Source organism: Oryza sativa, chromosome 7, assembly GCF_034140825.1.
Source record: "Oryza sativa Japonica Group chromosome 7, ASM3414082v1".
In the NCBI taxonomy this organism is placed as follows: domain Eukaryota; kingdom Viridiplantae; phylum Streptophyta; class Magnoliopsida; order Poales; family Poaceae; genus Oryza; species Oryza sativa.
The window spans coordinates 14628569-14697941 of NC_089041.1; the positions used below are offsets into that span (position 1 = coordinate 14628569).

General features: G+C 44.5%; 7 protein-coding genes and 2 long non-coding RNA genes across 12 annotated transcripts in view; 4 read left to right on the top strand and 5 right to left on the bottom strand.

Annotated features, from left to right (window-relative positions):
• Nucleotides 1-4336: 4336 nt before the first annotated feature.
• LOC136357414 (uncharacterized) lies at nucleotides 4337-5254 on the top strand. Its single transcript, XM_066312669.1, has 2 exons — nucleotides 4337-4676; nucleotides 4785-5254. The coding sequence occupies exons 1-2, from the start codon at nucleotides 4337-4339 to the stop codon at nucleotides 5252-5254; spliced, it is 810 nt and encodes a 269-aa protein (XP_066168766.1).
• Nucleotides 5255-13440: 8186 nt separating this feature from the next.
• Nucleotides 13441-17364, top strand: LOC9269746 (uncharacterized). Its single transcript, XR_001547829.3, has 2 exons — nucleotides 13441-13783; nucleotides 14864-17364. It is a non-coding gene; the product is annotated as an uncharacterized lncRNA (long non-coding RNA).
• Nucleotides 17365-18790: 1426 nt separating this feature from the next.
• On the top strand, nucleotides 18791-19564 carry LOC107281723 (uncharacterized). Its single transcript, XR_001547483.3, has 2 exons — nucleotides 18791-18975; nucleotides 19462-19564. It is a non-coding gene; the product is annotated as an uncharacterized lncRNA (long non-coding RNA).
• A 10570-nt stretch (nucleotides 19565-30134) lies between these two features.
• On the bottom strand, nucleotides 30135-30731 carry LOC107275464 (transcription factor MYB73). Its single transcript, XM_015790478.1, has one exon. The coding sequence runs from the start codon at nucleotides 30729-30731 to the stop codon at nucleotides 30135-30137; it is 597 nt and encodes a 198-aa protein (XP_015645964.1).
• A 3355-nt stretch (nucleotides 30732-34086) lies between these two features.
• Nucleotides 34087-40644, bottom strand: LOC4343066 (protein CHROMATIN REMODELING 35). Of its 4 annotated transcripts, XM_066312419.1 has the most exons (8): nucleotides 40524-40644; nucleotides 40115-40293; nucleotides 38560-39152; nucleotides 37969-38301; nucleotides 37468-37638; nucleotides 34603-36359; nucleotides 34443-34519; nucleotides 34087-34326 (listed from the first exon to the last, which is right to left on the bottom strand). In XM_066312419.1, exons 3-7 carry the CDS (start codon nucleotides 39148-39150, stop codon nucleotides 34516-34518), a joined length of 2856 nt encoding a protein of 951 aa, XP_066168516.1. In that variant the 5' UTR covers nucleotides 39151-39152; nucleotides 40115-40293; nucleotides 40524-40644; the 3' UTR covers nucleotides 34087-34326; nucleotides 34443-34515. The 4 variants fall into 4 exon arrangements, with proteins under 4 accessions (XP_066168516.1, XP_015647718.1, XP_066168515.1 ...); XM_015792232.3 differs by lacking the exon at nucleotides 40115-40293; XM_066312418.1 differs by lacking the exon at nucleotides 40524-40644 and having other exon boundaries at nucleotides 40115-40310.
• Nucleotides 40645-48317: 7673 nt separating this feature from the next.
• Nucleotides 48318-52652, bottom strand: LOC4343067 (methionine aminopeptidase 1B, chloroplastic). Its single transcript, XM_066312611.1, has 11 exons — nucleotides 52535-52652; nucleotides 51832-51933; nucleotides 50634-50810; nucleotides 50291-50534; nucleotides 49993-50154; nucleotides 49848-49889; nucleotides 49571-49642; nucleotides 49410-49501; nucleotides 48959-49053; nucleotides 48810-48857; nucleotides 48318-48741 (listed from the first exon to the last, which is right to left on the bottom strand). The coding sequence occupies exons 3-11, from the start codon at nucleotides 50771-50773 to the stop codon at nucleotides 48590-48592; spliced, it is 1047 nt and encodes a 348-aa protein (XP_066168708.1). The 5' UTR covers nucleotides 50774-50810; nucleotides 51832-51933; nucleotides 52535-52652; the 3' UTR covers nucleotides 48318-48589.
• A 3057-nt stretch (nucleotides 52653-55709) lies between these two features.
• On the bottom strand, nucleotides 55710-58591 carry LOC4343069 (26S proteasome non-ATPase regulatory subunit 8 homolog A). The gene is made up of 6 exons (XM_015792556.3): nucleotides 58408-58591; nucleotides 57860-57938; nucleotides 57021-57123; nucleotides 56309-56572; nucleotides 56089-56200; nucleotides 55710-56006 (listed from the first exon to the last, which is right to left on the bottom strand). Exons 1-6 carry the CDS (start codon nucleotides 58510-58512, stop codon nucleotides 55866-55868), a joined length of 804 nt encoding a protein of 267 aa, XP_015648042.1. The 5' UTR covers nucleotides 58513-58591; the 3' UTR covers nucleotides 55710-55865.
• Nucleotides 58592-61378: 2787 nt separating this feature from the next.
• Nucleotides 61379-62466, top strand: LOC4343070 (photosystem I reaction center subunit IV, chloroplastic). The gene is made up of 3 exons (NM_001422118.1): nucleotides 61379-61734; nucleotides 61839-61904; nucleotides 62041-62466. The coding sequence occupies exons 1-3, from the start codon at nucleotides 61456-61458 to the stop codon at nucleotides 62143-62145; spliced, it is 450 nt and encodes a 149-aa protein (NP_001409047.1). The 5' UTR covers nucleotides 61379-61455; the 3' UTR covers nucleotides 62146-62466.
• Nucleotides 62467-62693: 227 nt separating this feature from the next.
• The window catches only part of LOC4343071 (ribosome biogenesis protein BOP1 homolog), a 7300-nt gene continuing 620 nt past the window's right edge, over nucleotides 62694-69373 (bottom strand). The window contains exons 3-17 of the mRNA NM_001422119.1: nucleotides 69256-69373; nucleotides 68552-68669; nucleotides 67953-68054; nucleotides 67247-67406; nucleotides 66990-67098; nucleotides 66807-66909; nucleotides 66530-66680; nucleotides 66231-66363; nucleotides 66040-66146; nucleotides 65882-65952; nucleotides 65733-65793; nucleotides 64961-65188; nucleotides 64706-64790; nucleotides 63593-63771; nucleotides 62694-63166 (exon numbers count right to left, since the gene is read on the bottom strand). The exon at nucleotides 69256-69373 is cut by the window's right edge and continues 37 nt beyond it. Of these exons, the coding sequence (NP_001409048.1) occupies nucleotides 63081-63166; nucleotides 63593-63771; nucleotides 64706-64790; nucleotides 64961-65188; nucleotides 65733-65793; nucleotides 65882-65952; nucleotides 66040-66146; nucleotides 66231-66363; nucleotides 66530-66680; nucleotides 66807-66909; nucleotides 66990-67098; nucleotides 67247-67406; nucleotides 67953-68054; nucleotides 68552-68669; nucleotides 69256-69373 (1811 nt within the window). The 3' untranslated portion in view covers nucleotides 62694-63080. The remainder of the gene's footprint in view (nucleotides 63167-63592; nucleotides 63772-64705; nucleotides 64791-64960; nucleotides 65189-65732; nucleotides 65794-65881; nucleotides 65953-66039; nucleotides 66147-66230; nucleotides 66364-66529; nucleotides 66681-66806; nucleotides 66910-66989; nucleotides 67099-67246; nucleotides 67407-67952; nucleotides 68055-68551; nucleotides 68670-69255) is intronic.

A 69373-nucleotide genomic window follows, 5' to 3' on the forward strand; every position in this document is an offset into this window, starting at 1 on the left:
ATGAGCTGCTTTGTCTCGCTCCACACTAACTGCATCCATAGCACTAAGCATATGCACTGCATGCATCAGAGTGGCACTCTCTTCACCATCAGGACAGGTGTAGGTTCCATAGTCCTAACCATGGGGCTTGTGGGGATGATACTGGAAAGCTGATGAATCCAACTCCTCTTCAAAGCGTTGACGCAAATCTCCAATGGCCACCAAAGCAGCTTCTTGACAAGCATGGCTATACGTTCTTCCTCCAGCTTCGAACTTAATGGACGGAAGGTCTTCACGATCACTAGCCAACGTCACACGAACACGACACTTCTCCTCGTTGGGGTCATGGGAAATCCGGCGATACTCGGGAGCAACTTCATTGCCTACTTCAAAAGCCATCAATCTCAGCTCCCTGACGAATCCTAACACCTTGATCAAATTTCTCGGTGAATGGGGCGGCATCTAAAGAAACATAGAAGGGAGGAATTAATGCATATTTTAAGTTAGCTGCACCAACTAGACTTAACTGATTTGACCAAAGAGGAAGAAAATAAAAGGAAAGACACGTACAAAGCTATTTTGGATATATTTTTAGAATTTTGATTTTTGAACAGAGACAAATAATTTTTAGACAAATAAATAAAATAAAACCAGAATATTTAGAACCTACTATAAGCACGATACAGTGTCACCATAAAAGAGATTAGTAGTACTAGTGCTAACATGATTGAATCGATACCATAATAGATGTACAGTGCCGACTAATCAATGAGGTTTAATAAAATGAAATAAGAAACATTTTGAGAAGAACAACTTTTTGCTTTTAAAAGAAAAGAAACTGAATTAAATAAATTTTGTGCATAATCTTGCATGTGCTGCCAACTTAATTAATTTATAGGAGAATAGAGAAGAGCAGTTCTAATTTTCCAAAATATTTTGAAGGCTACTTAAGGTTTACCATTTGGCTTGTCCTAAGGTCAAGGTGGCTCTGATACCAACTTGTCAAGCCCGGAATTTCTATCCAAAATTCCAAACGCTTACATGTGTGTTAAACCCTCGTCCAGGAATCAGCCGAGGCACACAATAACAAATTGATAATAGAGTACAAATAAATAACTATTTAATATTCGCAAATAATAAATTATTACAGAGGTAGATAGTTCCTCTGAAAGAATAACATACTACGCAGCGGAAAATAAAACTAAAGCAAACTACGGAACAGCTATGGCGACTCCACTCCACAGGCATCTTAACCAAGAACAAGCTTAATCCTCCAGGACATCACCTTCGCTGAGATACTCCTCCTCTGATGATTGAATATTGCAAGAATAAGCATATGACATACTCAACAAGCCACACAGCAAATATGCAAGTGCACAGGACAACAAAGGATGGCATAATATAGCTTATTTGCATAAACAGTATTTAATAAATATTTAAGAGAATAGTAAAACAGTTGTATAATTAATCAATATTAAATAAACACCATACAAGACACCCGTGTTGCATAGGCCCAACCTCATTTGAACAACCAACCCCAGTTGAACAAATTAAACCTCCAAACCAGGAATATACCATTCCAAACCAGGAGTCACATTAATTACCACCGTTACCATTTAATGTGTAATATGAGACTAATCACGAAAAACATTGCTCAACTCACCCATAACCGCGGGTACGGCTATTCAAATAGATTAAACTCTGATCAGAGGTGTACCACTGTACCCACAAGACACAATCCCACAACATGTTACCATGCGCCTTAGTACCACCACGGTACCTCGGAAAGGAACTGTGACATTACCCCTCGCACAACACAACTCACCACAGTGCACCGTTCCTGGATCATAATATCCCCCTCAAAACCAGAGGCAATGGACTCCCCAGTGACCCCCACGGACTTCTCGCCGCTTCACAGGCTGGCACACTATAATGAATCATGCTATACAAAAGATAAAGCCGTTGCCCACGCTGGCTTGTGGTTGGCACGGTAAATGTTTCACAACAGTAGCTCGCGAACTGGTCCTTAATTGTCATGAGCACAACCATCAAAACCATATGCTCACAACCCACCTTATCCAGGTTTCAATTATCAATTAATTAACATCACACGTTTAACCATCGTCAGCTACCATTTAATATAACCATCATTAATAATAACAATATAATATAATATAGTTTATAATTAATCCCTTTAGTTAGCTAATGTGTCTAAGCATGACTAAGCAAACATACATATAGCATTTAGCTGAACCAATCCAATATATAAGGTTCATGCTAATCAAATTATAACCCATAGGAAAATAAAGTCATCGTAGGCCATTAATTAATTGGGAAAGGTTCACCACCCGATGACATTCGAAAACAATGCATAGTTGAAATAAAATAATAGCTTTACACGGGTTCAACATGCTCAAAGGGTTGTTTGGGATCTGTGTGACTTGCCTTGGGCTTCCACAAACGCTTCGGAACCTTCCTCAACAGAAACGCTCTCCTCCGGAACGTCGGAAACTAAAGCAATTAAACAAAAATCAACACAACAGTACAAAAACAAGCATAAATAGTACATGTGGATATTTTTAACATGTAGATCTTGATTTTAGAAAAATTTAGCAACTTGAACCACTTGAAACGGATCTACGGTTATTTAGTTATGATTTTCCGAAGATTTAATCTATTAGAAAATCGGGAAAAAGAAAAACCGATGATGTCAATGGCCGAACCAAGATGGCGACCTCGCCGGAGATTGGATGGTCGGCGGCGAAATTGGAGGACATGTACACTTAGAGGACGACGAGACGAACGCAACGGTGCTCACCAACACGTCTAACGACAACCGACGACGGCCGGCGACGAGGTGGGTGGCGGCGGCGGCTCGGTCGGCGGTGGCGGCGGAGCTCCGGCGGTCGGCGGCTTCGAGGGACATGCGGCCGGGCTTCTCCTCGCTCCCGCGCACATAACAGTGGTGGCGGCGACCGGCGGCGACGACGGAGGCGGCGGCGCGGCGCGGATGGAGTCGGCCGGCGGCGACGGCGAGCTGAACGACGGCGGCGCGGCGGCTACGAGGCACGGGAAAGCTCGGGAGATGGGGCAAACGAAAGAGGGGGACTAGGGGGTCCTTGATATAGCCTTGGATTGAAGAGATCGGACTCCTCTCGCAAGAAATCGGCCCGAGAAAACAAAAACTCGGTTTTGGAGATAAACTCAAAAACGAGTTCGATTCGAATAAAATACTCAACGGTTTGCTCCGATTTTTGGGGGTAAAGATAGAGGAGGATGCCGGCCTGAGGTTAGGGAAGGGTCCGACATGTGGGGCCCACATGTCGGTCTCCAGAGTGGAGGGGCGGCTGGCGGGCTGGCTGGGCCGGCTTGGCCACGGGTGAGAGAGGGAGAGTTGGGCCAAAAACGGCCCAACAACTTAAGGAGGGGTTTTTGGAACTTTTCAACTAAAATAATTTGTGAAATGTTGTTCCAATTATTAAAAATACTTCCCTTGCTCAAATAATTCCCAGAAAATTCTAGAAAATAGAGGAACAAGCAAAGTATTTAATAAAATTTTATCTAGGTCATTTTTATGTTGAAAATTTTCCTAGATTATTAGGGTTTAGCTTGTAGGCTTTTAATTTAATTTCTAAAAATGATTTAAACAACACATTTTTAAATAATACGATTTTTAGGGCGTGACAGATACCGAGCCAGAGATCGAGCCAGACGTCACTGATCCTTCGGAGGATGAGACACCCGTCCCCCGCATCACCTTCCTCGGAGGCCCCCGCACTCTCAGCACTGCCCGCAAGAGCACCCGACCCCCGGGCAAGAAGCCCAAGCCCGATCCGGAGGCCACTATTTCCGAGCCGTGGGGACTCAGGTTTGCCCGAGCCAGCGACTACCCTCTACCTGCCCCGGGATCCTGCGGATGGTTGGAGGACTAGACTGGAGGACTCTTTGCAGCTTCGATCTCGTGTCAGATGGTTTTTGGATAGCCTGCGAGACGCACCCCCCCTACCTAGATTGACGAGTAGATTGATGATTAGTTTGATGTATCTTTGTATGAACCTTATTTGGGCTGCGTATGTATGCAGTCGATTGCATCATGATTTATGTACTATTTGTGAAACTCTGTGATGTTATTTATGATATTTATTGTTGTTGTGTTATAAATTAGTTTATTCCACCATGCTTGCAAAACAAAGTTCACATCAAAACAATTTCCCTAATGGGATAAAGCTGTAAAAGACAGTTAGCAAATTAGGATACTTACTCAATCAATCAACCTACACAGATGGCAAGCCGACGTCGGGCATCAACCAGCAACGATGAAACTCAGACACCCGACTTAACCACTCTGGCCGGCATTATGGCCACCCAAACTCAACTTCTGCAAGCCATTGCAAACAACCAAGGCAACCGCGGAGGATCAAGCTTTGGAGAGTTCATGAGGACCAAGCCACCCACGTTCGCTACGGCAGACGAGCCCATGGAAGCAGAAGATTGGCTACGCATCATAGAGAAGAAACTGACTCTTGTCAGGGTACGCGAAGCCGACAAAGTGATCTTTGCAGTAAACCAACTGGAGGGACCCGCTAGAGATTGGTGGGACACTTACAAGGAAGCTCGGGAAGAGGATGCTGGAGAACCTACTTGGGAAGAGTTCACTGTAGCATTTCGCGAGAACTTCGTACCTGCTGCAGTAATGCGTATGAAGAAGAACGAGTTTAGAAGGCTGCGATAAGGGAATACAACGGTGCAGGAATATTTGAACAAGTTCACTCAGTTAGCCCGCTATGCAATTGGAGACCTCGCAGATGAAGAGGAAAAGATCGACAAGTTCATAGAAGGACTGAATGATGGATTGCGTGGACCTATGATTGGGCAAGACCACGAGAGCTTCCAGAGCCTGATTAACAAGGTCGTTAGGCTGGAGAACGATCAGAGGACTGTGGAACACAACCGCAAGAGGAGGCTTGCTATGAGTCGCCCACCTCAGGCAGTGCCTCAGCGACTCAAGGGAGCCACTCCATCTGGATGGAAACCCCCTATTGTGGTGACCAACCATCCCGCTGCACCTAGCAACTTCAACAGGCCGGTTGCAATTCAGAACCGCACTCCTACACCAACTATGGCTGCCCCTGAAGCCAAGAAGAATGTGGACTACTTCAACTGCGGGGAGTACAGGCACTACGCCAACAACTGCCCTCATCCACGCAAAACTCCTGTCCGTACTGGCGCAAATGCAATGACTGTTCGTGGTACTGCTACCCCTGCTGCCGGGTGAGGACTATTCAAGACTCCGCAATCTAACAGGACCACTACTAGATTTGGGCGCGGACAAGTGAACCATGTCCGAGCTGAAGAGGCCCAGGAAGATCAGGGCGTACTAATGGGTATGTTCTCTATCAATTCTACCCCGGTTAAAGTTCTCTTCGATTCTGGTGCATCGCATTCATTTATATCTCTGAAGGCTAGTCAAAAGCACAACTTAACCCTAGTGTGACTAAGAAAGCCTATGATAGTACATTCACCTGGGGGCGAGATAACTGTGAGTCATGCTTGCATAGACGTACCAATTCGTCTTAGGGACGTGGTGTTTCCCTCCAATCTTATGGTCTTAATACCTCAGACCCTGGATGTCATACTGGGTATGGATTGGTTAACAAAGAACAGAGGGGTAATCGATTGTAGGCGTAGAGAAGTTACCTTGACCACACCCTGGGGATCGGATATGAGAACAACTATGGATCAAGATCCTAGACTGGCCGAACGTGCCGAAGGCATATTCACCATGCTACCCATGAAAGGAATGCCTGTAGTGCAACGATTTCCTGATGTGTTTCCAGAAGATTTACCTGGGATGCCACCCGATCGGGACATAGAGTTCATCATTGACCTGATACCAGGAACTGCACCCATATCCAAGAAACCGTATCGGGTGCCAGTCAATGAGTTGGAGGAACTTAAGAAGCAAATCAGAGAGTTGCAAGAAAAAGGGTTTGTACGCCCCAGTTCGTCACCTTGGGGAGCCCCAGTGCTATTCGTTAAGAAGAAAGATGGTAGCATGAGAATGTGTGTAGACTACCGTTCATTGAACGAAGTAACTATCAAGAACAAGTATCCACTACCACGGATTAACGATCTCTTCGATCAACTTAAAGGAGCTAAGGTGTTTTCAAAGATCGACCTTCAATCAGGATACCACCAACTGAAAATTAGGACCGGGGATATACCCAAAACCGCGTTCTCAACATGCTATGGGTTGTATGAGTTCACAGTAATGTCGTTTGGTTTAACCAATGCCCCAGTGTACTTTATGAATCTTATGAACAAAGTGTTCATGGATTACCTGGACAAGTTTGTGGTGGTATTCATCGATGACATTCTAATCTACTCCAAAGATGAGGAAGAACATGCGGAGCACTTACGATTGGTACTCCAGAAACTCCGGAAGCATAAGTTATATGCAAAATTTAACAAGTGTGAATTCTGGTTGAAGGAAGTCGCTTTTCTAGGTCACGTGATCTCAGCCGGTGGAGTAGCAGTGGACCCTGCTAAAGTAGAGGCCGTTACAGAATGGAAAGCACCCAAGTCGGTGACTGAAATTCGGAGTTTTCTAGGCTTAGTTGGATACTACCGAAAGTTTATTGAGGGGTTCTCAAAGATAGCCTGACCAATGACACAGCTACTCAAGAAGGAAAAGAAGTTTGTATGGTCAGAACAGTGCCAGGAAAGCTTTGAGCAGCTCAAAGAAAAGCTGACATCGGCACCTATTTTAGTTCTTCCCGACAACAGGAAAGACTTTGTTATATATTGTGATGCTTCAAGGCAAGGACTGGGAGGAGTACTGATGCAGGACGGAAAGGTTGTGGCCTATGCATTGCGACAATTGCGACCACACGAGGAAAACTACCCTACCCATGACCTAGAGCTCGCAGCTATGGTCCATGCGCTAAAAATTTGGAGACACTATCTAATTGGAAACCATTGCGATATCTACACTGACCACAAGAGTCTGAAATATATCTTCACCCAGTCAGATCTTAATTTGAGGCAAAGGCGATGGCTGGAACTAATCAAGGACCACGATCTCGAGGTTCACTATCACCCTGGCAAGGCAAACGTCGTGGCCGACGCTTTGAGTCGTAAGAGCCATTGCAATCATCTGAGAATGGAAGGAATGGCTCCTGAGCTTAAAGAGGAATATGCCCAGCTAAACCTACATATAGTGCCTCGTGGACGGATAAACACCCTTGACATTCAACCTCTTTTGAGAACCCAAATAGAGGAAGCTCAGAAGGACATTGAGGAAATCCGAGAAGTGAAGGCACGCCTAGCTGCAGGACGTGCACAGGAGTTTTCCACCGATGAAAAAGGTGTTCTATGGTACAAAAAGAGGATCTATGTACCCGAACAGGGTGGACTGAGAGGGTTAATCCTAAAGGAGGCTCACGAATCGGCATATTCATTGCACCCCGGAAGTACCAAAATGTACCAGGATCTGAAGGAGGGTTACTGGTGGCCCAACATGAAGAGAGATGTGGCCGAATACGTAGCGCTCTGCGACGTATGCCAGAAGGTGAAGGCTGAGCACCAGAGACCGGCCGGATTGTTGCAACCCCTTAGGATTCCTGAGTGGAAATGGGATGAAATTGGTATGGATTTTATTGTTGGATTGCCCAGGACCGCAACAGGGTACGATTCCATCTGGGTGATTGTGGATCGACTCACGAAGACGGCAAGATTTATTCCCATCAAGACAAACTATAACAGTGCTAAGCTCGCCGAGGTGTACATGACCAGGATAGTGTGCCTTCATGGTGTGCCTAAAAGGATTATATCTGATCGAGGCACACAGTTTACCTCGCATTTCTAGGAAAAAGTACATGAAGCCCTAGGAAGTTATCTTGCTTTTAGCACAGCTTATCATCCGCAGACGGATGGCCAAACGGAGAGGACAAACCAGGTACTGGAAGACATGCTGAGAGCTTGTGCATTAGATTTTAGCAAAGACTGGGAGAGGTGTTTGCCCTACACCGAATTCTCCTACAACAACAGCTTTCAAGCAAGCCTAAAGATGTCCCCCAATGAGGCTTTGTTTGGTCGACGATGCCGGACTCCGCTGATGTGGTCTGAGACAGGTGAACGGGCGGTATTTGGACCTGACATTATCAACGAGGCCGAAGAGAAGGTCCGCCTGATTCGAGACCATCTGAAAGTGGCTCAATCACGACAAAAGAGTTACGCCGACACCCAAAGAAGAAACCTGGAATTTAAAGAAGGGGATTACGTTTATCTAAAAGTTTCTCCGATGAGGGGAACGAAAAGGTTTAAGGTCAAAGGAAAACTAGCGCCAAGGTATGTGGGACCCTTCCAAATCACGGCTAGGAGAGGAGAAGTTGCATATCAACTACAACTACCAGAACATATCGCCGATGTGCACCCGGTCTTCCATGTGTCCCAATTAAAGAAATGCTTACGAGTGCCGGAGGAGCAAGCTCCACTGGAGGAGATTCACCTTAGCAACGATCTCACGTATCCAGAACACCCGGTCAGGATATTGGATGAAGCCGAAAAGAGAACTAGGAGCAAAGTGTGGCGTATGTACAAAGTACAATGGAGTAATCACACCAAGGATGAAGCCACTTGGGAGAGCGAAGAATTCTTGAGGATGGAATACCCGCATCTATTCGAAAACAGGTAAGAAAATCTCGGGACGAGATTTATTTAAGGGGGGTAGGTTTGTAACACCCTGAAAATTCGACCAATAAAAAAAATCCAAGCGCCAAAAATATGGACCCTCAAAAACTTTTTAAATAAATTGCATCATGCCGATTTTGCTCGCTGATTTTATTTGATTTTGATCTCAGAGTTCATAAATCACGAGTAATGAATAATTAATTAGGAATAAACCCTAAAAGTAAATAGTCAAGTAAATAATTAAAGGATAAACTAAAATAAAGTTCTGGTGAGGATGCGAATAAATAAAGCATTATTGCAACTATATTTATATCAATTAAATACTAAAAGCGATGGAATAAGAATTAACCCCAATTAAAATTCGAATAAATCAAAAATAAATAAAATCAATAAAAAAAATATGAGTAATGATAAGCTAGGTTAGAGCAACGCAAATATGGTGTAATCTCAAATTGTGCAAAAATTAGGAATATTTGGGCAAGATTTAAAATAGGAAAAACAACCAAATTGGAAAAATAGGAAAAAGTCACTGTTCATTGCACTCTAGGTGCTCGACATGGTCCCTAGTTTTTTTTCCCCTCCTCCGCCTGCCGTGCCGCGCGCCGCGCGCTGTCGCATCGCCGTCGCCGTCGCCTTGCGCCCCGTGCTGCCGCTGCCGCGCCGTCGCCGTCGCTGTCGCGTCGCCGTCGCCGTCGCCGTCGCCGTGCGCCCCACACTGCGCCGCGCGCCGTCACCGTCGCTCCGAGCCGCGCGCCGCCGCTGCCGCGCCGCACGTGCCGCCGCCGCCTCGAGCCCCGTCCCGTCGCGTTGCCCGTCCCGTCGCCGCGCCGCGCGCCCGTCGCGTCGCCGCTGCCGCACCCGTCGCATCGCCGCTGCCGCGCCGTCCCGTCGCCTCGCGCCGCGCGCTCGCCGCCTCGCGTCCCGCGCCCCGCGCGCCGCTTGCCCGTCACGTCGCCGCCTCGCGCCCCGCACCGCTGCCGCGCCGTGTCGTCGTCGCGTCGCCGTCGCCGTCACACCGAGCCGCGCTGAGCCCCGCGCCGCGCCGCCCCTCGCCCGCCCCTCGCCCGCGCCCTATAAAAACCCCGGCCCCCTCCTCTTCTCCACCCCACACCCATCCCCTCCATTCTCACCTCCTCTCCTCTACTCACTCCACCTCGCCGCCGCCTTCACGCCGCCGCATTGAGCCACCGCGCCGCCGCCCTCGGTGACGCCGCACCACGCCTGGTGCCGCGCCGCCTGCATCGCCGTCGTCTGCGTCGCCGCCGCCGTCGTCGTCATCGCCGCCGCTGTCGGTAGGCCGCCCCCCCTTTTTCGTTTCGCCGCCGTGCCACCGGGGAGCGCAGCCGAGAGAGAGAGGAAGAAAGAGAGGAGCCGGGAGGGAGAGAAGAGAAGAGAGAGAGAAAAAGAAAAGAAAAGAAAAAAAGGGAAGGGAGGAAAAAGAAAAAGAAAAGGGGAAAAAGAAAAGGAAAATAAATAGGAAAATTAGGGAGATTAAGAAGTTAGAAAATTTAGAGTAATTAGAATTTAATTATAGGTTAATTAAATTCTAATTTAATTAGGTCGATATGATTAAAGATTATTTCCGGTAATCTCATTAAGAGGTCAATTCGCGGTAGGAATTTTGATTTGATTAGAAAATAAATAATTGTGTTGAGACCCTAGGGAATAATTAATTTAGGATAAATGACCCAACCATTCGAATAAAAATGGTTCCACAAATCTTGTTGTTAATTTAGAAAAAATGATCTGCGTTCGACTTTTGTGTGAATTATTTGGATTTTGTTTGAATTCTAATTGAATTCAAATTGTTCTTTCGCACGTAATTACAGAGACCGAGGGAGCCGCGGATCCGGGTGAAGGCCAAGACCCGCAAGACTTTGAGCAAGGCAAGTCATCACTATTCTTTGATCACGTTGATCCCAATTGCGAAATTAATTTTTGTTTACAAATAAGATTGCATGCAATGATGAACATCCTATTTGTGATTATGCCATGCCTTGATTATTGTTCACCTTTAACTCCTTGTAAGCATGATTACGTATGAGTCCCTAGTCGATTATGACACCTGCTTAGAAATGCTACACTAGAATCTTTCATACTCATATTTATCAAATATTATATGCTTGGGCAATTACCTTTGGGAAGGTAATTGAGATGCGGCATGTGGAGACATGAGCGCCACATTGCCATGATAATGATGGCATGATTTGTGAAAATTAGGAAAGAAATTAAAAATTTGTTTTAGACCAGGGCGGACGGTGGATTTGGGTGGTATCTGGGAAAGGCTAGTACCGTCCCCGGTCAATTAAGGACCGAGCCATAAAGTTAAGCATGAAACGACTCCGTACAACCACACTTCTCGTATGAGGATAGACCTAGCGGAGTAAATAGCCGAGCGGAGGCAGTATCCATGCATAGTGGTTTCTCGAGGTGTAAGGCAGGGGCTCTACAATGGTGTCGCCATTGTTAGGACTGCCATGTGATGAGTTGAACATAATTATAACTTAATACATGGGTGTGAATTTTTCCTTCCCGGGTGCGCCAGAACTCCTCTCACTGCTAGAAACTGTGTACGCCTAGAGTGCCTGAGGATGAACAGTTCATGGAGCGGGTACTGCCAATGCGTGGTTATCGAAAAGCTTTGCCGTGACGCGTCTCATGTGTTGAGACAAGGCTCATGTGTTGGGCAGTCGCGGAGTGTGGGTAAAGTGTACATCCACTGCAGTGTGAGTAATTCAAATCTATTCGAATAGCTGTGCTCGCGGTTATTGAGCACCGGGACATGTATTACACTTGGCTAGACTCTAAATTCTTAACTTGAGTGGGATGGGTTATTGCATGATGAATTTTTATGCTGTTGGAGCCACTTCCTGAGAAGGGGGAGAGTGGATGTCCTCAGAAAACCATGACGACTCAATGACGGGAAGCTATCCTTGGGATCACAATGGATGGTGGACAGAACCGTCGTTGTTTAAATACAAACACTGGTACTAAAATTTGATCAGTCAATGCTAGGTCTTAGGCTTGTGAAAAGAGTTACAAAACTTGCTTTGCGCAAAAGAACCATAGCCATCCTTTGAAATACCCCTATTATGTGCATTATTGATGTGGTGGCTTGCTGAGTACGGTTGGTACTCACCCTTGCAAATATAAACCTAATCAGAGGCGGGAGATGAAGCTTCGGAGGATCCCTATGCCTATTACTAGGAGGGTGATGAAGACGATGGCGCTCAGTAGGTCTTAGTACGGTCGTTGCCTATGGCAATGGCGTGCCGCTGCCTTGATTCCGCTGCCTTATCTATTTCTGCTTTTGGGATGTATTCCGGACCGCCCGGTCCGATGACTTAAGACAATGCCTGCGGGCTTATGTTGTAATAATTCGCACTAGACTCTCGTGTATGCGCATTTGGTATTTCAGCTATGAACTCGTGTGTACCAGACTACTTGATCCAGGGAAATGGTACTGTTTACACGATTGATTCCAGTTATGAAAACGAGGGTCCACAAACCGGGACTAAAGATGATCTTTAGTCCCAATATGCCCGTTACCCTTTTTAACCAACACTAAAGATCATCTTTAGTCCTGGTTTTTATTGTAACCGGGACTATTGTGGAATTCGGCCGACCGACGAAAGATGGTTTCTCCACTAGTGTATGCGTGCCAAGTTGGCAATTGGATCCTAGTAGCTGCAAATTTTGAAACACAACCCAACCCAATCCTTCTTCTCTTAATCTTCTCTTCCTACTCTTGTGTTTGTGTGTGTGTGTAAGAGGCTAGTAGAGTTAGCTAGCATAAATTTTTTTGCACGTTGCAGCTAGTAGCTGTGCTGCTGGCTTGTCGTCCTCTGCTTCAACTTTAAAGAGAGAGCTAATAGATCGGTGATTCGCTTGGGTTTCTGGTTCATATGCAACATGGACTAGCTAATTGGATTTGTTCAAAGGATCTGCTTCTTGGATGCTGTCCGGCCACGTCGCCATGCATGCGAATTTTGTGGATGGAGCCAAAAGCTGCATGCACGGAGCTGATTTAATTAAGGGCATGCTCAGATTGTTGTCAAAGTAAACCTTATCAAGTTTTTGGCAATGCCAAAATTTTGGCAAGATGATAACATTGCCAAATTTTGGCAGGATTTCTTATATATTAACCAAATTTGGTAACAACTAAACGTAGATATTTTTTTTGATAACTTTAGCAAAAAAAAATGATATGGTTGAAAATGCATCAAAGTGAACAGGCCCTAATTGACTTGTTGACAGCTACTCCCTCCATTCTAAAATATAAGGCATAACCACCCTTAACTCAAAGACTAAAAAATAATTATTATCATCTTGTAGTTTGAATCATCCTAATAAACATAATGCATGCATCCAATAGGATTAGATAATATGAGAGTAAAGGATTTAAAAAAGTAATAATTTAATGGAGAATATGTCATAGTTAATTGCATGCTTGCATGCATGCCTTATATTATGGAACATCTAAGAAAAGTGGTTGTGCCTTATATTATGGAATAGGGAGTAGTACCTAATTAAGCATGTGTGTTAATCTATTCTACCCTATAATTCACCAACTAGGTATTACATCCTTCATACTTCATTCATCAAATCGGACGATCCAGAATCATCTAAACTCAATCGAACGATCCTGATGGACTCCACGCAGTACTCCATCCTCGCGATCTCCTAATCGCCGCACGCGCTCTGGTCTCGAAAGAAAAAAAGGAAAAACAATCTACCCTAATCGCGCCCCGCCGCCCGCTCCCAACCCTTAACCCTAATCGCCGCCCGCCGCCGCCGGGACAGCGACGCCCGCAGCCCTCCCTCACTCTCGTCCGCACCGCCGCCCGCGCTGATCTCCTCCGTGCCACTGCCGGAACACCCACGCCCACACCACGGCACCACCAATCGATTCCCCGCCGCGGCCGTTCTCTTCCGCCCGCCTGGCCGGTCTCCTTCGTGCCACCACCGATCTCCGCCGACACGCTGCTGTCCCCTCCTCCGGAAGCTCCACCGCTGCCCCACGCGGATCAACAGGCTGTTGTCCCTGGCGCCGGAAGCTCCACCACTGCTGCCCCTCTGTGTCGCACTCAAACTGTTCCTTCGCCACCAAAAGGTACTGAAAGCTGTGATTGAGGCATTCTACTTATTCCTATTTCCAAAACTTAGGTTCGGTTGTAAATACTGAATAACCGATGCAATTTTCGATTGGATGAAACTGAATGTTCCATGCACTCCTGCAGTCCTGCTCACTATCGCGACTGAGTATTTCTTTGTAGTTATAATGACATTGCAATCAAGTAGAAATATCCATTAGCTAAATCTTGACTTAGCTGCCTACCTAATTTGTTTGCAACATGCATCATCCACCAAATTTAAATAGCAAATCTGACTAGGTAGATTACAAGTTTTTGTGCTTTCTAGATTTACACTCCCGAAGGAAAATCTCCGATTGGCTATCAAGGACCCATGTTAGTATGCAAATGTAAAACTGCAACCTATTTCCGATTAAATCCAATGATTTTCTACTATGCCATCTAATAATTTCTCAATTCAATTTTAAGTTCCTTTCTACAACATTTTGCATCTTATGGTAGGGTTAGATTTTATACCAAGGTGTGGCCTTTTCTGCCCAGGTGAGTATTTCTGCATCTATCTTGCTCCTCCGGAGCAGATAAACACTTTATTCCTTCACTTTCATTACTCTCTCTTTCAAATCCAGCTTATTAGAGTCCTTTTCATTCAACAGGGTCATGCATGGTGGATGTATGTATGGTTTCAGTTCATGATTTTGGATGAATAAATTAAGTTTAGGTTCTTTATTGTAGCCTTGTCTCATGCATGAGTGGGGATCATGGGGTCTCGCTCCAATGGTGCTTCAAACAGCATATGTAGGGGGTTATTTTTGCCCTTATTTTTTTTAATCTTCCTTCCTCTTTGTGTAAAAATGTAAGATACGTCTCAAAATATATTGTTTCTATTTGGTCATCAGCCTTTCCCTTGTTTGCTAAACGAATAGTATGTCATCAGCCTCGCCGTGTCATCTCGATGGCTTGCATATATACGAGGATGCGGGAAGGGCCTGTTACTGTAGGGGTGCCATAATTGGATTGGATTTCTTTTACCTTTACAGAACAATATTTTTGAACAAAAGGAATATTACTTTATTTTGATATCATCTTTTCTTGTATTGTAGGTTTTGGATTCTCAAACTCGTAGCGTTTGTTGTCTACGTTTGGACGAAGCGTCGCTCATCTTTTCATTTTATTCTTGCCTCTGAAGATAGGTACTGTGCCAATGAAGATACATGTTTGTGTGCTAGCTAAATCACGCTTATGCATTTATGCATGGTTAATTACATTGTTTGCTCTGTTAATCTACACAACCTGATGGCATTCTCTGCAATCTTAAGGGATTTATAGTTTTATGCATGATTATGCTTTTCAGATCTTTAGTAAAAAATGCTCGCCAGGGATTTAATAAGAAATGCTGGAGCACTAATTGATCCTCTGCTCCATTTGATCAAATAGTACTGTCCATTTATGCCTACACTTTTCTGATCTCATAGTATTGTGTCAAATAAATTTGATATGTAGCTTTGGTGTCCTTAAATGGCATGGTTGTTTTATACGTCCCTGTGATTTTCCATGTCATGATTTGTTGTTACCATTTCATTGAATGCTTTGCTGTTAATGATCGCTTAACAATCAGTAGGCTCCGTTGGATTTGTGCGGACTCATAAAGAAGAGGTGCTTGTGTTTGCTGGTTCATCAAACAGCTCCATCAAAGCGGTAGGGCGTGGGATAAGCCAAAGGTTTGGCTGTGCTGCTACTACTACTAACATCCATTGACATTCACTATTTTGAAGATCAATAGTACTATTTTTATTTTCGGATCAGCGGTAGGGTTCTGGACTTAAATTGCCGATCAAATGATTTGCGGATGCAAATAATGAATTTCCATATGTAGACCTGTAGTGGGCCGTATGATAATAATATATTTGGTATATTGCAGAAATGGCTTTGTAGTAAAAATTGCTCATATAATTAAGTTGTCAAATTATGTGCACCGACAATACACCTGATTTATCTACAATAACAGGTAATGCCTGATTTGTCTACAATAACAGGTAATGATGTGCCGAATTGCTCTTCAGATTCTTCATCCGATGTTATCATGTTTTTGTCAAGTGAATAAACTAAAACTGTATGACAACAGTTACGTGTTGAATCAACTAAATTTCTGACAGTAGATGTTCTTAAGTGCACAACCTAAAATTTCTTTAATTCATAAGAACATGTAACCACATTAGGTATAAAGTTTGCAAGATATCAATCTTGATGGCCTGTTGCTGCTAGGTGTATGCATTAATTCTGGTGCGCTGGATGTAGTTTGCTTGCCTCTAGGATTATATGATAAGTTAGATGTATTTTGTTGGCCTGCTGGATGTATGCATTCAGCTCCTGACTTATTCTTGATTTATTTGTGCATGCCGGATCCATGGAAGTATCAACCCACTAAAGTCTGAACTCTGAAATAAGGCTTTTGGTATACTGTGGCCTATATATTCTGCACGTCATAGAGCTTTCATGTCACAATATATGTGCAGGTTAGCACTGGATGGAAATTAATACCTCATTTGTTTTCTATCTTTTCAACAACTTTGCTCAGGGTTGGTATAAATCACCACTTAAGCAACTTTGTGATGGCATCCATCTAGCCCTATGGCAGTTACATAGAGGAATAACGATGCATTTATCTGCTTATCTTATGTAAGTGAAACGATCTGGTGGGTACAAATGATTATATGATTATGTTATTCTCCAAGTCAATATCTTGGATGATCTTATGCTGCTTTTAGTCTGCAGGCTTCGGGGAAGGTTGAGTATTCAAGCCGTGGTCAAGAGATTTTTTTTTTTTTGTGCTTATATTGTTTGACAAAATAGATATTTGGTTGTAGTGCTGACAAAAATGTTTGATATAGCATTTTCTTGATTCATGTAGATTGACAATTGATTTCACAAGTAAATGAAATAGTATATGTTTTAGACATTTAGTACACACGCTATTATCTACTGAGGAGGTGTTTTCACAGCTTATCTACAATGACTCCAATTTTAAATTCAACATTATAGCTACTATGCTAGATTAAAGAGGGTAGTGAATATCTGCTCAGAAATATTTTTGTATACTCGTTTTTATTTTATGCCGAAATTTTTGTATTGATGTCTCACTGAAATTGTTTATATATAGGAATCATATATTTATTTTCACTATGAATTCCTTGATTTATCCTGCACTTTCTTCAGAAATTTGGGTCTAATACTCTAATTTCTTTTGAATCCTACTGTTACTTGGGCACTGTTGAGAAGGGAGGGTGTTGGAACTGCCATGGAGGCCGAGCTCCAAGCGGTCTACGCGTATTCATTGCCAAGATCGGTCTCAAGCTGCAATTGTGGAGGTTTACATATTAACTACCATCCTACGGGCCTGTTAGGTGTTGTATCAATAGTTTTTTTAGTTAACCCAAATGTCAGGACTGATTGATTATGTAAAACTAAATTATTTTTAGCTTTGTTTTGTCAGTGCTAAATATGGTGATTGATGCGATCCGTAACTTTGGTTATTGCAATGTAAGATAGCAATTGATATATGGAGACAATATATAATGCATATACAAAATTAGATTTTTGCGTTTGTATTGGATCATAAGTTAGCTTCTATATATTTCAGCTATTTGGTCCTTTGAGGCTGATGCTTTCGTTTGAAAAAAAAAAAGAAAGATTAACTATAACTGCCAACTAATAAATATGGCATTCTTGCTTAAAAAAACACAAAAGCAAACCTGAATTAAATAAACTGAATATGTTTTAAACCTGAACATGGGTTCTATTACATATCGCCGTAGCGTTAGCACGGGCAAATTACTAGTTAGGTATAATTACACACACAGGGTCCATCGACTCATGAGCCACAGACTGATGGGTCGTCCCAACCGGTCCTCACTTCCAGCCCATCTCCTTGTGCCAAGCCCACCTAGTTTATTATTAACTAGTAATTTGCCCACGCTAACGCTACGGCGATATTCAGAAATACAAATTAAGATCGATGGATATGGTTATTATGTTGTTAATTAAATTGCCACATGCATAAAATAACATAGTTATTATCATGGTTCAAATGGAGTCATTAGTGACAACATAGCAAACATTCTCTATGGAAGGATCCGAAATGATCAAACTTAATATTCGACGTGCATGATGAGCATATTGGAAAAGAAAACAATTTGCGCACCATATTCTATTGGTGGATAGTGTTTTAACTATGCTGTACAAATTGTTTTCTAGAGTTAGCTTCATACATTAGGGTGGATTATAATTCAGTAATCTTCAGGAGGCAGCTAGCTAGCTTCACACATTAGGGTGGATTGTGTTTCAGTAACCTTGAGCATTTTTCCATGAAAATCAGATATAAACGTGGCTCAGATCATAAAAGAAGTGAATATTTTACATTGCAAGGGAATATTACACCTTACTCTGTTCATGCAAACAAAAATTGACATACCCACTTAACTAAAATCCAGGTAGCGTTTAACTATATGTGCTACACAAATTAAAACGTGGTGATAAACTGGAAAATTATTAATATCTAAAAACGCTATAATAACTGAAAAATACAGGAGCTAGCTTATAATACACAAAAAGGTGAAATATTCATATACTGAAAATTCGTTGATATGCGAAAGGACAAAATAACTGAAATAATAGGAGCTAGCTTTTTAGCCGAAACAAAAGCAGAGATCTAATTTTATATATGTATTATGTATTGATCATACGTCATCTTACATTGCAATGTGACCAAAGTAACGAATCACATTAATCTATCACCATATATAGCACTGACGAAAGAGTGCTAATAATGATTCAGTTTTACAAAATCAATCGGTTGTCTTTTGGGCTAAATAATGAAAAACTATCGCCAACAGAATGTGATACAACGCCAAGTCAACCGGCCCATAGGATGGTAGTTAATTAACATGTCAAACTTCCCCAGTCGCAGGTTGAGGCTGATCTCGCCAATGAAGGAGCGGTAGACCAATTGGAGCTCCGCCTTCTTGGCTAAAGCAAGATTAAGAATTAAACATGTGTAATAGAAGTATCAGGAATTCAGAATGGTAGTTGGCGCATATGGAATGGATTTGATGGCCGAAAATTGTGTACCCTGTGAAGAATTAATTACTGGTTTTAAGTTTTAACTGCATACTGTTATCATTTCAGGGAAAGGTGATCTTCAGAAGAGCTGAGTAAGGTACAGCTTAAAACCATTATTTATTCTATAGTGATCTTCAGCACACTGCCACTGCACTTTCTTGCTAGATTAATAACTCTGAATATCTGATATTTTCCTCCTATGGTCTGAATGTTGGGTTAGTTCCAACTGATTATTCACTTAACTCTGGCAGCATTTCAATTCCAGAATCAATTTGATTACAGTCTTTTCTTCTCTGTGCTAAATTCTGGAAGTTGCTAGCTTCTATTCATCAAGTTATACATACAAGTTTGTAGTCTGAAATTCATTCAGAACACCAGGTTTAGTCAATTATTTCTTTTTCCATATATGTATGCATAAAGATCAAATTCTCTCTAGGTGGAGTGAGCAGCTCTTTGAATCTTTCAGTGCTTCATTTTACTTCAATTGTAAAAGGAGATGTGCCTATAAGTATGTCCTTTGCTTCAGAGGTCATTAGCATTAACTGATATGCTTACATGTTTGCCACTGAAATGTGTTATGTAGGCTGCAGCAGAAGGTTCATTTTCCCTTTTGTGAGGTGCCATAACTTTCTGGTGTCTGTTGAAGGACAAAGATTATAAATGACATATATTGCAGGAAAATGACATATTTTGAGTGTTTTTATATGTTGGGAACGTGCATTGCACGTGCACGATTACTAGTGAAACAAAATTGGCCAGTAGCTTAGGTTACATCAAACTGCCATGCACGCGAACCCAAGCGCGAGGCTGCCGGCCAGGGGATCCATTGCGTGGTCGTGGGCAAGGCTGCAAGAACCGAAGCTCGAGGCAAGAGCGTCCGCGAGAGAGTACTGAGCGGCGGCAGCGACTGATCTGACTCCTCCATTTCGCTTTCCACCATGTCGTCCGCGTCCATGGCAGGCGCCTGCTCCTTCCTGGTGGCAGCAGCGGGGAAGCCGCCGCGCCGGAGCTCCCTCCAGCGGTGCTTCATGACGCGCGAGGTCCGGCCGTAGACGGCGCGGCCGATCTCCTTCCAGCGGTCGCCGAGGCGGTAGTGGAGGCGTAGGAGCTCATCGTCTTCGCGGGCGGTGAAGGGGCGGTGGTAGACGTCGCGGGCGAGGTGGTGGCGCCACCTGTCGCGGCACGACCTGGCTCCTAGCGACCCGGCTCCAGCGGCGGAAGCCGTTCTCCTTGGCGAGGCGCTGCAGCCGCGCGTCCTCCTCCGGCGTCCACGCCGGCAGCAGCTTGAGGCGGACGACGCACCTCGCGCGAGGCGGCGGCGTCAGCGGTGGCGTCGCCATGATCACCTCCTGATCCATCGCGACCTCTCAATCTGCTAGAGGCTAGAGCTGAGAGCTACGTACGGCAACGACAAGTGAGGATTCAGATGAAGAATCGCGATTCACCAGTAGTTGATGAAAGACAGGGCGGCGCCGGCCCACTGTATATATAGCGCTGATTCCTTCATTCGCGTGGGATTACGAATCGGAGTCGGAGTGATTATAATTAATTAGCTTAACATGCACGCGTGAATTAATCGATCGCTAGCTTCGGACTCCGTATTTACTAATTAATAGTATTTCCAATCGAACAAAACTACTCCATTTCAGTGCATCGGTTGTTTACTATATATCCTGTCTGACTTTTGAAACAAAATTCTATGAATGTTGAACTCATTTGGCAAATTAAACCTAAAAACTGCCTGAGAAAAGACTAGTTCACAAACGGCCGCGTGCGATCAGTTGTGCTTGCCATTTCGTTTGCCCAGACGAGTATTACTGTTTCTTTTTTTATTTTTGGGCTTTTATCGCATGGGCCTGTTTCAGTGTTTCCTTTTCAGATTGGAAAAAGTACACTAATGGTCCCTCGACTTGTCATCGAGTTACAAAATCGTCCCCCAACAACAAAACAAGATATAAGATATCCCTCAACTTACAAAATCCATTTATTTTAGGTCTTTTGGTGATTTTGTTATCGGTTTTATCGTACGTGGCAGCTGAGTCAGCGTGGGACCCACTTGGGTCCCACATGTCAGTGTGGCCACATCAACACCTCTCTTTCCTCTCTTCTCTCCATTCTCTCTCTCACTTCTCTAGCCGGTGGGCGTCAGGGGAGCAAGCGAAGTGGGGGCGTCAACGGGCGAGCGCAGTGGCGGAACGACAGCGTGGGTGGGCAATCTTCGCGCGCGTACAACGGCCTCAATGGCAGCGTTGTCCTTCCAGCAGAGGAGGTGGACGTGGAGGCCGGTGGCGGCAAAGAAGAGCTCGAGCTGGGGGCTCCCGAGCTCCGCGGCGGCGGAGGCACCAGCGGACAGCACGGAGAGCGCGGAGGCGGCGTCCCCATCTATGATGAGTGCGGAGGTGAGCTGCGTTTGGAAGTTGCAGGTCCAAAGGAGGGCCAGGCCACGGGCGAGAAGGCCCGATGCGGAGGCGGAGACGAGGAGCCCCAACCTGTGGCGGAGCACGTTCTTCTACAAGGGGACAGCACCGAGGACGCCATAGGTGGTGGTGAGGAGGGAGTGGGCAAGGAGCTTGAGCCACGGGAGAGCTGGGGCCAGCGAGGGGGGCGGGGAGACCGGCGTCGAGTGGCGGAGAGGGAGAAGATAGGTTTGGTGAGGGGGTCAGGAAGACTGGCGAGCTCGCCCTCGCCCCACCTCCAACGCCACAACACCTGCCTCCGCGCCTTCACGACCTTGTGTGTCACGTCGGCGAGGTAGTGCTTCACCCGCCGCGGTGCCGCTGCCTTCCTCCCAGGGAGCTAGTCGCCGTTCCTGCCGCCCAGGAATGGCGGCAGCGATAACAGCAGCCCAAGCTTGGGCTTCCCGAGGCGGTTCGCCTTCGCCAGCCGCGACAACCACCGCACCGCTGCCCCCATGCGTCGCCGGCGGCACAACATCCTCCCCTCGACTCACTCTCGACCGGCCGGCCGCCCTAGGAACGACGAGAAAAGTGAGAGAGAAGAGAGGGGCCAGAGACGATGGTGATGTGGTCACACTGACGTGTCCGGCCCATGTGGGTCCCACACTGACTCAGCCGCCACGTAGGACAAAACCGGGTTCAAAACCACCAAAGCACCTAAAGTGAATGGTTTTTGTAAGTTGAGGGATGTCCTATATCTGGTTTTTTGGTTGGGGGACGATTTTGTAATTCGATGACAAGTTGAGGGACCATCGGTGTACTTTTTTCCTTTCAGATTTTATCCAATTCGAGAAAGGAATAAGTCTAGCCGTTCCTCAACTTTACGTCAAGTCTATATGACATCCCTAATCTCTAATACCAGAAATCTCTACCCTTTAAGTGTTTAAAATCGTGCAAAACTGGTCCCGTCGCAGTATACATGGGTGGTTTCGCTGACGTTGCATCCTAGTTAGCAAGGAGATATAAAAATATATGTGGAGCCCACATGTAATTAAGTCTCTCAAATATCTCCCCCGTCTTCCGCAAGTGCACGGCGGCTCGACTCGCCGACTCCTCCTCCTCCCAGCTCCACCACAATGTCGCCACCGCCAGCGGCGACACCCGCATGTCATCCCCGGTGTCGGCACCCAGCGACGGAGAGGAAGCGGAGGGATTGCCAGATTGGATGCCCGCATTGGCGGCCTTATCTACAGATCCGCAGTCAAGGAAGGCGACACCTTCTAGGAGGAGGCAGTAGCGCATGAGCGCTCCGATGGCGACCTCCGCGTCGGCGTCGTGGAGACCCGAGAGGTGCAGGTGGTGGAGGCGCAAGCAGTAGAAGGCGACTTGGTGGAGGGCATCGCTAGAGATGTGTTCAAGTGGGTCAGGCCTGATCTGGAGGCTTTCGAGGGCCTCACCGCGCCGCGAGGACAGCGAGAATGGCGTCCGTGAGCCCGCGGCAGCCATCGACCACCACCTCCCAGAGTTCTCGTGTGCGAAGGCCTGAGGCCGCCGCCGCCGCCTCATGCCCCAGCAGCCGTAGCCGCCGCAGGCTCCCACATCGTGATAAGAGCGACAACGTCACCTCGGCGTTGACCTCCGCGCGCGCTCCATAGGCACGGCGTTAACCCCCTTCCCTGATATAGAGCCAGTGGCAGAGGGGGGAGGGGCGGCCGGCGTGCCGAGGAGAGAGGGGCTGCCACCACCGCCGCACCCGATGACGACGACGACGCACACGCCTGAGATCTGTTAGATATAAACCTTGTGCATTTTATGCTTTGCATTTTTCTCGTTTTTCTGTTGCATTGCATGCGCGTGAGCTCCGGTTTGTGGACGCCGCGCGCGTAGGGGTCATGGCGCTGGAATAGCCACGCGTGGCCGAGATCAGCGGGGGCATGCGCACGTCGCGAACTCGTGGGGATGGACGCGAGCGATCCGCGGCGTGGGCCGGTTCCAGAGCTAGATTTTTCCTTTGTTGCATCTTCGTTTTGCTATAAATAAGGAGAAGAAAACAGATAAGCTGCAGGCAGTTTTACGCAGCGCCAACTCTCGTGTGTCTCTACTCGTTTTCAGATTATCTACAGTGTCGCGTGCGTTGTGTTCATCCGGTGTTCGTTCTCGCCCGCTCGCTGATTCGTTGGGATTTCCTGACAAGATCGGGAGGAGGAGCAGCAGGGGCGGGCAAGGGCGCAACGGCAGCGGAGGTGGCGACAGCGCTGGCCCGGCTCGCAAGACCGACAAGTGCCACAACTGCGGCAAACTCGGCCACTGGGCCAAGGACTGCAGGAGCAAGCCCAAGCAGGAGCAGGCACATGTGGTCCAGGAGGAGGATGAGCCCACGCTCATGCTCATGACGGGTGGCTGCATTGATGTGGTGGAGGAGACGGGCGCGCCGTGCGTGACACCGGCGCCGCCCGCGCCGCGGCCTCGCCTAGACGTTGTCGAGCTTGTGGAGCAGAAGGTGTTTGCCGCGCTGGACGACGCCACCGACCACGACAACAAGCGCTGGATCCTCGACACCGGCGCGTCGAACCACATGACTGGCTCGAGGGCGGCGTTCTCTGACATCGACACCAACGTCACCGGCAATGTCCGGCTAGGGGATGGCTCGCTCGTTCGCATCGGAGGGCGCCGCACCATCCTGTTCGCCTGCAAGAATGGTGAGCACCACATGCTTCACAAGGCCTACTACCTCCCGTGCCTCGCCGCCAACATCATCAGCGTCGGCCAGCTGGACGAAACCGGCTTCAAGGTGCTGGTTGAAGACGGCGTGATGCGTGTGTGGGACGAGCAACACCGACTGCTCGCCCGCATAACGCGCACCCCAGGCCGGCTCTACGTGCTCGACATCAATCTCGCACGGCCGGTCTATCTGATGGCTCGCGCGGGAGAGGACGCTTGGCGCTGGCACGCGCGTTTCGGGCACGTCAACTTCACCGCGCTGCGCAAGATGGGCAGAGAAGCACTGGTACGTGGGTTGCCCGTTCTGTCGCAGGTTGAGCAAGTGTGCGAGGCTTGCCTTGCTGGGAAGCAGCGGCGAGCTCCTTTCCCGCAGCAGGCACTTCACCGCGCTACCGAACCCCTCGCCCTGCTGCACGGCGACCTTTGTGGGCCGGTCATGCCGGCGACACCGAGCGGAAATCGCTATTTCCCGCTGTTGGTGGATGACTACAGCCGCTATATGTGGCTCGTGCTCCTCGCCACCAAGGATGCCGCGCCGGACGCCATGAAGCGTGTTCAGGCAGCCGCCGAGCGCAAGAGTGGCCGCAAACTCCGGGCGCTCCGGACTGATCGTGGAGGCGAGTTCACGGTCGGGCACTTCACCGAGTACTGCGCGGAGCTCGGGCTGCGACGCGAGTTGACAGCTCCATACTCGCCGCAGCAGAACGGCGTCGTCGAACGCCGGAATCAGTCGGTGGTGAGCACGGCGCGAAGCATGCTGAAAGCTAAGGGGCTCCCAGGTATGTTCTGGGGGGAGGCAGTGAATACTGCTGTTTATCTGCTCAACAGGTGCTCGTCCAAGAGCATTGATGGCAAGACGCCGTATGAGCTCTGGAATGGAGTCACGCCGGCTGTCCATCACTTGCGCACATTTGGGTGTGTCGCACACGTGAAGGTAACCGCCCCGACGAAGAAGCTTGACGACAGGAGTCGGCCGATGATTTTTGTCGGCTACGAGCTCGGCTCAAAGGCGTACCGTGTCTACGACCCGGCGACGCGGCGCGTCCACGTCTCGCGGGACGTGGTGTTCGACGAGGAGGCGCAGTGGAATTGGGATGGCGAGGCAGCTACCAACGTTGACTCCGACTTCACCATCGAGTACACCACGGTGTACCACCCAGCGACGGCGACTCCGACGCAAACCGGCACGGAGCACGGGGGAGCTCCAGCCTCGCCGCGCTCACCTGCATCAGGCTCGACTCCGACAACACCGCCTGTGGCAGAAGTGTCGCCGGTGGAATTTGTCTCTCCTCCGCCTGACGTGGAGGATGATCTTGACGCGGACCACGATGACGCGCCACTCCGTTTCCGTCGCATTGACGACGTGCTTGGGCCGGCGACGCCGCCGGGCCAGGCCGTTCGCGAGCTGAGCGAGGAGCTGTTCGCGGTAACAGCGGAGGAGCCGGCGTCGTTCGCCGAAGCAGAGCAGCTAAGCTGCTGGCGACAAGCGATGATCGAGGAGATGCGTTCTATTGAGGCGAACAAGACTTGGCGGCTCGTTGATCCGCTAGCGCGCCAACGTCCGATTGGACTCAAGTGGGTCTACAAGGCCAAGAAGGACGCCGCCGGCAACATCACCAAGTACAAAGCACGCCTGGTCGCGAAGGGGTATGTGCAGCGGCAAGGCATCGACTTCGACGAGGTGTTCGCACCAGTGGCGCGGCTCGAGTCCGTTCGCTTGTTGTTGGCGCATGCGGCGTGCGAGGGCTGGGCCGTGCATCACATGGACGTCAAATCGGCGTTTTTGAACGGCGAGCTTCTGGAGGAGGTCTACGTCGCGCAGCCGCCGGGATTCGTCGTCGACGGCCAGGAACACAAGGTGTTGCGCCTTGACAAGGCGCTCTATGGGCTCCGTCAGGCACCGCGTGCTTGGTACTCCAAGCTGGACGCGTCGCTGCTATCGCTTGGTTTTCACCGAAGTGATTCCGAGCATGCCGTGTACATGCGCGGCACGGGGGAGCAACGGCTGGTGGTCGGCGTGTATGTCGACGATCTCATCATCACTGGCGGCAACCCCGGCGAGCTGAAACAGTTCAAGGAGGAGATGAAAGGAACATTCCAAATGAGCGACCTCGGCTTGTTGCAGTACTACCTCGGCCTGGAAGTGAACCAGACAGAGGACGGCATCACGGTGAACCAGCGCGCCTACGCGGAGAAGATTCTGCAGACTGCCGGCATGGTGGCCAGCAATCCCAGCCTTACCCCAATGGAGACGCGCCTCAAGCTCAGCAAGATGAGCAACGCCCCCTCCGTCGACGCCACTGATTACCGGTGGATCGTTGGCTCCCTGCGCTATCTGGTGAACTCGAGACCGGATTTGGCGTACTCGGTGGGCTACGTGAGCAGGTTTATGGAGAAACCCACCACCGAACACCTGGCGGCCGTGAAGCGAGTGCTGCGCTATGTCGCTGGCTCCATCGGCTACGGCTGCCACTACAAGAGGAAGAAAGATGCAAGTTTAGTCGGCTACAGCGACAGCGATCTCGCCGGTGACGTCGACACTCGCAAGAGCACCTCCGGCGTCTTCTTCTTCCTCGGCGACAACTTGATCACCTGGCAGTCGCAGAAGCAGAAAGTTGTGGCCTTGTCGTCCTGCGAGGCTGAATACATAGCGGCGACAACGGCGGCTTGCCAAGGTGTGTGGCTGGCGCGTCTCCTTGCTGAACTCCAGGGAGAGGAGGCCGACGCCGTCACATTGAGGATTGACAACCAATCTGCCATCATGCTTAGCAAAAACCCTGTCTTCCACGATCGCAGCAAGCACATCGACACGAGATATCACTACATCAGAGAATGCATTGAGGAGGGCAGGGTGAAGGTCGAGTTCATCGGCACCAACGAGCAGTTGGCGGATATTCTGACGAAGTCACTCGGACGGGACAGGTTCATGGAGCTGCGTTCCCAGATTGGCCTCGTCGAAGTTCAAACACCGCGCAAGGTTTAGGGGGAGATTTGTTAGATATAAACCTTGTGCATTTTATGCTTTGCATTTTTCTCGTTTTTCTGTTGCATTGCATGCGAGTGAGCTCCGGTTTGTGGACGCCGCGCGCGTAGGGGTCATGGTGCTGGAATAGCCGCGCGTGGCCGAGATCAGCGGGGGCATGCGCACGTCGCGAACTCGTGGGGATGGACGCGAGCGATCCGCGGCGTGGGCCGGTTCCAGAGCTAGATTTTTCCTTTGTTGCATCTTCGTTTTGCTATAAATAAGGAGAAGAAAACAGAAAAGCTGCAGGCAGTTTTACGCAGCGCCAACTCTCGTGTGTCTCTGCTCGTTTTCAGATTATCTACAGTGTCGCGTGCGTTGTGTTCGTCCGGTGTTCGTTCTCGCCCGCTCGCTGATTCGTTGGGATTTCCTGACAAGATCGGGAGGAGGAGCAGCAGAGGCTGGGCAGAGAAGGAGTCGCGGGGGTCAGATAGAGGAGGAGCTGCTGGATTCCGACCGCCTTTCTCCCGCTCTCTCTCCCAGGCACGACGGCCTCCTCTACCCCGGCGTGATCGGCTGCCTCTCCCCCTCTCCCTCCCAGGCTCGCCGGCCTCCTCTTGCCCCTCTCCCGTTGGCGCAGCCGGCTGTCTCTCCCCTCCCTCTCCCTGTGACGAGCAAGCAGCTGGACAGGAAACGTCGCTACCGCGTCCTCCTGGCGCCCTCCAGGTCGTCGTCTTTGTGGGTCTTGAAGGGTGGCGCCGTGGCGGTGGTGGAGCCCATCTCGATCCTGGAATGCGTGCGTGTGCACGCCGTCCTCGGCCTCAGCGTCCCCATGTGCTGCCTTGACCTCGCCAGTCACGCTGCCCTCAGCCTCCACAGAGAAAGGTGTGCGTCACCGCCATGTGCTTAGGGGAGAATGGAGAGAAGTTTTTCTTTTATATTTTTTGTGTGGCTTACATGTGGATCCCACATTTTTTAATCTCTGCTTGCTGCTAGGATGGCACGTCAGCAAAACCACTCATGTATACTGCCATGGAACCTGTTTTGCACGGTTTCGAACAGGGGTAGAGATTTCTGGTATTGGGGATTAGGGGTGTCATTCAGACTCGACGTAAAGTTAAGGGACGGCAAGTGAACTTATTCCGTTGAGAAAGACGAATCCGAGGAGGCTGGTCCTCTAGGCCGTTATTTTTCAATAAAAAGTATACTCCCTCCGTCAAAAAAAACATAATTCTGGGTTTGAATCGGGACAAATGTGTCCAGGTTCAAACCCATTATTAGGTTTTTTTTATGACGGACGGAGTATATGTTTTGTTTTTATTTTTTGAAATTGTTTTAAATTTGTTTAAAATTTATATAGAGAAAATTTATATATCCAAAGTTTTATTTTTTGGTAAGTCTATTTATACACCGAAAGATTATATACCAAATTTAAATTTGAATTCAAATATTTTTTTACATAATTGTTTGTACATAAAGGCTGTACAAAAGTTGCAAGTATTAAAATCTATAGACACGAATGTTTGTGGTTACAGTAGATTTTTATTTCCTTTAGTTGGTATTTTGTTTTTTTTTCAAACTTATTTTTTTGAATTGGTTTGAAATTCATCAAAGTGAGAAGTACACACATTCGAGAGGGGATGCACGTTGGGTGCCATTATTGTTGAAAGGTTATACACCAAAATGGAGTATATGAAATGTAGACACTAGGATATACGCAAGATTGGAATAGGAAGATAGTATTGGAGTATAGGTTAGATTGGAATAAGGAGATAGTTTAGGAGTATATATAGGATGCGTTGGTACGAGGGTATACGTGACATGAGAACAAGGAGACGGGATACAGAGATTCTTATATAGGGTCAAACCCCTTAGATCAACGGAATAGTCCTATTCCTAATTATATGTATAATTAAGCTATTGCCACCAAATTATTACAACAAAAAATAATTCGTAGCAATATATTATACTATTGCAATGATATTTTTTCTGTGGCAAATAATTATTTTTTATTGCAACGATCTACAATCGTTGTTTTATTTAGTATTTTTGTTGCAATAGAAAATGAGATATCGCCACAAAAAATCGTACTGTTGCAAAAAACATGTTTTATCGCCACAATTTTAATTTTTGTGGCAATTTATATAGTACATGGTACTTTTTACTTTTTTTTTTGCCACGATCAACAAATTTGTTGCAATAAAAAATTGTCGTCTCATAAATTAACTTAATTTTTTCATATGGATACGGATTGAGACAAAGTTTATATGGAAATTATAGCTCTCGACGAGATCTAGAATTTTATAGGTGGTAACTTTTTCATTTGAAATATTTTAGATATTCAAATTTATGATTCAAATCTCAGTTAGCTAGGCTCAAATGGAACGATATGCATTTTCCAATAGAATTGATGCGTAAGTGAGTTGGTAAAGGAGTGCACGCGTGAACGATAAGTCTCGAGTTCGAATCCTAGCCAAGACACAAAATAAAAAAAATAAGTAGATAAATAGATAGGATGATAGATTTTTAATTTGGTACGTAAAACTAATGCCACATATGGAGTGGTAGCAATAATTTTTATTACAACGATGTGAAGTGTTGCAATATGACTTTTTTTCACATCCATTCCGTGGCAACATCTAAATTTATTACCACAAAATAAAATTCGTTGCAATAACCTATTACTACGCTATTTATTACCACGGCTAGCAACGATTTTACAATTGTGGCAACATGTATCTATTGCCACAATTTTAGTATTGATGCCACGATTTTTTTCGTGGCAACAAATGATTTTTCTAATAGTATCTGATCGAATACAAATGAGGAGTAAGCTAGCTAATCTAGCCCATTTGTCATTTAATTATGGAAAAATTGCTATAGGAAACTCAAATTTGGCAGAATCATACTTTCCTCTTGCTGTTATATCGCACCTTCCACGAGACATGCATGTTTCAATGTGTTCAAGGTACTAGGTTAGACAGAAATAGTCATATACTCATATTGCCTTAATGTCATACCATTATATGAATATTGTAAAATTACATAATCCTCATGACTAGATGAATGAAATTAATATTGTTCGTACATCAGTACATGACAACTAATAAAGAGTTGTACTGCTAAATCTAGGAAAATAATTACAGAGTACAAAATTGGCCAGTAGCTTAGGTTACATCAAACTGCCATGCACGCGAACCCTAGCGAGAGGCTGCCGGCCAGGGGATCCATCGCGTGCTCGTTGGCAAGGCTACAATAACCGAAGCTCGAGGCAAGAGCGTCCGCCAAAGAACGCTGCAACTCTGGCGGCGGCAGCGACTGGTCTGACTCCTCCACTTCGCTTTCCACCATGTCGAGCGCCTGCACCTTCCTGGCGGTGGCAGCTAGCGGGAAGCCGCTGCGCCGGAGCTCCCTCCAGCGGTGCTTCATGATGCGCGAGGTCCGGCCGTAGACGGCGCGGCCGATCTCCTTCCAGCGGTCGCCGAGGCGGTAGTGGAGGCGAAGGAGCTCGTCGTCGTCACGGGCGGTGAAGGGGCGGTGGTAGACGTCGCGGGCGAGGTGGTGGCGCCACCTGTCGCGGCACGACCTGGCGGAGCGGCGTGGCATGCTCCTAGCGACCCGGCTCCAGCGGCGGAAGCCGTTCTCCTTGGCGAGGCGCTGCAGCCGCGCGTCCTCCTCGGGCGTCCACGCCGGCGGCAGCTTGAGGCGGACGACGCACCTCGCCCGAGGCGGCGGCGGCAGCGGTGGCGTCGCCATGATCACCTCCTGATCCATCGGGACCTTTCAATCTGCTAGAGGCTAGAGCTGAGAGCTACGTACGGCGACGACAAGTGAGGATTCAGATGAAGAATCTCGATTCACCAGTCGATGATGAAAGACAGGGCGGCGCCGTCCCACTGAATATATAGCGCTAATTCCTTCATTCGCTTGGGATACGAATCGGAGTCGGATTGATTAGCTAATTAGCTTAATTAGCATGCATGCGTGGATTAATCGCTACTCCTACTTCGCTAGCTTCGGACTCCGTATTAGTATTTGGCAAATTATACCAAAAAACTGCCTGAGAAAAGACTAGTTCAGGTCCAGGAGCGGCCGCGCGCGATCAGTTGTGCTTGCCATTTCGCTTGCCCAGATGAGTATTCCTGTTATTTTTTTTCCTTTTTGGGCTTTTGTCGCATGGGCATGTTTCAGTATAACTCTTCGCCCGCATCAAAGCCATTGCTAGCTGTACACACACATAGAGCTTAGAGCACGCCTGCAAGTTTCACATCTTGCATTAGCGCAAGAAACGAACCCCAATCCATTTTGACATGGCGTCAGGGAATGTGAAGAATAGGTGAATCACGCAGAAGAGGAGTGGATTACAACAACGAATCCATAGTGGAGGGGGGCGATCTGACGAGCCGCCACCGGTGAGAAGGGTGCCGCAGTGGCAGGTGATGCGCGGCCGCGCGGAGGAGTCGCCGAGCCGGCGGCGACGGAGGAGCAGGGCGGCGTGGAGCGCCGCGCCCATGGCGAGGATCGACGCCGTCGAGGTCATCTCCGCCGCCCCCACCGGCGGTGCCCAGAAGAGAGGGGAGAGTGAGAATGGCATGTGTGGGTGATCCATTGCTCCATCCATCCATCCAAATGGACGCGTTAGATCACTCAAAAGCGATCTGCATCCCGTCCAACCTCTGATCTACGCGTGGGTGACGAGCCCCATCGAGCTTTTGTTATTCCGACTCGAAGCTCTGAATTTTTTAGGGAGGTTTGAACCGCTTTCTTGCTATTTGCTGCAAGTTCTGTAAATTTGTATTCAGTCGTGCATGTTCTTGACCAGTCTTCTTATGCATGAAGTAACAGTGCAACACAAATCTGTCCTTGGTAATCTTTTTTATGAGTTTTCCATTCAGGAGTTGTGTTCAACAAAGCAGCTAAAAATGTGCTGCTCTGTTCACAATGAATCCATCCTAGCAATTTTGGGGCTCTAGATTCAGACCACGTTGCTTCGCATTCCCTCCGTCATTTATATATTAGGGGGTGTTTAAAAAAAAATAGGACCAATCTAGGACTAGATTGATTTTAAATTAAGGAGGGGGTGAGGCTCGAACCCAGACCGGCTAGCTCGTAGCTTGCGTTGCTAGCCAAGAAGACCGCGGCCTTTCTCATATTAGGGGGTGTTTACATGTATGGGTGTAAAGCTTTGGCGTGTCACATCGGATATATGGACACACATTTGAAATATTAAACGTAGACTAATGATAAAACAAATTACAGATTCCACCTGTAAACTGCGAAACGAATTTATTGAGCCTAATTAATCAGTCCTTAGCAAATGTTTACTGTTCAATTATATCATTATTTGATAAAATTAATAATTATGTGGCTACATTTAGTTTGTTATCAAATATTGACAATGTGTACAAAATTTTAGCAACATTATTAAGTCAATTTTGTTAAAATTTTAGTATTCTCAAATTTAGGTTTATTTTAGCACTGATCTGAACGGACCCACATTTTCTTTCATTCGCTAAATTTATTCAGATCAGTAACGTGTCGCCGCGCATGTCCTGCTATGCGTACGATACTTTTTATACGATGATCGTACGACGAAACGCCTCTCCTAGAGTTATATTAACAGCTACAGCCTACAACTTCTGGTCCCACACTGAGGGATTCTACTTCCATCCATGTTAAAAAATTTGCAAATGACATGTTTTACAAATCAAAATTTTAGATTAGATAAAAAATGAAAACGGTCTTAGACATTGCACGGAAAAAAAAGAAGCTAGCATACCAACGCTAATGTTCGTTACGCCAAAGAAAATCAAGCAAATAAGATGGACTTATCTCGTCTTTGTATGCAATTTAGATTAGTATTCTCTCCGTTTTGTATTATAAATCGTTTTGATTTTTTTTTGTCAAACTTTAATAAGTTCGATCAAGTTTATAAAAAAATATAATAGTATTTTTAACACAAAACAAACATACTATCAAATTTTATTAAATGTTAGATCTCACGAAACTAATTTGGTGTTTTAGATATTGTTAAATTTTATTGTAAATTTGGTCCAACTTTAAAAAGTTTGATTACGAAAAAAGTTAAAATGACTTATAATATGAAATAGAGGGAGTATTTGTTGGAGATAAGATAAGATGGCATGTTAGTTCGTGTAAACATATAATGTTTTTAGGTTTACAGCATAAGCAAATTAAGAGACAAAAAGGGGACGATGAGGTTGTATATGGCCTTCACGGCCCAGGAATGCCTGCAGCGCGTGCGCTCCGCGTATTGACGTGCCGTTCTTCGGCGTTTGATCGTACTAAAATCGTAACTGAACATCGTACGCATAGCGTTTTCCCCGCGTATATCATCATCAACCCCACGAAGCCACGACGGCGGGCCTAACTCCTTTCCCCAAGCACTCCAGTAGCCCCTGCTCTTCCTACCCTCTCTAGGGTCTAGGCTAGTGTTTGTTTTGAGATTATTTGCGGATAAATTAATAATATGAATAAATTAAATATTATATATTATCTAAACATAATAAATAGTTTAAAATAAGTGGTCTAGGCAATAAAGTAAAAGAAACTTTCATGGAAAATTATATTCTTAAAACATATGGAGCAAATAATTCGTAACTACAACTATCAGGTGATAAGCGTAAGCTGGAAAAAACCGGCCCTGCAAAAGTACAAACAGCTCCACTTCGTAGGCTCCCAGACGTCCTTGTGTTGTCTTTCCCCTGTCCTTGTCGTCACCCTCGGGCCTCGGATGCAGCAGGTGAACACAACTGCCAGGCCTTTGAGAGATTAGTTGATCTGGAGTCGATGAGTGCAACGAGCCAACGATCGAGTCGTCTACTCGATCAGTTCTTGGGGCTTTCAGAAAACATTTAATAATAATAATAATAATAATAATAAGAGAGTATGCATCCTGGCATTGCTGCGTCTTAAAGCATCTTTCGTGGGAGCCAGAATTGCAACTAGAATTGTCGACACAAAAACCAGGTACTATAACAAAGGAGGTAGTAAAAGAGATGCACAAATGCACGATGAAAGACCTGCATTCTATTATGCACAGAAAGAAATTATCTTTACCCTAGAACAACGGGAAAATTCGAAGAGCAATTGAGTGCACAAAGACACGTCAGGAAACAGTGGCATTATTTAAGTTGTTGCCGCAAGCAGGAACGGCAGAAACCATAGTTATTAATCCTGGAGATTTTCAGTAAGAAATGAGACTAGGATCAGCACGCTAACCGCTGCACCAAGCTGGCACATGTTACAAATCGGACAGTGGTTCAAAACAGGTAGGGAAATGACGGAGGTTAACGAAAAATCCTAGCATGAAGGGAACGCCGGCACTAGAAGGGGCTACTGCCACACCCTGTAGGAAGAAAAATGATATAGGTTAACGAAAAAGCATCATGGTCATACAATCAGAACAGAATAAGGAGCAAAGATTTTGTAATGTGAAGAATGATTCAAGAGAAATCCCCTTACTTCACAGCAATGATCATCCAGAAAGATCAGCATTGCATTATGTACATGGTATACAGCAGCCACATACAGCTTGTTACCTACAAGACAATTTTGGATAAGACAGAGAACACCTTCAGGGTTTAACTTGCATTATGTGCACACGGAGAAAAAGATAGCTCACCTTCTATACAAAGCCTTGATATCCTGGCGAATAGCATTAGCCTCCAATAGTTCATCTTCAGAGTCATCAATATCAACTTGATTCAGTTTGAAGTCTTCAGTAGTGCAGAGCTCACTCCATTCAAACCATAGCTTTGGTATAACTTCTTTCTTGAACGCAGTTTCATGGAACTTCACCTCTGGAGAATCAGCAGCAACAAGCCTGTACACAAACACTTTCTTCTGCTGTCCGGGCCTGAATGCACGTCCAATTGCTTGACGGGTGACAGATGGGTTCAAATGAACATCTAGAATGATGACTCTCGATGCACCAACAAGGGAGATTCCCTCTCCACAGGCCTTGATGGAACCAAACAAAACTTTTGCATCGGCAGAGTTGTTAAACTGATCCATCGCCACTTCTCTGTCGTCTGCACTAGTATCACCAGATATCATGAAAATCTCCTTCCCTACATGCCAGCCCAGCCTCTTAACCAACAACCTTTCCAAAAATTTCATGGGAAGTATATATTGACTGAAGGCAAGCAACTTCTCTCCTGCAGAGTTAGCAAGAGACAGAATGTTAAAGAAAAACTTGGCTTTCACCCCATCTTTAATGATGATAGACTCAATCAAGCTGTCAACAGTGGCATCTGTCAAGTTGGTCGCCCTATCTGCAGCATCACCCTCTGAAATTTCTGACAGGCAGGGATGAATGTACAATGCAGTCCCCACCGCACTTCTTTTGAACTTTTCATAGGCTTCTATCTTGTGAACAATTTCTTTCTGCTTGGTACTGAGTTTCAAGAACACACTAAAATCCACTAGGCCAGGTAGTTCATCTAAGATATCACCCTTGTAATAGTGAAGCACATCTTTTGTTAATTCTCTAAGACTTCTAATAACATGAGACTTTCTAGTGAAGTTGTCATCATTCAGCAGGGTGTCTTCTACTGACTCAGTGAATGCACTGTCATGAACCCCTTTTAAACTCCTGATACCTGATATTGCTACCTGACTCATTATACGTCTAGCGATAGGACGGGATGATTCCATCTTGAGAAACTTAGGGCGCACGAGGTCCAAGATGTTAAACACTTCCGAAACATGATTCTGGAAAAGTGTACCAGACAGGACCACTTTGCGTGGTGTTTGGACTCTTTTTAGTGATGCCAGTACATCTGTTTCCCGATTTCTTGGTGTATGACCCTCGTCTAGTATAAGTAGGTTGGGGACCATAAGCAGCCTGTCCCGGCACGCAGCTGCAATGTTTCCATCTCCATCACCACAGATGATTCGTGAGAACTGCTTGTATCCAAGAAATAGTATGCTCATCCGGGCTTCCCAAGATTTGAGGACTTCCAGTTGCTCTGTTCTTTTATCAGCCTTAACAGAATAGAAATCATATAGTGGTATGTCCTCCACTTGCCACCGCTGAAACTCCCTCTTCCAAGTACCTAAAATCCCTTTCGGAAGCACTACGAGGGGCCTTGCAGAAGGATACTTTGCTAAGAAGCTTTGAATGAAACTTATGAGCATAAATGTCTTCCCTGAACCAGGAGCATGAGCTAGAATACAACCTCCAGGTTTGTCTCCAACTAGATTCTTGACCAGGAAGCTGAATCCTTCCAACTGATGTGGTCTCATTTGCTTCGCATGTCTTGGATGAATGGCAATATCAGAGACAATGAAATCTTCAGAAACTTTAACAGCACCAGTATCAATATCATCAGCATCCTTTGAACGTGATTCATAGTAATTTGTTCTTGTCCTTGAAGCCTGATATAATGTAAGCATGAAGTTAACTTTCTTATCCACGTAGGAAAATCCAACAAACGTTAGAAAACTGATGCAAGCATTCCATCTTTGCTACAGGACCCATGCTCTGGATACTGCCCAGGCTCCCAGCTTAGCTCAGGTACAAGCCACTAAAGAAATCCATATGATTTGCAAAACGACTATTACTATATACTCCAAAGCGGTATCAATATCAATATAGTTGGTAATGAAAACACTCTCCCATTTTAGGAAGTATTTCAGTAAAGAGAAGATCCCCCATAGCAGGTTTTTCTACAAAAGAAACCAGAATCCCTAGATATTCATAGTGAATCTAACAAGCATTACAAAAACCATATATCAGTAATTTTCATTCAGCATGACTCCACAAATTTCTCTTGATCGTGATGCCCTTCCACTGCCTAAAGTCCTTCAAGGTACTGTGCCTTAATATTAATAGCATTTGCATAGGAGGTGAGGAAAATGGTTTTTGACATGAACACGGCAAGTGGATACGGCTGGTGTGTAGGGTCAAGTATAACCAGATCTAACTCTTGGGGCTTTAAAAGTGGACACTGTATGGGACATGAGGGGTTTCATGTAAATAATCAACTTGCAGTTTCTTTATGAAGAAAACAATTCCCAAAGTTGATTGTCTGCTTATATTAATTTCCTCAAAGTAAAACTAGAGTCTGTTATGGATTGGTTAGGTAAGGGTCCCAGGACCGGGGGATAGGGCACTCGCCCTATAATAGCAGAGGCAGGGCTTCTCCCTGCTGAGCTAAAAGAGGCTCTGAGGCTTAGGGCTAACTTTAGATTCATTGATTGATTGATACTAGAGTACATGGGGTCCCTTTACATATAGGGAGGACATACTAGACACATAAGGAACTAGTCTCTAGTATTATATAAACCAATCCAATCTCTATCTCTAACTTTCTAATAAACCTCATATCTTTCCTAACTAGATAATCTCCTATATTCATATGACTTATTCCTAATTTATCATGCCTAAACTGTTGCATGGGCCTGGCCCATTCCCATAACAGAATCATAGACATCACAGGTTTGAGAACTTTGAAGTATCATATGTCCAAAACATGGTATGTACCTTTTTCCACTGATAATCAATTATTGTTTCAGCCTTTCTAACAATCATGCCACAAATACGGCATACATGGCCTAGATCTTCATGAATCCGAATGTCATGATTGCAATCGTCATCCATCTCGTTTTCATCATCCACATCTTTTTCATTGGACATGTCTTCATTTGTATCAAGCTGGACAAAGAATATTACTTTGATCATTATTGGAAAAAGACACAAATCAGATAGAAATAATCAACTGAAATGCTTCAAAACTTTGTCAAAATACGCATTTAACTGATTTAAATGACAAATGAACGCCTTTTCAAACTCTAGCTTATCTTATAAAATACACTTTGCCATGAAACTTACTTTGTGGACAGTGGTATTCAATCTTGAAACAAAAAATAAAGATTACAGCATGTATTTCCGAGTACAATTAGAGGTCAGCTGGAAAAAGAACCAACAGTATTATAAGGCTGCAGAATAAAAGTAAAAAAGAACATCTGTGATTACATCTTGTACCTTTGTACATTCAGCAGCCAATGAAAAATCTTTCCAAAGATCCTCGAGACCATCACTTTCTTTTACAGGTTTCTCCTCTTCTATCATAGTCCTGTAGCTTTGTGAAGGAACATCATTTTGTTGCAAAGGAACAACAGTTTGTTGCAAATCCAAGATTGAATCAACTGCTGCTTGATTTTGATGATTTTTCCTTTTTCCTTTCCCTAGGTTAGTTCCACCATCTCCATCTACCAGGGTGGTCGGTTCTGATTTCCTTCGTTTTCTCTCATTAGGAAGAGTAGGCAGAGTAAGGAAAACTTGTGTTTCTGCTATCTTCTCTGCATGGCTTGCTGCCTACAGTGAGCAACAAGAGTTAAAGTTCAAATATGAGATATTTAAGCTTCAAAAGAGTATAGATTCAACAAACACCAAACATTTCTATTCTCACATTCCAGACAAGAAATATCATAACGCTCTTCAGATTTATCAAAGTACAATCACAAGACATGATGCAATAAATTGGTTTATCAGTGCAGGTATGTGGAAGGAGTAAAAGTACCAATATGTAGAAGTGGATAGTCCATTGAAAAATTTCAAGTGAAAGATACATACCACAAGATCTTGAACGCGTTGCTCCTCAGGTCTTCTCTGCAATATAACCCTTTCATATTGGATAGATGGTTGCCAGCTGGTTTGCAAAGGGGACTGATTTATTAAAGGTGCATTTTGACCATATGGAACAATTTGAGTGCTTTGGACTCCATCAACATGCAAGGTTCCATTTACTTGGTCTTTCGCACTGGATACAATCCATGTTGTGCAAGGACTAGTGGGTCCAGATGGTGCCTGTTGTTTATTGTTCTCAGATGCGAGCTGTTCACATCTTTCTGCTTCGTCCTCATCATCGGAATCAAGAACTATTATTGCTGAGCTGTCCTTTTGTTTTTGCTCCAAAGGAGTGTCCATGTTAGCATCCATTCTAGTGGTTATCAAAGAATTTGCAGTGCGTTGATGCAGTGAAGAAAGAAAATTGATCAACTGGAGTTTGCGAGCATAACTAGCTTCCCATTCTTCGCGAACACCGCCATATCCCCAATCATGAGCCCTATTTGATGCAGGAAATGAAATACCATTCTGACCCCCAGGCACAAACACATTGGCATTGACCTCAGAAGAAGCCTTCCTTTGCCTGCAGTAATACATTCCTACAAAGACAGCAGATTGATTAAATCAGAGGAGATGTTGGTTGTGGTTTGGGGTATCAAGTTAGAATAAGACAAAACAACAGATTAGGTCCATGAAAGAACAGGTTTTGGTTGGGAAGGAAACCAAATGATGCTTGAATAGCCCCTAAGTCTGCAAAACAATGAAACTGTGCAAATGCCAAGTAGAATGGTGAGCTTAATGCACAACTCTTAATTTAAGAATGTTATTTAGGATGTTCTATAATATAATAGTGAGCAATACTGAAACAACATCAACAAGCACATAAGGCAAGTAACACATAAGAGCTCGATATGTGAATGGAGCGGCTGGTCTGATCTGGTTGCAAATCTCAGACACAGAACAACTATCCAATAACCATAATGATTCAGGATGATGTGGCTCAACACGACAAGAAAATTAGTATTAATTGAAATTAGCAGGGAAGAATAGTTTAGAGTATATAGATGTCATTAATCATACATCACCATGGTTTGGCATAATAAACTAAAAGAGTTTTGTGAAATCTACTCTTCTTTATATGTACCATCGACAAACGCCCACTTCCCAAAGTGCCATCAACAAACACCTCCCTTGTACGCCATGAGAATCTCAAATCACGACATGACGAATGTGCCCCCCACCGCTACCAGCGTTCTAGAAACATTATGCAGGTATTACTCCAAAACAAAGCAAAGAAGCTCCAATCCAGAACCTAGTTCACTCAAACATACAAACAAATGAGGTAGGAGTAGAACAAGCACTTCTCCCCTCAAATGTCATGAATGGTTTGTTTCCGAGGAGCATTTCCAAGCACAATACTACAAACCTTTGTTCTACTCAAATCGAGGTGTACATGTACAGGTGCTTAATGCATAATATCACGATCCAAAAATAAAATAAAATCACCGGAGATTTCGACCAACGGAGGCGAGCCAACATTATCACCGAGGAAAGGCCCAACCAGACAAAAGCCGAGGGTGAGCAGCGACCGCCGAGGGTTGCCGCCGGCTGGGTTCGCGGGAGGATGGGCGACGACGCGGCCGCCGCCGGCTAGCGCACTCCCGCCGCCAACTCGCCCCTGCTCGCGCTAACCCTAGTCACCGCGCGTGCGGAGGTGGGATGGCGCCGTCCGCCAGATTTCTGGATGAGGTTGTCCCGAATATTCTCTGTTGGAATCTTGCTAGTCTTTAAACCAAACACATGTAAAAGATGGGATGATCCCAATCCATCTCAGGATATCCTCTCAATCAAACACATAATACGAAGAAAGAAAAAAAACGAACCCGCCCCTTCCGGGGACTTTGCCACCAGACGAGAGCGAGGAGGAAGGGAGAGGGAGAGGGCGAAGGGGGGAACCGGAGTTCACTCACTGGAGGATGGCGTCGCCGGCGGGTCCCTGCCGGCAGCGGCCATGGCGTGGCCGCGGCGCGGGAGGCGGAGACCGAGACCGAGACAGAGACAGAGAGCGGCGGCGTGTGGCGCGTGCGTGTCAAGTGTCGCTGGTGGAGTGGAAACCGTGGTGATTCTGGTAGTAGGGGAATCTCTGTTTCGGAGGCTTTGCCAATTGCCACCCGCTACGCTGACGTGGCGCGCGTCGGTCCCACCTGGAAGGGGCCCTACTGCTCTAGGATTGGTGGGGGTGGGTGTGAATTTTCGGGGGTGAGTAAAAAAAGGAGAGAGACCAGGGATCACCGTATGGCCGGTAGCCGCGCGGTTACCGTGGTTATCGAGCTTACTACGGGGTACGGTAATGTAAATACCACGGTAACCTCCTTAAATTCAAATAAATTTAAAAATAATTTAAATTTTTGATGAATTTTGCACGATTTCATACAGTTTTTCACGGTTACCGCAGTAACCATGCATACCGCCGGGGCGCGGTAACCCCAGCCTCGGCGGTTTGGGAAACCAGACTAGAATATGCTGTCACAACGTGCATACCAGCTGGGTGATTTGCCTAGAGCCATTCGAGGGGGGGTGGAGCCACGTGGCGGGGACTGATAGGTGGGCCGATGATGGCCAGGCGTACGACATCACTCCTGGTAACTCCTGGTTGATCCAGGCACTATTGGATAGATGACTCCTTGTAAAATATTTTCCAGCGATGTGAGCTTAACATGATAGTCCTGAAATATGCGCAATGTAAAGATTTAGGTTCTTCCTCACTGGAAAAAAAAGTTGGAATGAAGATGAGTAATTAATTTCGACAGTTAGGCAAGCTTAATAATTATGAGGATTGGCAAAGGATTTCTCTTATTTATGGAAAGAAGATAGGAAGTTTTCTTTAAGATTGTATCCTATCGTCAATTTCATAAAAAAATAAGTAAGAGATAAAGCCTATTGGAAACATTCCTTTGGTTCAATCTTTACTGTGCTGCATCAAACAAACTTCTCCTTATGTTTTATGTGTTTTTATATTCTATAGGATTGAAAAAACATGTTACTTCCATTCATGCGTTTTTTATCCCATGTTTCAAAGGGGACCTAAAGCGTAGCTAAAACTCCAAATATCTACATGTGCTTGCGGAAACTCCAGATATGACAAGGACACTGTCATGGGTGTTGATGGTTAGTTTTTATCCATATGAATTATATTAATGGACATATTCCGTATGTATGTAGTTTAAGATATAGCAAAGTGATTTGGCCTTAATGTCAATAAAAATAGTTATTACTGCATCACTCCATGCTAAGAAATTGAATGCAATTGCCCACACTAGCATGCTACCTTGGCCGCGTCAACCTTGCACAGTTGCACTGTCTCCGTCCTCCTCCGCTAGACAGCGTCGTTGCACGGCTACGCCGCCTCCACTCCATTATCGGGAAGGTAGAAGGAAAGAAGAAGAGGAAAGGAAAGAGGAGGAACCAACGAAAAAAAAGGAAGCGGAGACCGGGGAGGCGATGTCGGCCACTGCCGTTGCTGCTTACACCGCCGGTCGGCCACGCCGCGTCTTGCCCATAGAGCCGGGCGCCGGCGGCCACACCGCCTGACATCACATGCGCCATTAGAAAGAAGAAATCGAAGAAAAAGAAAAAAAATAAAAAAAGGAGAAGGCGACACCGGCCGCGCCATCGAGGCCGTGATGGGGCCGCTGTGACCCGCGCTGCCGCCGCACGGAAATATGGTCACCGCCGGCCATGCTCGCGCCGAGCCGCCGCCCGGCCGAGTGCCGCTGGCTGAGCTGGAGCCGGAGCCACTGCGCCCGCCGAGGCCACCGCGCCAGCGGCAGCACGCGCGCCGTGATGCGTGTCGCCGTCGCCCAGTCGCCCGTCCCGTGTCTCGGCCTCCACGCCGCCATGCAACACCCATCGTGCGAGTCGCGCCAGCCTCCCCGCCCGCCACATTTGTCAGGACTCAGGAGCACCATCGGGGGAGGGGGGAGGAGAAAAGAAAAAAGGAAAGAAAACAAAGGGAAAAAAGAAAAAGAAAATGATTGAATCTTGTGATTTTGCAAATAAACCCTCATCTTTTGGGAAATCGCATGTTTGTCTGAATTGGAAATTTCATGTTTTAAACCCTGAAATTTTTTAAAAATACACAAATAACCCTTTGCATTGGGATATTTGTTTGAACGGTATTCGGAATTTGCAAAACCACTAAAAAATCATATTCTCGCATAAAAGAGCCCCTGGATTTTTGAATTTTGATCCCGATTTTGCATTTCAGGAACTTTTGTTGTTGATATTTATAATTATGAATTTTATTTATTGCATTTATGATTAGTGGTTATTTGTAATGCTTTTATTACCCTTAATTGATATCTTTGCTGTAAAATGTATAGAATTGCATAGAATATATTGGAATTATTTGCGGAAATTTTGTGTACCATTATATTGCAACATTTGTGCATTTTACCTAAATGTAATTTGCGTGTATTTTTTAATAACGAAAGATGACTGGCATCACGAACAAGAAGTTCATCGAATCTAGAATATCCCTGACATATGCAACCGAAGTCGACGGTGCAAGAAGCTTTGAGCACCATCAACTCAAGTACACTCTATTTATTAGCTTGATGAGATTGATCAAGCATCTTCAGTCTCTCATTGGTGTCTCTATGTTACTTTCATGAATGAGTACACTAGATGAACGAGTGCGTTGACACTCTGTTGACTACACGAAAGAAGTGGTTTGAAAGATTATGATGCACACCCACCTCTCATAGAGCAAGAATGGGTTTTTTTTTTACTATGATTCATTGAGAATATGACTCGGAGGCTATTCGGTGCACCGAATTTACACCAAATACTATGGAAACTCTCAATGATTCTACCCGAACACGATGAAAGTCGCACGTAAGCATCACTAGTGCACATACAAGAAGTATGCCTAATTAGTTGATAATAGAATTGCGCAACGTTCAGTATCGATTTCGACCGCCAACTAGCACAACTAATAAAGAGAAAATTAGCATTTTGTACAAATATACCAATAATAAATAATGTAGTTGCATTAGGATTGGAGAAATAACATGGATGCAGGAATTATACATCCAAGTGAAGGAGAAATGGGACCAACATACAAGGAAACACACTTCTGGTGAATCACGTGCAAGCACACGGATTGAGGGGCCCACAAGTCGAGCCAAACCGACCTAAAATGGGGCCAAAACACCAGGAACTGTCATAGGGGCCCCACCTGTCATCTGCTGGTGAAAGGCAGTGGAGAAAGGCGGTGCCAAGGGTTCGGCTGAACCCTTGGTTTGGCCGAACCGCCTCTGCCACCCAAGGGTTCGGCCGAACCGCCTCTGCCACCCCTCATCCTAGCCCTCCACGTGTAGCTTCCTGGTTGGCTCCCAAGTCCCAATGGCGATTGTGGGTGTTTATCCGACATACAACTGTCATAAGCCACCTATAAAAGGAGCTCAGTCCCTCACTTGTAACACACACCTCAAGGAGCAATTCCCTCTTCCCTATTGTGTTGTCCATAGTTTAGTAGGAATAAAGTCTAGAGGAGTTTTGGTCTTACAGCCTTCTCGGAGTTTCCAGTATGTCTTTAGTACTTTACTCTTCTTGTAAGACTATAGTTATATTAATGGAACTATCTTCTTTATTTATTTATGCTCATAGCATATGTATTCCTTTGTTTAGTATATGTTCTATGAGTAGTATATACTTTGTATATCTGCTTCATCCTAGGCTAGTCGATCCATGCTACGGTAACGGTCCAATGACCTTTATAAGTTGCTCTAGCTCCAACTTGTTCATCCGAAAGGGTGAGAGTCCCGGGAGAGTTAGTGATATTATTTACTAGCATAAACATGGTGTTTAGGCTAGCTGAATACCGTTGGATGCAGGTGTGACCCAGGACGCCATCAGGCTCCGCCTGTTTCTGTTCTCCCTACTTGGGAGGGGAAAACAGTGGTTCTACTCCAAGAGGGGTGCCATAGACACTTGGGAGAGGTGCTCAAATGCATTCCTCCGTGATAAGTAAGACCAGTGCCCTTCTCGGGAGAATCTCCGTTTCATCGAGGTAATCCAGAAAATGTACATCAATATCCTATTACTGGATGCGATGCAGGTTCCAACCTATGCTCTCTACCTCCGTGATAACATTAGCAACAAAAGGCCGCAGCCCACCACGGAGATCGTCAAACTAACAGAAGAGTGTAGCGCGGCTATACTCAACCGACTTCCTAAAAAGAAGAAAGATCCGGGGTGTCCCACCATCAACTATACAATTGGGACACAACACTTCGACCATGCCCTATGCGACCTTGGAGCAAGCGTCAGTGTCATGCCCAAAGTAGTTTTTGACTAGCTGAACTATACAACGCTCTTGCCTACCCCTATGATGCTGCAATTGACCGATTCTATGGTCCGCTATCTGACGGGGATTGCTGAAGACATTCCGGTGAGAATCCGGGGTTGCTTCATTCCTATGGATTTTGTGGTGCTGGATATGGACACCGACAAGGACACCACACTTATCCTTGGGCGGTCGTTCCTGAGCATGACAGACGCATGCATCAATGTGGGAGCCGAAGAAATCCGAATGCACATCAATGGCAAGTTATACACTTTTGAGTAATCGAGAGAATCATTTGAGGAACTTGGCTTTTATTTGCAACTTTGAAAACTTTTGATTAGTGCTCTACTTGAAAACTTTTGATTAGTGCTCTACTAACTATTCTATCTCTCAACCACTAAAGACAAGGAGAAGCATGTGTCCCACGGGTATTAGGCGCATGGGTAAGCCACCGTGCTAACTCGCTTAACGAGAGAGAGAGTACTCATACTTTGTACCAATACCTTTGAGATATACAGCATGGTAGCAACTCCTAATTAACAACTAAGTTTGTTTTTGTAAATCTTTTACTTGGGACGAGCAAAGGTTCAAGTTTGGGGAGTTTGTTGGCAGTCGTTATAGACCAATTTCGACCGTCAATATAACCGGAATAAAAGAGAACTAGTTATGCTTGCAATGCGTATTTTATTAGAAATAATCTATTTCCATTTGTACTTGGAATTTTATTTGAATACAAAGATCTCTACATAAACGGAGGAGAATCAGCGGAAAATAACTGAACGATCAATCGATGACCGCCGAGTGGCAGACTTATGGATGGATGATCTTACAAATCCAATTTAACACATGCAAATAAGCTCACTACCATACCATGAAGAACAAGGCCCAACAAGAAAGTCCTCGGCCAAAATTGGAGGCTAGAGGGGCCGGCCCAAGTTCGGCTGGACCAGGGGTTCGACCGAACCCTAGCTGCGGCATCTCATCCCGGCCTTCCATGTGAACGTCCATGATTGCTCCCCAATGACGGTTGTGGGTTTTTTTCCGACAATTCCAACTGCCACAACCGTCATTGGCAGTCTATTTATGGAGGTCAGTTCACTCCACTCCATCACACACCGAAGAAGAAGAAGAATCAAGAGCTCTCTCTCTCTCTAGTTTATTTACTTTGTTCTAGTACTACTGGAGTATAAACAAAATAGTTTTCTAGTTCCTCAAGTCTTCAGGAGATTTCGGGTATGGTTCTAGTAGCTCTTCTTTCTTTTGTAAGACTTATATTATCAATGAAATATTCTTCTTTATATAGCTTTAGTTCTTTACTTCATTTATATTATCTAAGTACCGACTTTATGTTAGACTTGTCGCAATATAATAATGTAGCTAACCTACCAGAGATATGCAATGGTGTGGATTTAATGTTTATTTTGATGATTGCTCTATGTCTGCTGCAACGATATAGTGTAGTATTTAGTAATGTAAGCATAGTGCTTAGTTTATTATATATCATTAATTGGTATTATATGCCACATAACAGTAGTGGTGGGCCGCTGATGGTGATAGCTCAGTACGGGTATTCCTCTACGTGGGTATATAGTACTAAGACAATTTCCTGGTGTGGGTACTCCCCCATATTCATTATCGGTTGGATGGCCATGACGGGTAAGAAACTGACAATCAGGGGTGGTTTCTCGAAACAGTAGGAGGGCATAGTTAGGGGGTATTGGCTGCATTGTTGTATATTAGCAAGTGTATATTAAAATGACTATATACTAGAAGTACATGAATGATTCTTCTATTATTCTTTCTCCATTTAGCTTAGACTTTATTTTAATGAGAATAATATGGTTACTTCTTTTGTGTCAACATTTTTCTGATCTACCCATAAATATTGCCTAACTCCTGTATAGACTCTGATTTATACAAGTGATATAAATTATTAGCATAGTATTCTCTTATCATATCTCTCATTGGAATTAAATAAATACGATACCTTGGAATACTTCCGGGTAAAATACTACAACATTATATCCGTGCACTTGCGGATTATATTTGTAACCGTAAAATATATCATGAATATTTCAACGCCATTGCTGGGAATTATATTTCTAGTAATGTCGTTAAGAAATACCAACGTCAATGCACATCCTCCATCCCGTGACGGCTCGTTGTGGGATCAACTCATTTTTGGAGTTTTCAAAGACCGCCAGTCCTCCCTTCTGGGCACATCTAGAAGAAGCTTTTATGTGGAATGGACGATTAAAAGATCAAAGTCAGGGATTTTGAACACGTGGAAGTCTAGGAGGGCTTTGACATTCTTGTGCCTTAATGGCCCTCCACATAGAATCCCATAACCTTCTATCATAAGACCTGAGGAACTTCGGAAGGTTTTGTCTATGGGTGCTAACAGTCTGTCCCCTAAGCTAGTTAATGCAAAGGCTGTGGATATGATGTTAGCACCAACAATGGGATTATAGTGAACATTCACCATGGCCTCTTTCATGAGACATTGAATAGTTAAGGATGGGGAGTTAATTCGAATTGCTTTGGAAGAAAGCTCCATATCTCTTAACCGCTCATGCTCACGATGGTAGTTGATCCCCTCACCATGTCTTTGAGAAAATTTTCCTCGATCGCCTCATGGGAACTACACGGGGCAAGTGGTCTCTTTCGATAGGAAAAGCTTGAGGTGCTTCCATAATCTTAAAAAAGATCATTCTCGAACTGGAAAGGGATTTCCGAAGACTGATTTTTTTTTCTTGGAAAGGGATTTCCGAAGATTAATTTTTTTTTCTTCCTCCGTTTCCCGAGGTTTAGGTAAGGGCTCAAAGGTTAACTTTTGGAATGTCGAGAGTTTGGGCCTAGTTCTTGCTCATCTAGCTCGTCAAAGGGGGAGATTTTAATATTTTCTTTTCTTTTTTTTTTTGTAAATTGACCCCTCTTTTCGGCTCTAATGTCTTCAAAGGTCAGTACTCGATCCCTCCGGTTATGATATGATTAATCACTCTTTGAAATTAGGATCTATACCAATCTTAAAACAAACCGGTGGCGCTGGTAAGTGAGTGCCACATGTCAGTTATAAGTGCTCCCGTCCGGCCATTTGGGGCTTCCGCCTTCTGCGTGTGAGAATATGGGTTTTTCGTTTCTTTAAAAGGGCAGTTGGGCCTATGAGTGCATGTACAACCGTGTGTAATATCTCTCTCTTTATTGCCATGCAAGTAAATTTGCTAATTTGGAAGAGAGAGAGAAGAGGAAAGAAAAACATGGTTGCTATACATGACAACAGCTCAGAGTCGACTCTTAACATTTGTTAAAGGAAATTTTGTTGTATGAGGATGGAGAAAAGGAAAGAAGGGTATAAAAAAATATTTTGGTGCATTGATGATTAAGAGTTCTTGTTGTCTCAATTATTGTAGCAGTATAGTCTCTAAATGATTCTGAAAAGATTCTACTAATCCCCAGTCAGTCACATTAATAATCCCATAATTATTGAACGGGAAGTACTATTCTAGAGCATACAGTAAGATTTTGTTTTTAATCCCGTAACAAAGTATGGGCATTTTGCTACTATTTGAAAATGCTGTACAGATCATGAGTTGCCTTTGTTTTGTGAAAGATGAAAACTGAGAAAAGGATGCTTTTAGACCAGCACGATATGCAAGTGGTGCTAGTTGCGTAGAATTTCTCGTCATCTCACCGCGGGTGCATGGTGAGGATCTCCGCGCCGTCGCCGGTGACCAAGATGGTGTGCTCGAACTGCGCGGTGAGGCTGCTGTCCACCGTGACAGCCGTCCACCCGTCGTCCCACAGTGTGCACTGGGTGCCTCCCATGGACAGAGTAGGCTCTGCATTGCATGCAGCCCAGCCATTAACCAAAACACAAGATCATGTATGTATGTATGTACCTACCTACCAATTGTGAATGTCTGGCCTGCAACCATGTAGCCTGGCTCATAATCATCTATGTTAAATCAATTAGTTAGGGAGTGTGTTGTCGTCTGTAAGAAATTAACCATACTGAAATTAGACTACATGACATATATATGGTTATTGGCTACTTACAGGTATGCCAAATGATCGGTTCCGAGTGGAATATTTTCCCAATTCCATGTCCGACAAAGGGATCGATGCTGTACCCGTACTCGTCCACGTACTCACTGAAATCAGAAATCATGAAATTATTTGTAGAAGCTGGACTATCACTGACAGGATAAGTGCATTTATGATTCATGGCATTTGAAATTCAGCATTATATGTTTTTCCACTTACTGTTCAGCTTATTTGAGTTTCAGTGCACCAGAAAAAATGTATGATAGATAATATACTACATATATAAGTACATGAAACAAAATTTCTCAGTAAATTTTAGAGGAAAATGTTTGCTTATTACTGGGAAAAACAGCATCCTGATCAATTTTTGTGTTCCTTTTTTCAGTGCTTTCAGATCGATGCTGATTAGTACTTGATTCATCTGAAAGACATCATGAAATTTATGGGTAAGAGAGATTAACACCTTATTCTCTGACCAATTGTCTTAAAACTAGCACCGTGTTTGCAGGCTGATATTCCCCTCAGCATGTTAGTTACAGAACAATATATAAGTTTCTTCAGATACAGGATGAAACATTATCGTATCATGAAACAATCAGCAGAGATCAGCAAGGTCATTTACACCTTTACAAGTTGCATAGTAGATTCATCAACTTCTCCACATAGGTATGTCCTTGAGGTGTCACCGTGGTATCCCTAGGTAAACACACTACATGTCACTTAATTTTACACTGCAAATGTGTCAATAACCAGGTCAATTAATGGCACAAGAGCAGCACACCATGAGTAACAAATTGAATGTTGAATTTTTTTTTTAGATAATGCAGATGATTTCAATCGAATTGAATGGTGATGACTGACAAGGAAAAGAGGACAGAAGAATGAAAAAGGAATCACATACATTCAAGTAGACAGTAACATCGATATTAATGATGTCTCCATTCTGCAAGAAGAATGATCAGTAATTGAAACCAAGCATCAGTACCAAACAGAACTAAAATATATATGAATGTAAGAAGCAGAAGGGCTCATGAATCCCTCTCGACCTGTAGCACCCGTGAGTCAGGGATTCCATGGCAGATGCACTCGTTCACCGACGTGCAGACGCTCTTCGGAAAACCACCGTAGCCTAGGGGAGAAGGGTAGGCGCCAGCGTCGATGATCATCTGATGAACTGCTCTGTCAATCTCATCAGTCGTCGCCAATGGCTGACACATTAATAAGATATATGATTACACGCATGTTCGATTGTTGCATATTTTTCAAAGCAATTTTTCAAATGAAAATTGGGCAGAAGATGAAGAAACTGTACATATATATGGATCATATATGTTTAAGGGTTACCTTGACTAGTGTCCCTGCGTACTCAAGAACTCGAGCGGTGAGCTCGCAGGCGGCTCTCATACGAGCAATGCTCTCGCAGTCATGCAGCTGTCGATTGGGGTCAACATCAGGGAGGCGATTCGTGCCGGCGTAAGGAGGGAGAGGGATGTGGTCGGGCACAGGGAGGCGCGGACTCACCGTGCCGCGCCTCAAGGGCTCCCTCGTCCTCCTCCGTGGTTGTTCCGGCCACTGAATCTCTGCAGCTCTTCAGTTTTGACACTGAATGTTCGCCAGTTGACGAGAAAATTGTTTGCATCTGAAGAAATGGAAGGAAGAAACTTTGGGGTTGGATTGTGGCTGATACCTGCGGCTGCAGATCCTCTTGGGTTGCTTTACTGTCCACGATTTTCTTGGATCCGGTATACCTGGGCGGTGATGGCAGAGGGAGGGAAGGTGCCACAGCGGAGGCGAGTGCGAGAGCTCCAAACTCACCGACAATGCCATTGCTAGTGGCCAACTCGGAGCTCCCGGTCACAGCGAGCTGTAGATAGAAGAGAATAAGTCATGGAGCATGTGGCGGGAGGGGATTGGCTGAGCTGGTTTAAATCTGTCTCTCTTTCTCTCTTGCATCACGCAGGCCGTAGGGTACCGCTGACATTCCTGCTGGGAGAGGAGAAGGCCGCGTTGGTGCAGGCGCGATTCGAGCGCACGATCCGGCACGCGCAGGTGGAGGTGTGCACGGCGCTGGAGGTGGTCAAGGAGGCCAGCAGCGGTAGGCATGTGGAGCAGGGTGCAATTCCAGGAGGACGCCTAGACACGGCTGGGCAGCGGCAAGGGCATCAGCCACGTGCTGAAGGGTGGGTCGTGTTCAAGAAGGCCACCGTGAACATCTCCGTCGTGTACGGGGTCACGCCCCCAACGCGTACCGTGCGGGAGACCCAATGCCATGGGTAGGGGACCTACTCCGATACTCTCAGTTGAAGTTAATGTACCACCTTGACGAGCTAAAAGATGCAATAGGTCCAATACACTGTAAGGACCATAAGGCATACACAAAAGAGCCTCAGCACAATCTCAAGCCGATATATGGTTCACTTCAAGAGCGAGCGGGTTGTGGGGTCCTAGTGCAGGATTTCAAAAAACGAGATTTGGAGGGAGAGACGCCACTCCAAACATTTTTAGAGAAGAAATTCTAGTATAGGATTTCAATCCACTGGAAATGTGTTCATTCAAGTCTAATTACTCGGTCAAACGTATGGGCGTAAACTATGCCACTTAATATTAGTATAAGTGGGTTTATCCTTATAAACTTTAAAAGAACCATAACATTTCCATCTGAACACATGAAGTGATATAACTAAACTGTAAACATCACATGTTATGTTGTACAAGGGTTACCAAGGATATACCAGGTTCAACAACAAGGCATGGCTGTATATAGCAATATGAGATAACTGGTCATTGCCATTTTGAAAGGTTTTAAGTATGCTTCAAGGCACCCTAAAACGTACTTCAAGGCAAGCACAATTGGCTTCAAATTATGATAAAGGGAGATGACTTGCCTTTGGGCTCAGCGTAGTCGTACCAAACGTCTCCTCCTGCAGCAGCGATGGCGTATGCATCAACAGCAAACTCTGACCCTTCTCCTGAACCGATGGCGTAATCTATCGATACACAATTAAAGAGCTAAGCAAATAAAATCCAAATAAACACTAAAACCTCGGAAGGTGCCGTTTAGGATCAAAAGAGGTTAGATGGTGAAATTTGAAAATTTCTGTAGCTTTAACGGTCAGCGAACCCTAAGAATCAAAATTTGGGGGTTGTGTTAATGGATGCTCGGATTGAGACGAAACTTGTGCGGATGGACTCGGGATAATAATTCAATGAGTTGGGAACAGGTGGCAGATTTTCGAATGGTCAGTTGGTCACTGAACCAGAGGAACCAGAGAAATTGTATTTTTATTTCAAAAGGAAGAGACTGCTTCGTTTTTCTTCGGTTTACAGGGGTCGTCAGCGGTTCAAGGCCGCCGGTGGCCAGCAGCGAAGGGGGAGCAGGACCGGCGAGGGGACGCCGATTCCGGCGGTGGCGTGAGAGGCGGCGGCGCTCCGGCGGGTTCCAGCGAGGAAGATCGAGCACTGAGTAGAGGTAGGTAGTGGCGGCTTGAGCTGGGGCGGCCGAGAACGGCGGCCGGCGAATTCCGGCGGGCCGTGAGGTTGGGGAGGAGAGGGGAAAGGGGGGCGCGGGAATGGGGAATCCATTCCTACCTTCAATTTCGGAGGAGGAGGATCGGACGCGGCGAATTTCGGAGTTGGTTCGTGGGCGGCGGAGCTAGGGTTCCGCCTCCCCTTCCCAGCTCCGGCCGGGGAGAGGCGGTGGAAGAGCAGGAGAGAAGTGTAGTGCGGTGGCGGGGCGACCTTGAGAGGAGAAGCTCGAGTGGAATGGATAGAGTTGGGGCACAAGTGGGCCGGGCTGCCCTGGGTTGGCTTGGGCTGACCTAGGCCAGCTTGACTTGGGCCAGAGAAGGGAAGGGGAGGAAAAGGAATAAGTCCATTTTACCTCCCTCATCTCTTGCGTTTGCGTGAATAACATCCCTCAACTGGAAAACCGGGTATAACGCCTCCTTCTTCTCTGAAAACCAGAGCAAATCACCTCCCTTAGTGGTTTGGCTGGCGGTTTCGTCCGACATGGCGTCGTTGACCCGTTGACGAGCTGACTCAGCGTGGTGGGACCCACATGTCAGTGCAAACTCTCCTTTCCTTCTTCCTCCTCCCTCTCTCTCTCCCTTCTCTCTCTCCCACGGCCTCTCTCTCCACCTTGGCCGGAGCAGTGGCGGCGGCGGTAGGGAGCGGCGGCGGTGGCAGACGACGTCGGAGCACCGGTCGCCATCGTACCAAAGACTCGAGGTGGTTGGATGTCGTGTTGTGCATGGTTGCATTCAGAGCCCCGACGGTGATGTCATCGACTGCGTGCCGCTGCACCTGCAACCGGCGTTCGACCACCCGAAGCTCATTCATTTTTGTTTCAATTTGCAGTGATCATTTCTATCTCCGGCGACGTTTATTGATCGTGTTTGTGACAGCTGTGTGCGCGTGCAAGTTGAGCCGGAGCCAGAGGAGAGGCCCAAGGTTGGTGGTGCGGCGGCGGCGCATGGGGAGGCGGCGGAGGAGGAGGTCGTGTTCCCGATGGCGTGGACGAACGACGACGAGTCGTGCCCGGAGGGGACGGTGCCGGTGCGGCAGACGACGAAGCGCGACGTGCTGAGGTCCAGCTCCTCTCTCTCTGTTTCGGGATGAAGCAGCCTCGTGCCGGCGTGCCGCTAGTGTCGTCCGCGTGAGGAAGAAGATGGGATAGGGGGTTGCTGACAGGTGGGGTCTATAAGCTGACTCAGCTAGTCAATGGAGGGGCCATCGCCACGTAAGTGCCACGTAGGACAAAACCGCCTCCGAAACCGCCGAGGGAGGTGATTTGCTCTGGTTTTTAGAGAAGAAGGAGGTATTATACCCGGTTTTCCGGTTGAGGGATGTTATTCATCCAAGTGCAAGAGATGAGGGAGGTAAGATGGACTTATTCCGAAGGAAAAAAGGTAGCAGTCCACTTTTGGAGTTTTGGTTCCTCAAAATGTAGGAGGGCCTATTTGGCACAGCTCCAGCTCCAGCTCCACCCCTCCTGGAGCTGGAGCTCAGCCAAACAGTTTCAGCTCCACCAAAACTGGAAGTGGAGCTGGGTGGAGCTCTCTCACAAAATGAACTAGAGTTGTGGAGCTGTGTTTAGGCAGCTCCACGACTCCACTCCAGAACTAACTACTAGAGCTAAATTTTAGGAGTTGGAGCTGTACCAAACAGACCCTCAGTTTCATGGGACTGCTAGCACTCCCCCCCCCTCCCCCTTTAGTCTTAACTACTATATTAGTTAATATACTTAACACTAATGATAGTAACTAGGGAAAAGATTCTGGAGATTTTTTAAGAGATTTTTTTTACTAACAGATTGAAATTTTTTTAGGTTAGATTTGAAAACTTTCGATTTAAGTTTTAAATTTTAAAGTTAAATTTTAAAAACTTTCAACTTGAGATTTGAAAACTTTCAACTCAGATTCAAAAACTTTCAACTCGAGAATCGAGATTCGAAAACTTTCAAGTCCAGATTTAAAAAAAATGAAAACTTTCAATTTAAGATTTGAAAACTTTCAACTCGAGATTAGAAAACTTTCAAATCAAGATTTGAAAATTTTGAAATTTTTCAAATCGAGATTTGAAAACTTTCAACTCCAGATTCAAAAACTTTCAAATCAAGATTTAAAAACTTTCAACTCGAGATTTGAAAACTTTCAGGTTCAGATTTGAAAATTTTCAACTCAAAAATTATAAACTTTCAAACTCAAAACATGCTAAAGATTAAAAAAAACCAGAAAGAAAGTAGGAAAGAAAAGGAAAAAAAAGGCAAAAAAACGAAAAAAAAAAGGTGGAGGAGGCGTGCGCGCGCCGGTGCAGCGGCACTTGGCCTTCTGGGACAAAATGTGCGCCGCCGGAGCGCGCGCTAACTAGCGATCTCCCAGTTTCATTAGCGTCCTCCTACCACAACCGAATATAAAGGGAGTAAATCTAGTCCACGGCAAAAGATACTCTCTACTTTCTATTAACACAATTAAGAGTCTTATTTCCACTCGCTGATTTGCTCGTGATAATTGGTGTTCGATTGAACTTGACCCTTTTAGCCTCTCTGTAAAGCCTCTCTGTAAAGGATTATCCAACCAAGATCGAGATTGTCAGGGTGCAATAATAACTCCGGTGAGTGACCTAAGATGACTTCGTTGACGATGGCATGACTAGGACCGGTGAAGAAATCTGAAACTTGGATGGCATTTCTAATCCATTTGATTGTTGCATGTGTGGTCGTCCCAGCCACCCAAATTCGCCATCGTAAGTGGTGTTTGCAGGTCGATGGGCGTTGGTTGCGCCGGCAGCAGAACGACGGGCTGCGGCATCAAATCTGAAGAGGGACATCACATATAGGGGTTTGAGGAGGCACCCCGGAGAAAATTTTTTCCGGGTTGGTTACGTGACAAAGAAAAAACACCGTCAATCAATACCATAATAATTGGGGTTCAATTTGGACTTTTGATCATGCAATGGAGCACTTCGGCTATCATATGATCAAAAGTAATTTTTGGAATTTCAACAAATTAAACGCTCACCACATTTTCTGTCCCAACATTGTTCCGAGGTGTCACTATGAGCCTCCATCAGAGTACACTGACAATGATCATCAAAATAAGTACGATCTCATTTCATCATCATAAGCCCAACAGTTTGCAGTTGCAATTCACGACTAATACTGAACATTTTCAGGACAGCTATTCAGCAAAGTAAATTGATCACGAACTGACATATCAAAACACGATCAGAGTTACTGGGCAGCCAAACATCAGACACAGATCCAGCCCATTAAATGAAATTTTTAAAAAAAGTATCATAAGGTAACATGGGCATCTCAAACGTTCAAAGCTGCAACATGCGCATCTCAACCGTGACACCTGATGTGTACATAGCATGAACATGCCGTCCCAAATGATCTCAAATGATATTCATTAACAAATCATACAATCCGCTCCAGCTCTCTAGCATAGCTGAGCGTTTGGTTGATAACCTGCAAAGATGGTATCTCCTTGCAGGGCTGGGTCTCCTTCGCCTTCTGGAAGAAGACGGAACCATCCTTTACCTCCCATTCAGGGTGCTCCTGTAACACCACATTAAATACAGGGTTTATATCATGTAAATTGACGAGAGGCACATAAATAGAGGGGAGGAAGAGCAATTACCTCTGCGATGTACTGGTGCAATTCTTTGTCAGAGCTGAACATCAGCACTTGTCTTGCTTCAGCTATTGACATATAATCATAACCCTTCTCACTGCAACCAGCCAGTTCATCTCTGCATGTGCAGAACAAGCATTCAAATAAGGGATTATGGGCTGCACAAATTTTAAATCAATACATCAAATGAGAAGCACCAGTAATACAGTAATATAATTATACTGACCTGACTGTTTTGGCAAGAAGATCCATGAAGTACACATATGTTTCGTGGGGCACAGCCTGGCGAGCGCTCAACACTCGGTTGTAAGCACCCTCCATAAATGACTGCTCAAGCTCCACCGCATGCTTGATGCAAGGATTTTCAAGTGCTGTGACCGGCAGAAGTTCCAGCTCAGTGTGGAACTCTGCAATTCTGTTCTGAACTAACAGCCTTAGAAGATTAAGACCCAAGATTGGATACTCCTGTGGTGATGGTGGAATTATGCCGCTTCATAAAACAGAATGATTTAGAATCACATGACAGAAAAAAAAACATAAAACAACCATTACAACAAGCCCTTGAATTATTTATCATGCAAGTGTTCATCAAATTTTACATCCAAAGTTAGATATGACCACGTTTTAGAGGCATACAAAATGTTCACCATGCTGGTACATAATATAGATTAATACTTGCTCAATCAAAAGATATTTCATAAAAAAACCAACATACTACACTTTAGCGGTAATATAACCCACGGTAGCCTAAACTTGACCAGTACAGGCTCAAATCAGTCGCAACTCGTGCCAAAGGAAAACAAATTATCCTTGATTACTTCTTATTTTTAGTTTCTAAAAACTAATGGTAGATAAAAGAAAATTACGTGCATCAAAATGACAGCCTACAATTGAATATACGGTAACAGAACTGATGTGAAGTGTAGACAGGAACTAACCATGTATCCATGTAATAAGGTTTGAGTTGACAAAAGTCCCTTTCAAATGCATCTTGGTCTTCAATTTTCACACTCAGAACAACTGCATGCTCATAGATGTCCCCTGAAAGATTACACATTTATCTTAGTACTAGACAGGTGAAGGCTATTTTAATCTTATTATTGTTATACAGTTTAATTAAAGTGAAATTCACTGTGGGAATTCGCTTAAAATCATGAGTTGCAATTAGAGTCCGATCACCTCAAGTTAGCATGCGAGTTCTTTTAAAGAGATATCTTATACGACTCCTCTGTATTTCCAAAAGCAAACGAACTTAATAAACGACTCAAATACTGATATGTATTTCCAAAAGTGAACGAACTTGAAAACCGACTCATACACAAATGGCATACCAAAGTACTGGCAAAAACATCTTCAATTTTTATAATATAGTAGAGAAGATAAGAGATAGAGATAGAGATGTGTTCTGTCATGGATAACTGCAATGTTACATAAAAATTAACTGGCTAAAATACTTCCTCAAATGTCTATTGCTGAATAGCTAGATCATAATCATGAGTCGATAAAACATAAGCATACACAATTTCCTAAGAGGAATCAAGATAGGAAAGATATTGACCACAAAAAGCATGTGGAAAACATGCTAATGAAATACAGCCACCAAATTTCAGCATCAGATATTCAGATGTAAGTTTAACAATGAAATACACTGATCTATAATTGTGTGCAAATGAGAAGTTCAAGAGTAACTAACCATGTACAGAATCAATCAAATGTAACAAGTGTAGCACATTTTAGGCAGAAATTAATATAAAAGCAAACATCCAATTAATCTTACTCGCAATTTTCAGCTCTTCCACTGCATTCGGTGTCTGCTGAAATGATGGAGGAAGGCTGGGGAACTTGGTGAGGCGGACCTGCACAAGGAGGGGTACCACATGTCAACACATGAAATTCACAAAATTTACACCTCCCTGTAGTGCCAAATCAGAATTGGACTTCGATAATAATCTAAAACCTAGTAAAATCCCAGTATTTCTTTATTCTCCACAGTAAATAAAAATAAAAATTAAAAATTAAAAACCCTAACTGAGGCCAGACGAGGAGGTCATGTGTTTACTACAAACTCGGATCTAAAGAAATCCGTCGAATTCGTTTGTAAACTAGGAATAGATCCGCCTTCCCGGGCAAGAAACCCTAGCTAGAATCGAATCCAGAAGCAATCGAACCTATGCAAAAAAAAAAACACACACACACACACATCCCATCGTGACAGCAGATCAATCCCTACACCGACGAAACAAGAACAAACTTGGACGAAATAGCGATAAAAAGAATCGAATATTTCAACGCAGCAGGAGCGGACGAGATCCACGGGGGATCGACCTTGAGCTGCGACAGCAGGTCTACGCAGGTGTCGAAGTCGTTCCTGGCGAAGGCTGCCTTGAAGCGGGAGAAGAGCTGCGTCACCTCCACCAGCTTCGGATCCATGGCGGCGTCGGCGGCGGCGGAGGAGGACTTGGATCGCGGCGGCTGCTCCCCTTGTCTAGTCTCGACTCGGTTGCGTGCTAGGGAGAGAGAAGAAGCGGACGTGGCCGATTGATCGGGCTATTTACAGCCTTACATGTGGGCCCATAAGCTAAGAGGCCCACGTATCCGCTTTCTAGAGGGATACTAAGGTGGAATAAGTTCACTTTGACTCCCTCGACTAGTAACTGAATCTGATTCGTATCACTAAACCATAATACCTGATGTCTCGACCCCCTGACTACTAAAGCCGGTGCAATTTCACTTCCTTGTTAGTTTTGGAGGGCGGTTTCGCTGACGTGGCATCTACGTGGCGGTGTTGACCTGATCTTGTTAGTTTATGTGGTATTATAATTAAAAAAATATGTGGAACCCATTTGTAGTTCATACAAAAAAATGTGAGGCCCATATGTCATCGTCTTTCCTTTCCTTCCTCCTTCCCTCTCCCATATCTCTCTCTTTCTCTCCCCTTCGAGCTTGCGCCTCCTCCATTGTCATCGTCGGCACCGACGAGGCCGGAGGATGAGCGGACCCATGGACGGTGGCTGGAGGAGGAGCACTGGTGAGCTCCGCAGCTGCACCGAGGAGGATGTGAGGAGGAGCGCCGATGAGCTCAATGTCGTCATCGTCCGGGATGGAGCTCCTGCGGCACGGGGCAATGGCGTCGTCGGAGGCAGCCGTGAGGCAGAAGTCGGCGCCACTCTCCCCTGATGTTGTAGCTCTACTTTCCTTTCCTTCCTGTGGCCGGCGGCGGCAATCGATCCACCCCAGCTCAATGGCCCACCTCCCTCTGTGGCCTCCAGTGCCATCGTCGGTGCCAACCCACCCCGCTTCCACCCCACGCGAGTCGAGGGCGCGCTATCTTCACCTAGAGCGTGGACACCGCCGATACATCCGACTGCTTGAAAAGGCGACGTCCTTACACATGGCGACATCCTTACAAAGGGGGAGAGAAAGCAAGAGATAAGAGAGAGGGAGGGATGAGGAAGAAGGAGAAGAAAGAGGGTCACATGTGGGCTCACAAAAATTGTGTGAACTACAAATGGGTCACAATATTTTTTAATTCTAATACCATATAAACGCCACGTCAATGTCACTTGGAATGAAGATCAAGTCACCACCGCTACAGGCAGCATGCAGCTTGTCCAGATTCGTAGTGCTAGGAAATGTCCCATCCGATCCTAGGTTCTTATATTTTGGGGGCGGAGGGAGTAACTAGTACTTGTATTATTCACATTCATATTTATTAGTTTTTAATAAATGTATGTTAAATTTGAACTTGCATGTTTTTGAAATGATATATAACAAATTGATCTACCATGTAAGTCTTCTAAAAGTTTTTTATAACTATTTAAATGATACGTAATAAATGGGAGTAAATGTTCAGAAACTTTTCGCCAATGGGATCTAATCAAGTTTCCGGTAGCGATCTCCTTTGAAGAAAAAAGAGTTTCCATAAGTATAGTCCTATAAATTACGAAGTATTCAGAGAAAATATTGGTTTTGCTCTACATTGTTTGCTGAAATAAAATTGTTGGTTTATCGTCGTGGAAAGAAGGAAGCATGATGTTCTTGATTTTAAGAGTAAATTTCAAAAAACCCCATATTCTATTATCAAAAAAATCATAAGTATTATCACTTGTAAATCTGTGGTTATGTGACACACATCATAATAACTTAAAATTTAAATACACGGTTGTAAGTTATTCCAGCTTGTGCAATTGTGAAATAAAATTGCTTAAAGCTAGCATATACTAACATTTCTTTAATTGAGGTTTATATGCATATGGCAGGTTTGTATACACTATTGGGGCTATTTGTGGATTTTAGTTGATGGCAAATGCCTCATCCATTCTATTTTACAAATTAACGATACTCTCGTGAGTTTAGAAGCCTATTTTCGTTTCTATATTCGTGTCGGATCATTTTCAAAAATACAAGATAATTCGTATTTACTTTTAAACGAGCTATTCATATTTACTTTCATAAAATAAACTAAAAGACGAATATGATACAAACATTGTTATCTGTCCATATACACTTTGTTTTTCTCCATACCTGTAACAACCATATGTGTACTGCGTAATATGAACTTTGTCAATGACCCTCACCTTCCACCAAACAAATGGGTATGTTTGGGGAGCTTCTAACTTCTGCAGCTTCTCCCAGAATCAAAAGGTCCCCAATCAGTTTAGCTTTTGGTTTAGATTATGAGAAATAGTAGATGTACAATCCAGAAAACGAAGTAGAAGCCAAAAGCCGAAAAACCTAGCTTTTCTAGAACGAAGAAGCTAACTATCAATCGACTGCTTCTTATAATCTTAGGGCCTATTTGGAGGAGCTTCTAGCTACTGTAACTTCTCCCAGAATCAGAAGCTCCCCCAAATAGTCTAGCTTTTGGTCCAAATTCTAAGAAGCTGTAGTTGTAAAATCCAGAAAATAAATTAGAATTCAGAAACCGAAAAACCCAACTTTTCAAGATTCTCATAGACCGGCTACTAACAAATTGCTTTTCAGAATTTTACGCTCCCTAGACAGGCCGGAAAATATCTCCCATGTTCGGATGAGTTGCCAAAAGTACACATGTCACGCAAGCACGCGACTCACTTGATCTGCGCCAAGTCAAATTATATCGCAAATCAAAAGAAAATGCTAGTACTCGCGATCTCCACTTATGGCAGCGAATCCATCCCATGGCCGCCAGGTTATCCACATCATCCGCACCGGCGGATAAGGTGCGCCACGCGGCGCCTCCCCACTGGCCGAAATCCAACCCGCGCCAGCCTCCGCTGCAGATAATCTCCCCGCGCCATTTTACGCCTCACTCTCCTCCTCCACCTCCACCACCTGCTCCCACTTCACTTGGAATTCGAAATCCACACGAGCGCGGCGGCGGCGGCGGCGGCGATGGCGAGCACCATTAACGTGGCGTCGGCCACCTCGAGGTTCCTGCTGGCCGGCGGGAACGGCGGCAGCGGCGGCGGCGGGGCCAGCCGCGTGAGCTTCGCGGCGAACAGGGTCGGGAGGAGGATGGTGGTGGTCCGCGCCGAGGAGGAGGCCGCGGCGCCGCCGCCGCCGCCGCCGCCCGCGGCGGAGGAGAAGCCGGCGGAGGCCGAGGCGGCCGTGGCGACCAAGGAGCCCGCCGCCGCCAAGCCGCCTCCCATTGGCCCCAAGAGAGGCACCAAGGTGAGCGTTGGTTGCTTAGCTAATGATATTAGCTTCCTTAATTGCGTTGTTTAGATTGTATTAACGTTTAACTAATCACGCAATGTGTTCATGGATGGATGCAGGTGAAGATCCTGAGGAGGGAGTCCTACTGGTACAACGGCACTGGCTCCGTCGTCACCGTTGATCAGGTACGTACAAATCTCATAGCCTTCACATGAATCAGTTCAATTCTCCTAGTACTCCAATCGATAATCAAAAGGAAGAAATACTTTTAAGCAATGAATAATAATCAATTAATGGTTGAATTGAATTGACTGGATGCAGGATCCCAACACTCGCTACCCGGTGGTGGTTCGGTTCGCCAAGGTGAACTACGCCGGCGTGTCGACCAACAACTACGCCCTGGACGAGATCCAGGAGGTCAAATGATTTTAATTCGGATGGATCGTCGTCGAGCTGGAGCTGCAAAGAATCATCTTAAATTGATCACGGAGTGAGGAGAGGATGCATGTCGTACATGTGGAAGAAATTAATTAAGCTGCTTGATCGAGCTTTGTGTGTATTAGTGTAATGGTGGTGGTTTCTTCTTTATAATCCGTATAATACTATGTAATTTGCCTGCCTCTGCTTCTTCCTCGTGGACTTGATAATCCCTTGCTTATAACCGTTGTATTCTTTCTTCTACGGCCAAATTGTACATGCACATAAATTTCCATCATTCTACGAACCCTACTTATGTGCTGACCGACCATTTCACTCGCTTAGAATTTGCAGTGCGAAGAGAAGAATGTAGAAGGTTCTAGAAGAAGTAAATGGCCAGAGCTAGAAGCGTACGCAGACACTAATCCTGAGATCATCATATTGTTACAATGAGACAATGAGCATTCCACAAGGCTCTCTGCAGGCTCGGTTACAGAGCATGTAGAACACATAAAAAACCATTAGCAAACTGAAGAACACTATAACTCACCTAAGTTGGGTCGAACTCAAGCTTCCAATATCACTACTTTTTTAGTTCAGTTCAGCTTCAGAGACCACAAAAGCTTGTGACAGCACAAAACCTCTTTTGGAATAGCATAGATTAGCTCGGTGTTCCTTATCTGTTTATCCTAGTACACACCTACCTTTGCCACGATTCTGGAACACTCTGCATGTCTCACTGTTACTACAGAACTAAAATAACAATAGGGTACAAATAATTTGAACCAAAATTTAGGCAGCACAGATGGCTCAACACGTGCCCTGGCTCCAGTTAAGTGTTTGGCATGATACACCATCCATCATCGTATACGAGCCCGTAGAAAGACCAGACATATTGCATTGCCTTGTAAAACCATCTATTGTTTTTTTTTTCGAAAGCACCTTTAGTCGCAATAAAGCCTAACGACAGAGTCAGCACCAGCAGTGAACAACCAAGGCTGTCTTGGGTGGAATTTGCAATCCAGAACTCCTGCACACCAACAAAGGCACAACTGATGATTAGATATTGTGCCCAAAATTACTTGAAGAATTTTGAAGTGCAACAATAAAGCAAGCAAATGAGTTAAACATTATTGGCATCCTTCAAAGAATTTTAAACTAATGCAGTAAAGATATCACTAATAATTAGAAGAAACAACAAGAAGAAACTTCTTCCCAAAAGGCAAAAAGGAGAGAACAAATAAAATATTTATCTTCAATTTGCAGCAATGCATCCACACAGTTCTAAGATTACTCGATCAACTCAACTCAGTATTGACTTAATTATTTAGGAATATATGTGGTTAGTACATTTTATCAACAAAAAGCTAATAATACATGTATGTAAAGAAATGTGTACAGGAAAAAGGACATGTTAGAGGATGCAAATTAAAAAAGACACTAGATATATATGTACCTCTTCCATCTGAACTTGAATGACCACGAAGAATTTCCAATGGTACAATAAGTGGGTTTTGGTTAAGATCTGAATAGACCATTCCATGGAATACATAGGCCGTACAATCCTCTGAGGATGAGGCAAAAAGAGGATATTTCCGGTGAAAAGTAACATTAGTGATATCCTTCGAGTGGTTCCTGAAATTAAGCAAACGAGTTACAACAGCACAAAATAGAAATATCGGAGTTCAAAAGATCATAGGGCATAATAATGCGATCTCCCAGTAAAAAAAAAAAGGTGATCTGAACCATGAAAAAGAGAAGAGTCATAGTTGGATGACAAACAATAATAGCCAATCCTTTGACTAACTGGAAAATCTTTCTGAAAAAATATGGATTATGTAAGGTGTAAATGAGTAAGATGGAACAAGGGAAGACATTCCTGAGCACTAACTAGTAGCTCTCCTCTCAGAGAATCCTTAGAATTATTAAAATCTAGTCAGAGCTATCCCTTTTAATCCAAATCAAAGCATAATTCATTGGAGCAGAACCTTATGCACCATGTTTGGAAATGCATAGGGCATAGGCTATGCTTATTTACGCTAGGTTTAGAATTAAGAGAAGGCATCAATGTTTCATTGCTTTTAACCTTTTACATTTCAAATTTAATAAATACTCAAAATTATGATAAATTTATAATTAGTGTGAAATTTTTTAAGACTGCAGAGAACTTGTTTTCATCCCGGAATATTTTCCTGGAAAGAATGGCACCACACAGCAAAAACATGTGACCCATGCTGTCCATATTCAAGTATTTGATACATAACAACACTTTGAAATACACAACATCAATGTTAAGTTAGCAGAAAAAAAAACTCAGCAAACAATGATAGGACAATAAGTAATGATAAAAGTAATGGAAACAACATTGAATTTCAGCTTCTTTTTAGTAGGAAATAAATCAGCTTTTGCATGAACCTCAAACAGAATTGACAGCATTCCTTCTGAGCAAAGAGCAAATTCGCTTGGCATGATGCTTACCTTTGTAAGACATCACAGAAAACATTTTTTTAAAAAAAATCTATAGATTTCCTAAAAGAAAAGATGTTTAAAGATAAGATAAGAATCATACTTTAATGTCTTGTATGGTCGCGTGGATAGATCAGTATCGAACCAACACAATTTACCATCTTTGCTGCCCACGATAACATTATCACCTAAATGAAAGAATTATAAAAGATCATCACTGCACCAATCAACTCAATAGTAATGCAATAATACTGATATAAACAAGTGATTTATTGCTTAGGACAATGCAATGTGAAGCAACTCTTGCCCCAAATATCTAGCAGTTAGTTAATTAACATACAGCTAACATATAACTTACCACCAGGATGTATCGAGATGGAGGAAATCTCACGAACACCTGACTCCAACTTCTTGACTAACTGTGCCTTCTGGAGATCATAAACCTGAACAAATTTCTTAGTGGCCACAAAGAACATCTTTTGACTTGGATGAAACACTGCTGCAATAGGAAGGCCTGGCAATTTACGGAAAGGATGATGCGAATGCTTCTTAGAGAGCTGATGCAACAGTACAGCTCTTGAATCACGTAAGCAGGAATTAAGGAATACACTTGAATAAAATCATAATGAAGATGCATGTCTATAATTATGCATTATATGGGGACATGCAAAAGAATAGAAAGCACATGCCCCTACCTGAACAAAGAACATAGCTAATTTACATGGGACCTTTGCTGTAGACTGTAACTGATAGTACTCCATCCAGCCAGCAAATAATCACTATCAAGAATGCATGCAATCAAACCATATTTGTTTTCACCGAAGTTATTGTTTTGAATGTCTAGCATGGTTATACAAAAATGTAAAGAGTAAGTTCTTGATAAGACAAAAAATCATATTAGTATATTACACTTCGTAACTTTCCGGTATATAGCAATTAAATTAGTGGTTAAAGGTTCTTCTTGTTGACTTTAAAAGGTCACAAAAAGGTACTTCCATAACTAGTGTCATCAGTTCTCTGATTGGTAGTGGGAAGACTGAATTAGAAAAAGTATGTTTTTAATATTTGTTATTCTGCCAAGGTGCACTTGCAATAAAACAAAACAAGATTGCATGCTTTATAAAGGATATCACTTGGCACAACTGTGGTGAAATAGTCTCCCTTGAAATGCCACTCTACAGTTGACACAGCCTGATCAATAAAGTAGATGGTAAGCAAGGAGAAAGACAAGCTGCTAACTTAAAAGGAAGTCATATTTTAAGTAATACTACCCGGTTACCTTATGATGAATCAACATGATTCCATCAAATTTTTCATGCTTGACCCACTTGACAGCTGGTTTCTTATCACCTACAATATAGAAATAGTATGAAGAATTCAGAAACAGTGAATGAGTCTGTAAACATTAGCAGAATTGCTTGGTTGAGTTTATCTTACCATTATCCTCTTCCTGAGCCAGTTCCTCGATTTGGAGGAGCCCTTTTGTCTTCATTTGAGCGTCTTCATCCCCAACCTCAGCATTAAGAAGCAGCAGATCATGGTCTCTGTTTCAAAGATGGAAGATTGGAATTTAGAATACATAAAGGTCAAAGAAAGGAAAAGCATCAAAGGGGACAGCATGAGCTTACACAACAGCAGCAAGAATGTGTCTATCAGGTGAAGGATTCCAGGCAATACGGTGAACAACACCACCAACATTCCAAACCTTAATGCAGCGACCAGTTTCAACCTCCCAAACACGAATTGTTCCATCAGATGAACCTACATTAGAAGTAACTGTTACAATAAACTCGTGCAATCATGGATGTCAAAGGACCTAATCCTTCAAATCTTGTGCATTGGTTAATGCCAGATCTTTTAACACCTGAATCATTAGAATATTCTGCACGTATATATGCATGTGGCTCATAGAAAATGAATATAGTACCAGATGCTATCCATTGCCCAGTTGCTTCAACTGAAAGAGACTTCACTGGACCATTATGCCCCTTGAACTCAAGGTAACATGTTCTTGGGTATGGCCTCAAATCCTTTTTACTGGGTAACTTTGGCTTGAGTGACTCAGGATCAATGTTTATCTGCAGATTATAAATTAATCAACACGTACTAGAAAATGACAAAAAAAAAAGAATGGTCCAAATTGATAAATGGAGGAAAAGTAAAAAATGAACCACATGTCCTCATGAAAAGAGGTTTCTACTTACACGCTTCTTGCGTGTTCTAGGGCAGAGATAAAGATCTAGACACCGATCAAAGCCTTCCCTAAGTGCCTTCTCATATGCAGGTACACTTCTAAGACAATCAAATCTGACAAAACCAACAGATAAAATATTAAATATATTTAAGACATACATAAGAGAACTAAAATAACAATGTAGATATCATACTTTCGTGGAATAAACTTTGGCCTGTCCTCCTCATACATAAGCTGATATGAATCTATCTCCTCTTGTGTTGGAATGTATTCAACAGAAGGATTATATGACTCTTCATGACCTGAATATGCAAATTAACGCCATTATAAGAATGGATATAAGTTGAAATATAATGAGTGCTCAGCACAACTGCACTAAATAACTTTGCTGGCACGGAAATGTTCATGTCCAAACATTTTGTGGCTGATTACGCAATTGTAGCATGGTACCTGGCAAATTTGGTTTGGGTGCAGGAATGTAGCTCAGGCCTTGCCGCTTATTGTCTGCTGTATCAGTTTCATCTCCCCACAAGAGATAAAAGTTAGGTTCCTCCTTTGGCTTATCAAACTTTATCCATCCTTTACGAATGGCTCTAACAAGTTTAACAACCTGCACAAAAGACCACATGAGCTACAAGGCTATCTCAATGGCAATGCCAACTGTTTAATAGTTCAATAGCGTGCCAGAAACATGACAGCATGCACTAAAAATTCGAATGTATTTCAGACGGAAGTTAACAAAAAATTCTTATGGACAATTGAGGCATTTGGTATGGCTTATTCAATTTTAACCGAAAACAATATCTTCACAATGGAATAAGAGTGCATGTAGCATCATTAAAGACTAACTGCAATGTGCACTCATTTAGAATACCAAATGCTGAAACAGAAGATAGTGCAATAGAGCAAACATAATAAAAGAAAACAAGAAACACCTCATTGTCCTGTATTCATGAATTTGATTCACTAAAAAAGATATTTGTAACCTGCCAGCATTCATTTCACTCTAGCAAAAAGAAAATAAATTATTCCATATAGAATATGCATTCATCTATCTTGTCTTTTAATCAAGTTGAACTCGGTAATAAACATCTACACAGTTGTTTATATCTTGAAAAACATAACTAAACAAATAGGGGCATTACAAGGAACATACCTTCTTCTGTTCCCACCTCGAGGGTACAAATCGCCTCTTTGGCTCCGGAGCACTAGAAAGTGGATGGCCTTTACCATCATATTCAAACCAATCAACATAATCCTAAAATAAGGCATTAGTCAGCCCATTTTCGAGCAACACACATTATAATCATAAATAGTTGGAGGACTTTTTTACATTCCTTAAGAGGTATTGGAAGGTACATGTATCTCGTAGTGTTAATCATAAAGTATAGCTCTACTGAGACTTGTAGACACTAGGAGATACCTCTACCTCTCAATACATCACTAGAACCATAAAAACCTTGAGGAAACACTATCTATCTAGATGTATGCAGGTAACCCCCATTGAATTTTGCATAGTAAATGTAGATTAATATTTTTGTAATGGCAAAAATATCAGTTTAAATTGGTACAGATATGTATGCCACATGTTGGGAATTCTTTTTTAGTAATGTTTATCATAAAATACATAAGCATAGCAGCATGCATAATTGCATACCCATTAAGACAACATTGCCCCCTACCGATAAGCATTTACTATAGCTATGAACTTTAGCATTAAATACAAATGCATAATATATGTGTTATTGCACGTACTGGATATGGATCCACATTTGTGTGTGGAGTCTTTCCCTTCAGCAATCTACTAATTATCTTAGCCTCTTCCTTGGTAATCTGCACCTCTTCATCATTATACTCGTCATAGATCTTTCTCCTACAAATCGGAAAAAAGCAATGAGGATAAATTAAATTCATAAGTAGATTAATAGCCAATTAAGCTAGCATTAGATGATGTGCAAAGCAATAGTGCATGCAAAATGCATTTTCCAATCAATGGAGCGACAAGGAAAATATGGACATTTTAATTGTAATGGTTATCAAGAACCTTTCACTTTATTGGCCAAAACAAGATTACCATCTGGACCCGACGACATCTTTACAAAATGTTATGCAACGAAATATTCAAAATGAATGTTAATACGCATGTGGCTGCACCTTCTTACCTGAAATCATGATTGAGCTTAAGCTAGCATGTTTTGAGTATGACAAGACTCGGACAATCAAAAGACTTAATGAGGGCATCCTACTGGAAATGAAAAAGCAGTAAATAGGGAAGCAATGAAGCATCCTACCAGCCTCATCATTTACTCATTCATCCTTTTTGTTGTGATGCTTATGTAGCAAAATAGAAATTGTAGTGTTATGGATGACTAATCCAATCCTATGTTCATCGGACCAAAGTTTTTTTGGCTGCATCAGCTACTGAAACTACACCAACCAAAGTTCTAGCAGCAACTCACCAATTCTTAGCATCATCAGCATTCCTGAGGTAGGCCTCAATTCGGCCCTCCCTATCCCGCTTCTTGATCTTACTACCAGTGATGTCATAGCCGATGTGCTCCTCGTTCTTGTACCATT

Bases quoted from the DNA above. Each gene is read 5' to 3' on its own strand.
- LOC107275464 (XM_015790478.1), bottom strand. From the start codon at position 30,731: ATGGATCAGGAGGTGATCATGGCGACGCCACCGCTGCCGCCGCCGCCT.
- LOC136357414 (XM_066312669.1), top strand. From the start codon at position 4,337: ATGGCCACCCAAACTCAACTTCTGCAAGCCATTGCAAACAACCAAGGC. The intron at 4,677-4,784 runs GTATGAAGAAGA...GAGACCTCGCAG, and splicing joins CGTACCTGCTGCAGTAATGC to ATGAAGAGGAAAAGATCGAC.
- LOC4343069 (XM_015792556.3), bottom strand. From the start codon at position 58,512: ATGGATCCGAAGCTGGTGGAGGTGACGCAGCTCTTCTCCCGCTTCAAG. The intron at 56,201-56,308 runs GTCAGTATAATT...CTGCACATGCAG, and splicing joins CTTCTTGCCAAAACAGTCAG to AGATGAACTGGCTGGTTGCA. The intron at 56,007-56,088 runs GTAATTGCTCTT...GTGGTGTTACAG, and splicing joins TGCACCAGTACATCGCAGAG to GAGCACCCTGAATGGGAGGT.
- LOC4343070 (NM_001422118.1), top strand. From the start codon at position 61,456: ATGGCGAGCACCATTAACGTGGCGTCGGCCACCTCGAGGTTCCTGCTG. The intron at 61,735-61,838 runs GTGAGCGTTGGT...GGATGGATGCAG, and splicing joins GCCCCAAGAGAGGCACCAAG to GTGAAGATCCTGAGGAGGGA. The intron at 61,905-62,040 runs GTACGTACAAAT...GACTGGATGCAG, and splicing joins CCGTCGTCACCGTTGATCAG to GATCCCAACACTCGCTACCC.
- LOC4343067 (XM_066312611.1), bottom strand. From the start codon at position 50,773: ATGGCATTGTCGGTGAGTTTGGAGCTCTCGCACTCGCCTCCGCTGTGG. The intron at 50,535-50,633 runs GTATCAGCCACA...TCAAAACTGAAG, and splicing joins AAGAGGATCTGCAGCCGCAG to AGCTGCAGAGATTCAGTGGC. The intron at 49,054-49,409 runs GTGTTAATCTCT...TTCTGATTTCAG, and splicing joins ACAATTGGTCAGAGAATAAG to TGAGTACGTGGACGAGTACG.
- LOC4343066 (XM_015792232.3), bottom strand. From the start codon at position 40,566: ATGGCCGCTGCCGGCAGGGACCCGCCGGCGACGCCATCCTCCA. The intron at 38,302-38,559 runs GTATGTATCTTT...TGCTCACTGTAG, and splicing joins AACGCGTTCAAGATCTTGTG to GCAGCAAGCCATGCAGAGAA. The intron at 36,360-37,467 runs GTACATACCATG...ACATTATATCAG, and splicing joins TTGATTATCAGTGGAAAAAG to GCTTCAAGGACAAGAACAAA.